The 72,089-nt window shown below is 44.1% G+C and overlaps 1 protein-coding gene across 1 annotated transcript; it reads left to right on the top strand.

The window, feature by feature from the left end:
* The first annotated feature begins 24,665 nt into the window (after positions 1-24,665).
* On the top strand, positions 24,666-42,106 carry LOC136620018 (putative uncharacterized protein DDB_G0289263). The gene is made up of 9 exons (XM_066594776.1): positions 24,666-24,696; positions 34,600-34,722; positions 35,355-35,488; positions 39,508-39,775; positions 39,928-39,996; positions 40,107-40,415; positions 40,944-41,015; positions 41,235-41,498; positions 42,024-42,106. Exons 1-9 carry the CDS (start codon positions 24,666-24,668, stop codon positions 42,104-42,106), a joined length of 1,353 nt encoding a protein of 450 aa, XP_066450873.1.
* The last annotated feature ends 29,983 nt before the right edge of the window (positions 42,107-72,089 follow it).

Raw genomic sequence — 72,089 nt, 5'->3', positions numbered from 1 at the left:
CTTCAGTGAGAATAACTGGGGGGGGGGGAAATTGTCCTGCAGAATAAGTTTCAAGTAAAAGTAAGGAGAGAGCGTTGAGGTCAGATCTTAAGCAAGACAATATTGCTGTGTTTTACACTGTGTTTAATCTACTGCATACTGCTGCACCTTCTTGTACCATTTCAAGTACCGTTGTGGAAAATTGTGTATTCAACTGTTTTGCAAAATATCATCCTAAGTAAATCCGTCTACTCCCAGATTACTATCCCAAACTATTGGATTTGTCTCAATTATTTCATTGGCATTCCATCCAAAGGGTCCAATTGAAGTGCTGGTGTCACACGTGACAAAAACAGGCCTTCCTGCTAACAGTACCACAGTACGTCCCCTGGGTCGCTGCAAACCCCCCGACCAGAGCACTTTTAGCGCCACTATCAGGTGAGAACATAGAGCCATCCGTGACAACCCTTTTGCAAAACCTCGTGGTCTCCCTCACTTTGGCGCGGCTGTTGCGCCATGCCCGCCCGTATCACATCTTGTATCCTAGCTAGAGGTGATACAACAGAGTACTAGAGCCTCCATGCCCCCCTGTATCACATCTTGCATCCAAGTTGAGTGTGTGCAGCAGAGTGTAGCAGAGCTAAGTGTGTGTGTACGAGATTACCTGTAGTAAAACTACAACTCTCTGAATATTAGCCATGGGGAATGGGTGACTTTTTTTTCCTCACAACATAAACATAGGGCAGTCACACTAGGACAGTCACATGGGACCAGCACACCTGAAATAGCAGCTGTGACCTGGGAAACGAACCAGCAGACAGCTGCAGTGTGTGGAGAGCAGGGAGTGCAGACTCGGGAGCAGGAGCAGGATGATGACGTCATTATCCGGCCTTCTCCATACACTACGCCTGCCTTCCCTCTGACCCCTTCTCCTCCTCTATCTTCCTCCGACAACAGGCCGCCGACAGTGTGATTGTCTGGTAATGCACTCAATGTGCATTCTGTATATGGCGGGGGGCCTCTGGGCCCTCTAAGTGCATGGGTCAGGTCACAATTGCGACCCTGATGAACAAAGACACTTGTGCCAGATTTCTGGCATAAAAAAAGTTGCAACTCTTTACACAAGTTAAAGGGTTGGAATCATAAAGGACTCACCCGAAGCAGTTAAGGTTGTCATGGAGATGAAATGGAAGAATACACCAAATATTGCACCAAAATCTATATGTGTAACAAAATTTGTACCAAATTTTGGCACAATGAAACTGAGCATGCTCATTGTACTGGTTGTGATTGTTTGATTGTAGTTTATTCGTTCAGGCGCTTCCAACTCTTTGTGACCTCGTGAGTGAAGCTAGCCTCATCCAAGACTTTAGATGTGAACACCGTCAGGACCAGGGGGAATCAGCCGGCCTGCTGCAGGAGAAATAGCCTGTCCTGAGGACATTATACTAATGCCAAGGCTCCAGTGCTTGAGCCCCTTGTCACAGGCTGTTCAGCCCAATGCTGGTGTAGATTTATCATAAGATGTATGTGCCTCTTAATACATTTCTCACATCTTACTCCAGCAGGCACATTACTAAGGGCTTTTACCCACTAGCGTTTTTTTAATGCTGCAATATCGCTGTGTTTTTTCAATGTGACTTTCTAATGTTAAGATCGCATCGCACAAAAATCGCAAGTTTGTGCTGTTGCGATTTTTCTGCTATGTGATTTTAACATTAGAATGTGCTATTGAAAGAAACGCAGCGATATCACAGCATTAAAAAAAAAAACGCTAGTGGGTAAAAGCCCTAAGGCTGCAAATGAAATGACGGTCTTAATGAAAGTCCCTTTATGCCCCCCTGTATAACCGTTCTTTTATTGTACTAATTCATCTAGCAAAGAATGAAGGGGCTCTTTAAAAAAAAGTCACTGTTTATATTTATGGCTAAAAAGTAAACTAAGGCTGTATTCACATCTCCATCAGTGGGTCCTCTAGTAGAGATACAACATGAGATGCTGGATGAAAAAGTTGTGCATGCAGGAGGCTGGACAAGTGCAGGAACCGAACGGACCCATTATAGTCAATGGGATCCATTCACCATTTGGTTCCATTATGAGACATCTGTTCATCCTGAGGATCTCATTTTCCTGCTCCCATAATGGAATCCCTAGCGCAGATGTGAATTTAGTCTAACGTCTAGAGGGAAAAAGGTTTCTACTCTGACATAGAAGGGGGTTCTTTACTGTAAGAGTAGTGAGGCAATGAAACTCTCTGCCTCAGGATGTGGTGATGGTAAACTCACTAGAAGAGAGTAAGAGGGGCCTGGATGCCTTTCTTCAGTGATACAGTATTACATGTTATATCACTGAATAGAGCCTGAACCAGAGAGGGTCTGAAAATCCTGCTGTGTGCATTGCCTGGATCCAAGAGGGAGAGCTCAGCCATGTTACAGTCTGGACTGTAACAAAGACTGAGGAGAGCCATGACAGAGCTGTACTCCTGAACCAGGACAAGCCTGGCCCACTAGCAGGTCCCAAACAACAAACCATAAGTGTGGCTGGCCTCAGTAAAACGGCTTGGTGTGAATGTAAGGAGATGGTAGTAGCCCTCACCGCTTTACTGAGCTTGCCAGTGGCCACTATGGTTCTGAGAACGAATGTCCCAAATATTAAGCCTCATTAAAGTTAATTGACAGACTGCATTACAGTTGGCGCTGCAATTACTGTTATTAATAAAAATCAGTGGAACTATTACAATTATATGGAGACTGTAACTTTGCCTTAAAAAGGAAGTGGGGCAGTGGCCATCTTTGGAGAGGTTGAACGAAGAGCTGGGATGCATCTTGGGACCAGAACATCATAAAAGGCTGTGTCAGAACCCTTTTATAAGAGACTGCAGTGGCACATGTGAAGTAGTAAAGGCCCAATTGCCAGCAGGAGGCCGAACCCAGTTCCCGGGAGAGATGGGCATCAGATGCTGTGTTGAGCCTCCAGAGGTGCGGGACAGTGAAGGGGCCACCTTCTGCAGAAAGGGCAGAGACTGTAGATGTTACAAGAGGACCTCACATTATAAGACTGAGCTACCAGACACCGACAAAGGGAAACCCGTGACTATTCTCATTCCAAGCAACAAACTGTAAGGGGGCGCCCCCGAGACAAGTGATAAGTTTGCAGGTTAATAGAGACAAGACAAGACAAGATAAATCACATCAGGTCTGTTATATAGAGAGACGCTGCAGCAATCAGTAATTAAAGAAACAGCACTCACAGTATATGGACTGAGGCTAAAGCAATACACAAGCCCTTGGGGTAGAGACGCCATGTTTGGTTAAGTTGTCGTAATAGTCGTGAAGTGACAACCACTTTCAGAAGGACTGTAAATTTGACCATGTGAGCTGTATCTCAGTGTTATAGGACTATAATGGGATCCGTTCGGTTGCGGCTCAGTTGTCCGGCATTTTACCGACTATAGATTGCGGTGCTGCCCTGCGGTCTCGCCCTCTCACTGATCAATGGGGTCACGGTGCAACTCACCAGTAACCTCCAACCCTGGTGGATTTTACTTGTGACCTGCGGGCTGCAACAACTTGCGAGTTGCACCGTGAAGCATCTATTTCAGTGACCGTGTGATGACTAGGGGCTACAATGTGATTTTTGGTCATGTGACCGTAATTGAGGGCAAGAGCTGCCATGTAGCTTTAGCTCAATATCTCTGCTACCAGTGAAAATCAGCCATCAAATACCGCCTACAGATGATATACAGCTGGGTCCCTCATAGTATAAAGCTATATTAATTCTTTCCTGACGTGGCACATATCAGGTGTCTGTATGCAGCAGGCTCAGAAGCCGAGTGGATCTCAGCCATATTTGACAGCTATCCTCCGCTGGCAACAGCAATGATTAACATTCATGCCAATTGTGGCTGTTAACCCTTCAAATGCCACTGTCAATTCTGACAGCAACATTTGAATGCTCCAATCAGGATTTAAATTTCCCAAACGGACGATGATCACTCAGCGAATGGAGGTAAAGTGCGCAGGAGACGCGCCTCCATTCACAGTAAGCAGGTTGTCGTTCATTGGTGACCCTGTTTACACCGGCTGATCGTCGCTGGATTGTTAAACCTGCAGAAATGGAACGATGAAGGACTTATGGCGTGTTGTTCAGTCGCTGCGTTTACACGGAAGGACGGAGTAACGTGTGTTTACGGAAGGATATAGGGGACATCTGACTAAGGGCTCGGTCACACGGCCGTATACGTATTTCCATTGTGTCATACTCAGCGTATTATCTGGGCAGAAAACACTGATGAGTGTAGGCGTATATACGCTTGTGATTGCGCTGTGAAGGGAACGCTATCACATGCTTTCACCACATAGCAGCGGTTTATTGTACTTTTTTGCGCTCTCCCGTGCTGTGATTTGAAATTGCGCAGTTCAGTGGGCTATTATGTGCGGACATGGGGCGCATCTGCACACCCCCTTAGACTCCTATGGTACCTTGGGTGCGCAAATATAGAGCATGCAGGTCTGTTTTCACATGCGAAAATTGAGTGCAAAACGGCAAAATGGGAGGTCGGCCATTAGAAACAATGGGTTCTACTGTCTGCGGTTTGTGTCGGCCATTTTGCGCATGCTGAACCGTGCGCAAAAACACTCGTCTTGAGGAGCCCTTAGTGCGTGTAATTACGCAGCGTATTTAGGCACGCAGAGGGGCCCATTGTTTTGATGCGCAAATACACCGCTGCATATTTGCACTGGCCCATTCACTTCTATGGCCTATTTCAGTGTGTAATTCGCACAAAAATAGAGCGTGCCGCGTATGTTTTCACTCGATGGAAAGTCACTTGAGAAATACACATATGTGAATTAACCTATTCAAATCAATGCGTTCTATTGACTGTGTAACACACGTGGTAAATATGGCGGGGTGAGTGTGCGCTAATAGTGATGACCTAAGATGAGGGCGAGGAAGCGGCTGGCTCTTCGGATGACGAGTCCAGGATTTTCTCCTGCAGATACTTATGGCCGCCTTTACTACGACCTGATCTGATAGGGCTTCTCCCAGCTGATGGCGGACAACTAAGAGCGAGGGAGAAGAGGGGCCCTTCAAGTGCTGCCGCCTCAGCTGGGGCCTGTGGGGTGGGAAGAGGGACTCCGCCTCCAGGCTAGAGTGTAGTTGCTCCTGGCAGGTGTGACATCACAGGATGGGCGGGGCTACCCAGAGTGTAGTGGCTAAAGGGAGGCCTGTGAAGAGAAACTCCATTCTAGATTGAACTGAAGCTTCAGGGGCGGCGGGGCTCAGCTGTCTGTGGGAGGGAAGAGCGGGTTATAATAGGGCCAGTATTGGTGGCCGTGGGCTGGAGCCGGGGGCCGTCACCACTATTATAATCTGCCATTGCCTGCTCCCCCACCTCCTCAGCCATACAGTAGAACGCCATCCTCCATCTGACTGACTTCTTACCTCACGCTGCGTCCCTCAGCCCCGCTGTGTATATAAACTCCTCCCCCTCTCGCTGTGAGAACGTATACACAGTATATACACTCTGAGGGGCCGCAGTCCCAGCGTGAGGGAAGAAGATGGAGGATCAGGGCCGGGGTTATACAGCAGCCCACATACAATAGTATCCCCTCCATACTGCAGAATATTGTCTATGCGGGTCTCAGCAGCCAATCCTTGGTGACACAGGACCTCACCGGGGAGCAAGTACTGCCAGAGAGTGCCAAATATCACCATGTAGCAGCCATATTACCCCCAGCAGAGCCAAACAAATGTCACTATGCAGCGCACATACTGCTGGACCCTGGCTGTATCACATACCACAAGGCAGCGCAAAATAACACTGCTAGATACCACAAGGCAGCGCAAAATAACACCGCCACGTACCACAAGGCAGCGCAAAATAACACTGCTACGTACCACAAGGCAGCGCAAAATAACACCGCCAGATACCATAAGGCAGCGCAATATAACACTGCCAGATACCAAAAGTCAGCGCGAAATAATTCTGCCACGTACCACAAGGCAGCGCAAAATAACACCGCTAGATACCACAAGATAGCAAAAAAATAACACTGCCAGATACCAAAAGGCAGCGCAAAACATCAGCGCCAGATACCAAAAGGCAGCGCAAAACATCAGCGCCAGATACCAGAAGGCAGCGCAAAATACCAGCGCCAGATACCATAAGGCAGCGCAGAATAACCCTGCCACATACCACAAAGCAGCGCAATTTAACACCGCCGGATACCAAAAGGCAGTGCAAAATAACCCTGCCACGTACCACAACACAGCGCAAAATAGCACCGCCACGTAACACAAGGCAACGCAAAATAACACCGCCAGATACCACAAGGCAGCACAAAATACGAGCGCCAGATACCAGAAGGCAGCGCAAAATACCAGCGCCAGATACCACAAGGCAGCGCAGAATAACCCTGCCACATACCACAAGGCAGCGCAATATAACACCGCCGGATACCAAAACGCAGTGCAAAATAACCCTGCCACGTACCACAACACAGCGCAAAATAGCACCGCCACGTAACACAAGGCAACGCAAAATAACACCGTCAGATACCAAAAGGCAGTGCAAAATAACCCTGCCATGTACCACAACACAGCGCAAAATAACACCGTCACTTACCACAAGGCAGCGCAAAATAACACTGCCAGATATCACAAGGCAGCACAAAATACTAGAGCCAGATATTACAAGGCAGAGCAAAAAACCACCGCCAGATACCACAAGGTAGCGCAAAATATGAGTGCCAGATACCAGAAGGCAGCGCAAAATACCACCGCCAGATACGACAAGGCATCACAAAATACCAGCGTCAGATACCATAAGGCAACACAAAATAAAACCGCCAGATACCACAAGTCAGCGCAAAATAACACCGCCAGACACCACAAGGCAGCGCAAATTAACACCGCCAGATACCACAAGGCAACGCAAAGTAACACGCCAGATACCACAAAGCAATGCAAAATAACACCGCCAGATACCACAAGTCAGCGCAAAATAACAGTGCAACAGCGCCACATACCACTGTGCTACACGAGATAACACCGCAACAGTGCCAAATACCACGGTGCAGCACCAAATAACACCCCGACAGTGGCAAATATGTTGGCGCAGAACCAAATAACACCGAAACAGCATCAAATACCACGGTGCAGCACAAAATAACTGGCTAACCATCTTAGGCCGCATTCACACATGCGTATTTTCACCATGTATTACATACGCGTATATTGCGTGCGTAATATGCGATTATAGACTTAATGAAAGTAGATGGATTTTCATTGATCCATTCACACTTGCATATAGTCATTGAGTATGTTATGCGCGTAAGAAAAATCGCAGCATGCTCTATTGTCGTGTATTTTGCTGGAATGAATTTAAACATAACCAGGAAGAATATCATTCCAGGCCGTCTTCCCTGCTTGCATTTTTTTTGTGCGTCACATACACAGTACATATGTAGGTATAGGCATGCAAATAAACCGTATCCGCAATCATACGCAGGGATAGTTGAACAATACGCAATTCAGACGCTGCGATGTTTACACAGTGTTTTACGCATACGCCCGTGTGAATGACCCTCGGGGCCGGGGAATTATCACTTTTATATTTTCGCTTTTTCGTCCCCATCTTCCAGGATTTGTACATTTTCAATTATGACGGTGGCATCTAAACATTTATCTGCCGGCATCAGAGCTAACTGTAACGGTGGCCATTAAAAGCGGTTGTGTCTGATAGCTGCCGAGTATACAGCGGACGCGGCTTCCAAACCGTCTCCATACACACTTCAAGACTGCAGGATGTTTATAGTCGTCCGGCGGTCCTGAAGTAGTTAAACTGAGAGCCGTACTGAGACTCATTACCACAGATAACAGGGGGACAGATTTATCAATGCTCGCTCAAGCAATTGCCTTTAGTAAGTATACTCGCTCATCTATAGTTTTTACCATAAGACAAGTCCCATTGACAATCATGTTAAAAAATGCAGCGATATTGCAGCATTAAAAAAACACAAATGGGTAGGAGCCCTAAGAGACACAAGTTTACAGAAAGTGTTATGGTTATTATTTGTAGCCTCGTTAAATAAAGACTGCCGCCTTTTTATCCAATTTTGGTGTCTGTTATTTATAAGAGTTTGGTAAGGTTTTAATAAAGCATAAGATTCCAAATACATACATGCACGGGGCAGTAAAGAATAATAAATTCAAATATAACTGTTGTTAGTGGGACTAAAAACACATTTGTCAGCTACATTATACTGATAGCGTGTTTCCCCAAAAATAAGACAGTGTCTTATATTAATTTTTGTTCAAAAAGGTTTAACTTTTTTACATGCATAGCTGCCTGGACACTATTTAAATTGACTTTTTTAATTAACTGTTAGCAGGGCTTAATTTTGGAGTAGGGCTTATATTTCAAGCATCATCAAAAAGCCTGAAAAATCATTTTGCATCCTCAAAAATTCTAGAAAACCATGCTATGTCTTATTTTCAGGGTATGTGTTATTTTCAGGGAAACAGGGTAGTAGCCCGGGTACCCGATACAGAACATGGACAATACAAAATGTGACATTCTAAGTAAGAAAAGATATCCGAACGTAGGCATGGATATGTATACGTATCCGAACACATGGAAGGACACCGATGCTGATTAATGCTTTGTTAATGTTTTGTCCGCCCGAATAACTACTTTAATACATCGCGGGGCATTCGCTGTATCGCTGATTTAAAACTACGAACATAGCTGTTACTCCGGTGCAGCGATAAGACAATATCTTCCCTGGTGGCTGGGATGTTCTTGCAGCGTCGGTCGGCTCGCTGCTGTTCGCCCCCCATAAAGTAGATCTGCAGGGACTTGTGTTCCTCATATGATTCAGGTAATAGTGAACCAACACAATGATAAATTTGCCCTTGGACTTTAAACGTCGACCAAAATCTGCCGTCGCTTGTTGGAAATAACCAGGATACTAAATCAAGTCCGTAGAATCCATGGGTGAGAGTAAATTTGGGGGTGCTGTATTAAATTTCACGCAAAGACAAATAAGGCAAATAAGGCTGCCAAGACAACAACATTTCAATTTTTTTAGCCTATAACCTTCTCTAGGTTGAGATTTTGCTATGTGCAAAATGGGATGTCAATCGGTCATACAGTTTGTGCGTGATGCTCCAACAGACAAACATTGAGAAATATATAGAGAATATATATATAGCTGGTATATGTTATACATCTCCTGTATATTTTCAAGCAGGATACAGCTCAGCCTTACACAACAGGGGGGTCACAGGAAGCCCCCATTACATTATCAACGAGTTTGAACGATCTAGAGGCTCAGTTAAAAAAATGTGGCGTGATATGCCGCAAGATACCAGACGGAGCCTGCATACCTCCATGCCTGCCTGTATCACATTTTATATCCAAGCTAGAGGCGGTACAACAGGGAACTAGAGCCTCAATGCCCACCCATATCACATCTTGTCTCCAAGCTAGAGGCAGTACAACAGGGTACAATAGCCTCCATGCCTGCCCATATCACATCTTGTATCCAAGTTAGAAGTGGTACCGCACATTACTAAAGCCTCCATGCTGCCCGTATCAAATCTTGTATCCAAGCTAAAAAGTCGGTGTAACAGGGTACTGCAGCCTCAATGTCGACACGTATCACATCTTGTATTCAAGCTAGAGGCAGTACAACTGGCTCTAGAGCCTACATATCCACATGTATCACATTTTGTATCTAAGCCAGAGGTGGTATAACAGGCTACTAGAGCCTCTATGCCAGCACATATCATATCTTGTATCCAAGCGAGAGGCAGGACAATTGGCTACGAGAGCCTCCATGTCCACATGTATCACATCTTGTATCCAACCTAGAGGCGGTACAACAGGGTATTAGAGCCTCAATGCCCGCACGTATCATATATTCTATCTAAGCCAGAGGTGGTATAACAGGCTACTAGAGCCTCTATGCCAGCACATATCATATCTTGTATCCAAGCGAGAGGCAGGACAATTGGCTACGAGAGCCTCCATGTCCACATGTATCACATCTTGTATCCAACCTAGAGGCGGTACAACAGGGTATTAGAGCCTCAATGCCCGAACGTATCATATATTCTATCCAATCTAGAGGTCATACAACTGGCTACAAGAGCCTCCATGTCCACACATAATAAATGATTTATCCAAGCTAGAGGTGGTATAATGAGGTACAAAAGTCTCCATGTCCACACGTATCACATCTTTTATCAAAGCCAGAGGCGGTACAACAGTGTACTAGACCCTGCATGCTCACACATATCACATCTTGTATCCAAACTAGAGGCAGTACAATAGGGTACTAGAGCCTCCTTGCCTGCCTGTATCACATCTTGTATCCAAGTTAAAGGCGGTACAACTGGCTACTGGAGCCTCCATGTCCACACGTATCACATCTTGTATCCAATCTAGATGCAATATAACAAAGTACTTAAGCCTCCATGCTCTTCTGTATGATTTCTTCTATCAAAGCTAGAGGCAGCCCAACAGGGTACTAAAGCCTCCATGCTCACACATATCATATCTTGTATCCAGGCTAGAGACGTAACAGCAGGATACTACAGCCTCCATGTTTCGCATCTTGTTTTCAAGCTAGATGTGATACAACAGGGTACTGGAGCCTCCATGCCCATGTGCATAACATCTTGTATCCAAGCTAGAGGCAGTACAACAGAGTACTAGAGCCTCCATGCCCACCGGTATCACATCTTGTATCAGAGCTAGAGGCGGTATTACTGGCTACTACAGCCTCCATATCCACACACCACATCTTCTATCCAAGCTGGAAGTGTTACAACAGGGTACTAGAGCCTCCATGCCTAACTTAATCACATCTTGGCTGCAAGCTAAAGGTGGGACAACAGGGTACTGGAGCTTATATGCCTGCCCGTATAATATCTTGTATCCAAGCTAGAGGCAGTATAATAGGGTACATGAGCCTCCATGCCCACACGTATCATATCTTGTATCCAAGCTAGAGGAGATACAACAGGGTACTAAAGCCTCAATGCCCACCCTTATCACATCTTGTATCCAAGCTAAAAGCAGTACAGCAGGGTACTGGAGTTTCCTCGCCCACCCATATCACATCTTGTATCCAAGCTAGAGGCAGTATAACAGGTTGCAAGAGCCACCATGTCCACACGTATCACATCTTGTATTAGAGCTATTTGCGGTACCACTGGCTACTAAAGCCTCCATATCCACACATCACATCTTCTATCCAAGCTGGAAGTGTTACAACAGGGTACTAGAGCCTCCATGCCTAACTTAATCACACCTTGGCTGCAAGCTAAAGGTGGGACAACAGGGTACTGGAGCCTATATGCCTGCCCATATAATATCTTGTATCCAAGCTACGGAAACGGACCAGCAGACAGCCCTGGTTTGAGGAGAGCAGGCAGCGCAAACTCTGGAGCAGGAGCAGGATGATGATGTCATTACCTGGCTTTGCTCTGTACACAATGCCTGCCTCCCTCTGATCCCTTCTCCTCCACATTCTTCTTCCCACAGCAAGTGACCAGCAGTGTGACCGGCTGGTAAAACACTCAATGTGCAGTCTATATATAGCGGGGGGCCACTGTGCCCTCTCAGAGCAGGGGCCCGGGTCACAGTTGTGACCCCTGATGGTACACATATGAACAGAGACACTTGTGCCAGATTTCTGGCCTAAAAAAGTTGCAACTGTTTGCACAAGTTGAAGGGGTGGAATCATAAAGGATTCACCCGAAGCAGTTAAGGTTGTCATGGAGATCAAATGGAAGAATACACTAAGTATTGCACCAAAAGCGCCATGTAACAAAATTTTGGCACAATGGAACTGAGCATGCTCATTGTACTGGCTGTGATTGGTTGCTACCTTCACATAAAAAAAGGCGATTACTTCTGTGTAGTGAGCTGCAGAACTGCCAACTGCTGCTAAAAAAAGGGCTGGAGAACAGTCACCAGCGCTGCTGGAGGAGAGAGAAAGAGGGGTCCTAATTATCCAGGACAAACGGAGGACCCGACAAGAAGCCTGAGAAAGGAGTGGAGAGCAGCTTCGCTAACCTGTAGCATGCAGACATATTGTTTAGAGGCGGTTGAAGTGACAATGCCTGCACAACGAACCATAAGTGAGGCTAGCCTCATCCAAGAGTTTAGGTGTGCACACCATCAGGACCAGGAGGAATCAGCAGGCCTGCTGCAGGAGAAATAGCCTGTCTTGAGGACATTGTACTAATGCCAAGGCTTCAGTGCTTGAGTTGCTTGTCACGGACAGTTGAGCATATTGCTTGCGTTGATTTATCATAGGATGTGCCTCTTGATAAATTTCTAACCTCTTACTCCAGCAGGCACATTACTAAGGCTGCATATGAAATGATGCTCTTAATAAAAGTGCCTCTATGCCCCCCTGTGTAACCGTTGTTATATTGTTCTAATTCATCCAAAATAAAGAATGAGGTGGCTTTGTAAAAAACCTTGTATTTCATATTTATGGCTAAAAAGTAAACTAAGGCCGTATTCACATCTGCATCAGTGTCTCCTCCAGTACAGATACAGCATGAGATGCTGAATGAAAAAGTTGTGCATGCAAGAGGCTGGACAAGTGCAGGAACCGAACGGACCCATTATAGTCAATGGGATCCATTCAGCATTTGGTTCCATTATGAGACGGATCTATTCATCCTGGGGATCTCGTTTTCCTGCTCCTATAAAGCTGGGTTCACACTGGACGGATTTACCGCGAAAAATTCTGTCCGGAGTGTCACCATGGCAAATCTGCCTGCAGCCGCTAATCCTGTTGTTAGCCAGCCATGAAGACGAGATTTCTCAGAAGTCGGCGCTGCAGCGCGGATTCCCCGGCCGCAGCATGTACATTTTTTTTCTTCTTCCGCTGCGTTCTATGGAAACGCCGACCGCAGTGGAAGAGCGAGCGGCCAGGCCGCATCAAAACCTATGCCTAAGTGCCGTGGGTATTGAACCAGAGCTTTTCCCGGCAGAAATCTTGCAGTTTTTCGCTGCGGCCAAACCGCGAGATTTCCGCCGGGAATCCAGCATGTGAGAACCCAGCCTAAAGGAATCCTTAGCAGAGATGTGACAACCACTTTCAGAAGGAATATATACCGTATTGTACCATGTGACCTGTATATGGCTGTTATATTATCGCTTGCAGTGGGTAATATTCATAAATCTGGGTTAGTGCAGATAGTATTGGGGGGTTTCACACCAGCGGCGGTGGGGGTTCTGTTCGTGGAGCAGTAAAGGGGAATCGCCTGGCGGATCAGATCCATCTTATGACTGGACCGAACAGTGCCGGTTGGACTCCATTGATTATAATGGGATCTGTTCGGTTTCGGCTATAGATTGCGGTGCTGCCCTGCGGTCTTGCCCTGTCGATGGTAAATGGGGTCACAGTGCAACTCACCAGTTATCTTCAACCTTGGTGGATTTTTTAAGACCTGTGAGTTGTGAAAACTTACGAGTTGCACCTTGAAGCATCGATTTCAGTGACCGTGTGAGGACGCGCGGCTATGAATATTAAATTTTTTTGGTCATGTGACCGCGGTTGTGGCCAAGAGCTGCCATGTAGCTTTAGCTCAATATCTCTGCTACCAGTGAAAATCAGCCATCAAAAACCGCCTACAGATGATATACAGCTGGGTCCGTCGTAGTATAAAGCTATATTAACTCTTTCCTGACGTGGCACATATCAGGTGTCTGTATGCAGCAGGCTCAGAAGCCGAGTGGATCTCAGCCATATTTGATAGCTGTCCTCCGCTGACAACAGCAATGATTAACATTCATGCCAATTGTGGCTGTTAACCCTTCAATTGCCAATGTCAATTCTGACAGCAACATTTGAATGCTCCAATCAGGATTTAAATTTCCCAAACGGACGATGATCACTCAGCGAATGGAGGTAAAGTGCGCAGGAGATCGCTCCGGCCGCCCGCCTCCATTCACAGTAAGCAGGTCGTCGTTCATTCGTGACCCTGTTTACATCGGCTGATCGTCGCTGGATTGTTAAACCTGCAGAAACGGAACGATGAAGGAATTGTGGCGTGTTGTTCAGTCACTGCGTTTACACGGAAGGACGGAGTAACGTTTGTTTACGGAAAGATATAGGGGACTTTGACTAAGGGCTCGGTCACACGGCCGTATACGTATTTCCATTGTGTAATACTCAGCGTATTATCTGGGCAGAAAACACTGATGAGTGTAGGCGTATATACGCTTGTGAGTGCGACGTGATTGCGCTGTGAAGGGAACGCTATCACTAGCAGCACTGTTTACTGTACTATTTTGCGCTGTGCTGTGATCTGAAATTGCGCAGTTCAGTGGGCTATTTTGTGTGGACAGGGGGCGCATCTGCACACCCCCTTAGACTCCTATGGTACCTTGGGGGCGCAAATATAGAGCATGCAGGTATGTTTTCACATGTGTCAAATTGAGTACAAAAAGGCAGAATGGGAGGCAGGCCATTAAAAACAATGGGTTCTGTTGTCTGCGGTTTGTGTCAGCCATTTTGCGCATGCAAAACCGTATGCAAAAACACTCGTCTTGAGGAGCCCTTAGTGCGTGTAATTACGCAGACCACTTAGGCTCGCAGAGGGGCCTAATTACGCAAATACACCGCTGCATTTTTGCGCTGGCCCATTCACTTCTATGGCCTATTTCGGTGTGTAATACGCACAAAAATAGAACGTGCCGCGTATGTTTTCACTTGATGGAAAGTCACTTGAGAAATACACATATGTGAAAGAACTCGTTGACATCAATGGGCTCTATTTACTGCGTAACACGTGGGGTAAATACGGTGGTGTGAATGTGCGCTAGTGATGAGGGCGAGGAAACAGCTATCTCTTCGAGTGACGAGTCCAGGATCCTCTCCTGCAGTTACTCATGGCCGCCTTTACTATGACCTGATCAGATAGTTGTCTGCCATCAGCTGGGAGAAGCCCTAACGGGCAGCTGGAAGAGGGGCCCTTCAAGTGCTGCCGCCTCAGCTGGGGCCTGTGGGGTGAGAAGAAGGACCCCCCCCCCCCCAGGGAGGAGGCCAGAGTGTAGTTGCTCCTGGCAGGTGTGACATCACAGGATAGGGCGGGGCTTCACAACCTCCAGCAGCTCCATTGTAGTCAGCTTATTAGTGACATGTCTAGAGTGAAGAAACTCCATTCTAGATGGAGCTGAAGCTTCAGGGGCGGCGGGGGCTCAGCTGTCTGTGGGAGGGAAGAGCGGGTTATAATAGGGCCAGTATTGGTGGCCGTGGGCTGGAGCCGGGGGCCGTCACCCCTATTATAATCCGCCATTGCCTGCTCCCCCACCTCCTCAGTCATACAGTAGAACGCCATCCTCCATCTGACTGACTTCTTCCCTCACGCTGCGCCCCTCAGCCCCGCTGTGTATATAGACTCCTCCCCTCTCGCTGTGAGAACGTATACACAGCGTATACACACTGAGGGGCCGCAGTCCCAGCGTGAGGGAAGAAGATGGAGGATCAGGGCCGGGGTTATACAGCAGCCCACCGGCCCCAGCAGCCCACATACAATAGTATCCCCTCCATACTGCAGAATATTGTCTATATGGGTCTCAGCAGCCAATCCTTGGTGACACAGGACCTCACCGGGGAGCAAGTACTGCCAGAGAGTGCCAAATATCACCATGTAGCAGCCATATTACCCCCAGCAGAGCCAAACAAATGTCACCATGCAGCGCACATACTGCTGGCCCCTGGTTGTATCATGTACCACAAGGCAGCACAAAATAACACCGCCACGTACCACAAGACAGCGCAAAATAACACCGCCAGATACCACAAGGCAGCGCAAAATAACACTGCTACGTACCACAAGGTAGTGCAAAATAACACCGCCATGTACCACAAGGCAGTGCAAAATAACAGCGCCATGTACCACAAGGCAGTGCAAAATAATACCGCCATGTACCACAAGGCAGTGCAAAATAACACCGCCATGTACCACAAGGCAGTGCAAAATAACACCACCAGATACCACAAGGCAACGAAAAAATAACACTGCCAGATACCACAAGGCAGCGCAAAATACAGCTTGTAATGCGCGGTAATAGGCTCAATGAAAGCATGACTTGCATATGCTCATTGCGTATGTTACGTGCGTAAGAAAAATCGCAGCATGCTCTATTTTGCCATGTATTACACATGTTGCTGGAAACAAGCTAATGAATTTAAACATTCCCTGCTTACATTTTTTTTGCGCGTATAACATACGCAGTACATACGCAGGTATAGGCATGCAAATAAACCGTATCCGCGATCATACGCAGGGATAGTTGAACAATACGCAATTCATACGCTGCGATGTTTACACAGTGTTTTACGCATACGCCCGTGTGAATGACCCTCGGGGCCGGGAATCATCACTTTTATGTTTTCGCTTTTTCGTCCCCATCTTCCAGGATTCGTACATTTTCAATTATGACAGTGGCATCTAAACATTTATCTGCCGACATCAGAGCTAACTGTAATCGCGGCCGTCACAAGCGGCTGTGTCTGATAGCTGCGGAGTATACAGCGGACGCGGCTTCCAAACCGTCTCCATACACACTTCAAGACCGTAGGATGTTTATAGTCGTCCGGTGGTCCTGAAGTGGTTCAACTGCGAGCCGTACTGAGACTCATTACCACAGATAACAGGGGGACAGATTTATCATCACTGTCTAACAGTAAAATCGTCTCCGTTGCCCATAGCAACCAATCACAGCACAGCTCTATTTTACCTCAGCAGTATAAGAAATGAAAGCTGCGCAGTGATTGGTTGCTACGGGCAACGGAGAGAGGTTTACTGTTAGAGACGGTTTTGATAAATGAGGCGCAAGTCCTGTTTTTCTTGCAGAGAGCTGAACATAAACGTCTTAAGCGCCTCTTCTTCTGATTGTCTTATTCGTCTGTGTATTGCAGAGCCATAGATAGACAAGTAGACAGAGAGAAGCGACATGTAATTTATCAGTCTGTCTATCTTGTCCCTTGCCCTGTGTGTATACACATATACCATATATCCCTAATGCTGGATGTATACACATATTTTAGCGTATACCCCCACCACTGTGTGTATACACATATAATACCGTATATCCCCACCTCCCTGTGTATGCACATTTTATACCGTATATCCCCACCGCTGGGTGTATGCACATATTATACCGTATATCCCCATTGCTGTGTATACACATATTATACTGTATATCCCCACCGCTGTGTATACACACATAATATTGCATATCTCCAACGCTGGGTATGTGCACATATTATACCATATATCCCCACCGCAGTGTATACATATATTATACCGTATATCCCCATTGCTGTGTATACACATATTATACTGTATATCCCCACCGCTGTGTATACACATAGTATACTATATATCCCCACCGCTGGGTATATGCACATATTATACCGTATATCCCCACTGCTGTGTATACACATATTATACTGTATATCTCCACTGCTGGGTGTATGCACATATTATACTGTATACCCCAGCCCTGTGTGTATACACATGATAATTGTTACCACCCAGTGGTGGGGATACATGATATATGTCCCCATGGCTACTTTCTCAGCGTGGTTTTCTCTTCAGCGGCGGCTCTGTCTCAGGTTTCCATCTTTTAATGCAGAAAAGCGCAGAGACAGAAACGAGGATGGACCTGCAGGGGGATTCATCGTACCTCTTTGTTGTAAAAAAAGAAAAAAAAAGTTGCAAAATTTGATGGAAGCGCCGCATTTTATTGTTATGTACACTGTTATATGCCACTTTCCTGAAAAGGGAGGGATAGCTTCTTAAACAGGGCATGCTGGGAGTTGTACTTAGAGAATAGCTGAAGGGACTCCAGTTGGAGATCACTAGTACAAAGTATAAGTACAATCAACATGGGATGCAAAAACCAATTTAAAGCGCATGTAGCCGTAATTGACCAACCAGTGAATATGTCATACCAGCGGCCACCTGATCCTCTTGTGTCTTAGTGGCTATTGTAAATAAGTAGGGATGAGCGAGTATACTCGCTAAAGCACTACTCGCTCGAGTAATGTGCCTTAGCCGAGTATCTCCCTGCTCGTCCCTAAAGATTCGCGGGCCGCCGCAGCTGACAAGTGAGTTGCGGCGGGGAGCAGGGGGGAGCGGGCGGGAGAGAGGGAGAGAAAAATCTCACCCCCCCCCCCCCCCCGTTCCTCCCTGCTCTCCCCCGCAGCTCCCCGCCCCGTGCCGGCCCCCGAATCTTTCGGGACGAGTGGGGAGAGACTCGGCTAAGGCACATTACTCGAGCGAGTAGTGCCTTAGCGAGTATACTCTCTCATCCCTATTAATAAGACATTTGATGTGTTGGTTTGCTTTTCCACGTCAATCATAGAACTGTTTATGACTCCCAGATGCCTCTTCAGGTGCTCAGTGTCCTTTATTAAACGGACAACACGTGCTAGAGATATTGTTAGTATATTGGGGGCCAATATAGTGCTGTGGATTGTTCACCATCTGGCAAAAAGGCATATAATAATAATAATCGGTATAATTATTTGTATAGTGCTAATTTATTAAGCGCTGCGGAATAAGTTGGCGCTATACAAATAAAGATTATTATTATTATTATTCCGCAGCGCTTTCGTGGCACATGGGGAAGACACGCAATACGAACATTACAGAAATTACAAACGTTACATGTGGTATTCAACTGTTTGGAAACAAAGGGGTTGGGGGTGATACAGAAGGTACAAAGGCAGGAGGTGGAACAAGGGGGATAAACCAATGCATTAAGGATACGTTCCAGAGGCAGCCTCTACATGGAAGGGTTAAATTATACATTTGTGCGGTTCTTTCTTGGTAAGTTACCATACAGATGTACTGTGGACCGATCTCTGTAAACATAACAGAAGTAGGTGGCGATACCGTCCAGTCACACATGCTTACCGACTGCTGTAATAGGCAAGGTACGTATATTGCTGTACGCCCCCCACGCACCAAACCAGCCAAAGTCCTTCCACAATTTACATCATTGTGAGTGTGGTTATCGCTATCTATCAGTGTACCCTCAAACTTGGCAAGCAATATTGATAGTGATATAAAGGTGGGCCGAAAATGACAGGCAGTACCACAAACTGACACGTAAGATCAAAAACCTTCATGGTAAAGAAGCTGAATAGTCCGGTGCAGAATGTTTCTTGACATGGAACCCTCTGGCTATCCAGACGTCAGCAGGTATTATGTTCCGAAAAATGTTTCTCCGTAATCGCTCATTATTTTTCATCAGACCTCAATGCATTTTATCCCTTTCATGAAGCATATATAGATATTTTAAACTACATTGAGTACATTGAATAAATTCATTAACATTTCAAAATATATCATGTTGTAATTATATCTTTATCATATCCCAACATCAGGTGTCGGGGCAAAAACAGGGATGGCATCCATTGTGCCTGTAGATGAATTAATTGTGACAAGTCCTCACCTGCATGAGCTACCCTGTTCTTCATTACTGTCAATGAAATGTAATTCACCCATACCGGTGCCCACTCCTCCCAATAAAGTGTCAGACCATTCTCTTTTAAATCTGGTGCATTTATTCATCACTGGGATGGAAATATCATGTGATTTAAGGTGTTGTATGCGAAACCGGATAATAATTATCAACGCGAACTAGGACTTCAGGGTGCTAGTGGGTGGCGTCCTACAATAGGAACCCCACTACGCACCAGGTAAGTCTCTTTCCTGCTCTTACACAAAAGTCTGCATATTATATATCCAGGCGCTGACCCGCTTACACTTTTGAGATGAAGGACACATTTTGACAAGTAACAGGAACCTTTATTGGATTCTCAGTGCTGACTGTTAGTCTACAGGAGCCAACTAGAGGGAGGGCCATCCTAGACTTATTAATTAACCCACCGGAATCACGGGGGTGCAGGTTGAGAAACACTTGGGAAATAGTGATCACAATATAATTTATTTCCAGTTGTCTTTCAATAGGAAGCCTTATCAGGGAGCGACAAAAAAACTAAACTTTAGTAAAGCAAAACTTGATCAGCCTAGAAGTACTATGAGCAACATTAATTGGGACAATTTACGTAAAAATCACTGTATAGGTGACAAAGGGGATAAGCTTAAAACATCCTAATTAGCTCATGTGAGCAGATCATACCCTTTAAAAGTAAAAGAACTACAAAAAGAAGGAAACCAGTGTGAGTCAACAAGACTGTAAGAGGGGCAATAAGCAAAAAAAAAAAGAAAGCGTTTAAATTATTAAAAGAGGAAGGCAGTGAAGAAGCGCTAAAAACATAAAGGGAAAAAAACAAGTTATGGAAGGAAAAGATCTAAACTGCCAAGGAGGAGGCAGAGAGAGTGATTACCAAAAAGAGCAAAAATAAACCTAAACTATTCTTCAATTATATAAATGGTAAAATGATTTTTACTGAAAGCACTGGCCCTCTATCACGTAATGCAGGAGAAATCATAGAAGATGATGGGGGAAAGACAAAACTATTAAATAGTTTTTTTCTCAAGCTTGTTCACAAAGGAAAAAGAAATGTCACAAGATGCCAAGGGATAAAACGACCCCCCGCTAAATATCACCTGCCTAACTCAGGAGGAAGTACAGAGTCGGTAAAAAAAGATTAAAATCGAGAAATCGCTAGAATACACCAGAGGGTCCTAAGGGAACTAAGTGATAGACAGACCACTATTTTTTATGTTTAGGGACACTATTAAGACCGGGGTTGTACCACTGAATTGGCGTATTGCCAATGTGGTTCCAATATACAAAAAGGGGTCAAGAAGAGAGCCTGGTAACTACAGGCCGGTAAGTCTCACTTCAGTTGGAAACATATTTGAGGGGTTTCTGAGAGACACCATCCTAGAATACCTCAAGGAAAACAACGGTTTAACTCCTCATAAGCATGGGTTCATGAGGGGTTGATCATGTCAGACCAATCTGATCAGCTTCTACGATGAAGTAAGTTCCACCACAATCCACAGAGATCTTTTGCCACCAAGCATTCTGTTCATCACATCTGCCACATGTCCATGCCGGCGAATGGGTGGAACACTACCTTCTTTACTCTTGGGAGCTTTTATTTGGTGATCTCGGTCATAAGTCAGGCGGATGTCTCGCCCATTTGTGTCACTAAGTCTGTGGTCCTTGAAGCATTCATACATAAAACATCCATTTAGTTCATACTCCTTGTATCCCCTCCTGGTCACTTCCTCAGACACTTTTCTCATCTTTTGGCCCATATCAGTATAACCATTATCATGTAACCAGCCACGCTGTTCACTGTTAAATTCTATTTTTCGACATCCAGATAGCCCTCTCCTCACATACCAAATGAGATTCTTAAAGCACAATCGTTAACAATACCTAAAAGAAGGAAGAATGGGAAGCATTTAAAGAGACCAGGATGGATGAACACAAAAAACTTAAAACATATATTTTTTTTCTTTTTAACGTGTGTGTCAAAGGGAAAGGGGGGGGGGGACATATCTAAAGACGTCTGCAGAAACTGTAGGGCAAGTGTCAGAAAAGCTAAAACTAATAATGAATTGAGGCTTGCAATAGAGGTCAAAAGCAATAAAGGATTTTGGGGGTATGTCAAAAGCAAAAGAACATTCAAAGATACTATAAGATGTTTACAGGATTAAAATGGTCAATTGGTTAAAAATGATGTTGAGAAGGCCGAGCTTTTAAATTCCTACTTTGCATCTGTTTTCTTCCCTGCGCTATTGGAGGAATACAAGAATGCAGGCTATCTATAAGCAGAGAGATGTTGAGGGAACACATAGCTAACTTAAATGAATTCAAGTCTCAAGGTCCAGATGGATTACATCCTAGGATACTAAAGGAAGCAGCGGAGGTAATTGCTAAACAATTCTCCGTAATCTTTGAAAGTTCCTAGAGAACAGGAGAAGTCCCAGAAGATTGGAAAATGGCAAATGTTGTCCCTCTCTTCAAAAAAGAGAAGAAGGTGGATCCAGGAAACTACAGACCTGTGAGCCTGACTTCTATACTAAGAATGATCTTTGAACAAATTATTAAACAGCATGTATGCAAGTACTTGGATGAAAATGGAGTAATTAAACAGAGCCAGCATGGGTTTGTAACAAACAAGTCATGCCAGACTAATCTAATTTTCTTCTATGACAGAATAACCGACTGGGTTGATCTGTATAATATGGTAGATATACTATATCTTCGCTTTAGTAAAGCATTTGACAAAGTATCTCATACATAACTTAATGAAAACATATTTGGAAAAGTGCTCATGATGAAAATGCTCGATGCTTGGCGAGTGTTTTTTCACATACTCTCATGTGAGGTTGCCCTAAGGCTGAAATAGCCAATAAACTCCACGGAAAGGGTGTGTCACGTGCATGCGAACTGGCCTTGCATGCGCAACAATTAGAGTAATCGGTGTAGACATGTGCGCAACACGCTGATTATGGTCCTCTTCAAACCTCATTCGTGCTCAAAAATGCAGCACTGTGGTGAGCATATTTGCGTATACGCTCATGTAAAGCCACCCTTAAACAGTGTTATACACCCATTTTTAGGGGTTTTGGTGAACTTGTGGTTCAGATTAAATTAATTTGGACCAAACCAAATTTTTCAAAAGTTGGTTCCCCATTACTGAGCGCCGCCACAGTCCGTGCCATTTCCATGAGATTAGTTAGTTAGAATCTGTTAGTTTTCCTGTACTAAAAGATGCATCCTATAAATCTAGGGGTAGGATTGGAGTCCAAATGTAGATGATGTATAAAACTAATGAATGTCCTGTTCTTCACATAGGAATATCTCAACTACTATAAATGGTAAGCGTATAATGACGCTGTTACTATTTATTCCTCTAATTGATGTCATTACTTATAACTGAAACTGTTCTTTAAGTTATTAAAGATACAGACAAGCTCAATATGTTGACATAATGGGTTTAATGGGGATGTCCAAGGTTAGAAAATCATGGTTGCTTGCTTCTAAACACAGCGCCACCCTTCTTTGTGGGTTGTTTCTGGAATTGTAGTTCAGCTTCCATTCACTTCAAAAAAAAAAATAATTAAACTGATTCAGTTTATTTTTGTCCTAATAGGGGACCAGAATTAGTGATCATCTGATCGCATGTAGAATATACTGCAATACTTAGGTATTGCAGTATGTTGTAAATTTACTGTCATTCTATTAAATTTTGCATATTGCAGAAATGACAGCCAACATACATCGCCTAAAAAATATATATCACTTTTGCCAGGGCTACCCCTTCCCATCCATCAGCTGATCGTCTGGCCCACTGCAGTGGACATTGGGCATTAGTGGACATTGGAGGGTTTCTAAACAGCGGACCCCTGTCTATCAATTAATGATGGCCTATCGGAGGATAGGTCATCAGTTGAAAAACAAGACAGGAGACCCTTTTTAGAAGGACCTTCTACCATAAGAAAGCATGTCTTTAAACTAAACCGTATGAATCTCTATTTACGGAACTGTCATGGGAGGAGCTGAATTACCTGGAAGAGCACCTTAATTGGCTGCCGAAAAACCCATCAAACGCTGTAAGGGGTTATCCTGTAGGGTGACACATAGAGAACCTTCATAACGGCCATCTACAGAACCTCTACCATAAGAAAGCACGTCTTAAAACTAAACTGTATACATCTCTTCTTATTTCCAGAACTGTCACAGGAGATGCTGGACCTGCTGGAACAGCACATTAATTGGCTGTAAGGGGTTACCTTTTGGGGTGACACACAGATAATTCTCATAGCGGCCATCCACACAGTATAAAACTGTGCAGTAGTGACGGGCTGTGTCTTATAGGGGAACTCTTCCATAGACGCATGTCAGTTAGATAAGGGAGGCAGTTATACCAGCGCTAGAGCTTATGTAGAGAGATTATATAGGTTGCAGAATCTAAGTAGTTAAATGGCCATGATAGGCCACAATTGGAGCTGACTCCTATGTCAGCTTTAGGGTGGATTCAGACGACCGTATATCGGCTCGGTTTTCACGCCGAGCCGATATACGGTGTCCTCAACTGCAGGGGGGAAAGATGAAAGAGCCAGGAGCAGTAACTGAGCTCCCGCCCCCTCTCTGCCTCCTCTCCGCCCCTCTGCACTATTTGCAATGAAAGGAGGCGGGGCTAAGGGGTGAGCATTAGCCCCACCCCTGTCCCGCCTCTCGTCATTGCAAATAGTGCAGAGGGGCGGAGAGGAGGCAGAGAGGGGGTGGGAGCTCAGAGCACTGCTCCTGGCTCTTCCAGGCTCCCCTCCTGCAGAGAGAGACAACGTATATCGGCTCGGCGTGAAAACCCAGCCAATATACGTTCTTCTGAATCCATCCTTAGGAAGCAGCTGGTAGTAGCCAGGTATGAAGCAAGCATGGATACTGAGCTTGTTCCATACTCTCATTACAGACCAATGACGTATGTTTATTGGTCATTAACGTTAAAGGGATTTTCTGTGTGCTTAAAAATGATCCTAACAGTGAAAAATGTGATAGTATTTTAAAAAATAACGGATATCGCCCTGTAAATCCCCTGCGATCCCAGTGCAGTTGCTGCGGTGGATCCCGTGGGAGAGTTTTACTTGGATTTCTGTTTGCACTTCTAAAGAATATATCATTCTTGTTTTTCTCAAGTCGTAACATGAAAACCACCCGGAAACCGTACTGTGAAGGTAAAGTCTTCTCCCATCTATCAGATCCTGGATATTACATACATTTGGTATAATTGATTCTTACAGTCTCTACAAAATTATCATCCCATGTGGCAAACGCTATAGGAAAAAAAAAAATAACATGCCAAGTTTCCGGTGTAAAATAGTTGCGCATTATTTTCAAGGAGAGGATTAACAGAAAAATGCGCAACTTGTTGCGCTTTTCTTGATGCTTTTCTAAAAAGTAGGCAGGGTTTGTCAGGAGGAGGCGGAGTCACCCCAGACCGACACATTTATTTATAATTTATGCCACAAACTGTCATGAATTATACCAGAAGTGTATGTGAGGCCGGACCTCATGTACATATCACTGTAGATGTACGGAGCTGCCAAGATGCGCCAAATATATGAAGAGGCATGCGCATATATTAGATGTGTTTGTTGCACCGAGGTGAAATCCTATGAAGACCGGTGTGTAAAATGCGGGTCTTAATACATTTTCCCCAATGCGTGTATTCACTTGTGCACATTTAAAAAAAAATTTAAAATACAAAAACTGATGCAAAATGCGCAAACCCTTGTAAGAAATCAGTCAGTTTTTCACTGAGCAAAATCGCAGCTGCCTGTGAGGCCGGAATCCTCTTGTGATCCCCAGGAAGTCACAGATCACATTTGGGAACCCCTGACCTTACCCTATAAATGTGAACTGTCTATTGCTTGTACAGGGTCAACAAGAGTGGTTCCAAATTAAAGCTGACCTAGGGCTTTGACAGACGAGCGTGTGCGCAAATATGTCCACCGGGGCGTATTTGCACATGAACAAGGTTGTGGAATGGCAATACTCAGGCTGATATGTGCGTGCCGGCCCATAGTACTGTAATTTTTGTCCACACAATGCCAATTCACACGTGTGTGATACTATTTAAAGCCTAATAAGGACCAGCTGTCTTCTCCCTGCGTCACCCGCCAGGCCGCACCCATCCCCTTGGGTTTTTTAAACCTGCCATTGACTTCTATAGCAGCTTTCTGCATAATACGCAGGAAGATAGGGCAGGTCCTGAGCATGAGAAATACGCTCAGGAGAACGAACCCATTGAAATGAATGGCTTCGCTTTGTCACATTTTACAGGCATGATTTCATGCGCCCAAAAACATGTGCAAACGCATTCATCTGTTTCAGCACTAAGCCTATATTTACACGGATAAAAAAAAACCACGCACATTCTGTCATTGCGGGACACACAGATTTTATCTGTTGCAATAACCCATTATTTACAATGGGTTAATTCACATGAGCGATTTTTCTTGTGCAGCCATATCAAAAAATCACAGCATGATTAGGGCGATAACCTCATAAATCAGGGCTGGGATAAGTGATCACGCTCTCCGTGATTCTGCCTCTTCTACAATGTTGACTTTACTGAACACAGTTCTTATATTTTTGATTGGATTTGCTATATTTTTGGACACTTCTCATCCTTTGTCCTAAATCCCTTGGCTTTTGGAGTCTTCCTGTCCCATGGATGCATCTGGTGCAGAAGAAATGTCCGGCTTACCAGGACTACAGGTGTGGCGGCTACCCCTCCCCTCGGGCTAGTTGTCCACGCCAGGTAAGTCCTTTCCTTATTCTTTTTCAGTCACTTCTTTTTGTTTCCTCACAAGACTCTATTCTTCTGATTAGTGTTTTTTGTCTTTTTCCCTATAATATTGTTATTCAAGCTTTATCTCTTTAACGTTTTACGGCAGCTGTAAGTTATCATCATAAAGCAGTTTGGGATAAGTGATCACGCTCTCTGTGATTCTGCCTCTTCTACAATGCTGACTTTACAGAGCACAGCTCTTATATTTCGGGTTGTACTTGTGTTTTTTTGGACACGGCGACTTCTCGGCCTTTACCTGGTAATGTTACTTATCTCATCCTCATATCACTTGGTTCTCATCTCTCTGTTCCATTCTGTCCAATCATATACTGTTAAGAAAATTGTAGATCAATGTATCAGTTAATTATTCTATATTGCATTATGGAATAGAAAGATATAGCCTGCTGCTAGTTCAAGTACTGAAGGGGTTAAATAACACCCTTCTATGGGCCTCCATGTCTTCTCAGGAAAATAGATTAAAGATGAGAGTCTGCTAGACCCCCCATGTATGCATATCTACAGACAGGAAACTATAGACTACAGGGGGTAGGACTGTAAGGCATTACATGCATTCCTTTCTCCTGAATTCATAATGGTCTCATTGTATGTAATAGATACACCTTAGAAGGTGTAACTTATGTTAATCATTTCAGTTTTAGCCTATTATGTATTCTATCCATCTTGGAGGTATATACTTTTTGCTGTGATGTCATTTAGGGTATATATGCTTTGTCCACCTCAGAATAAATTAGAAATCACTTGATACAGCACAGGCTAGTGTGATGTGTTTCTCCTGGGACCAGACTTCTGCACGGGATCTGGGATCATCTTCTCTTTGATAAACACATAAATTCTCCTTACATTTTTGGTCCTTCGAGCCGGAATCACTCACTGCAGAGGGAGAGGACAGCCTGGCTGTGAAAAGGTGGGTCTGAAGTACTCTCCGATCATTAAAAGACCTCCGTCTTGCTTAGACGTCATTAGAGGCCAGTCGGGCATCCTGTCTGAAACAGTGACGTTTTTCCGAACTAGCCGGAGAATTTAGAAGCCTCCCAGATAACGTGTAGTAAGTATAACAATGGTTAAACTTCTCTTCTCTCTTCTTCTTCTTCTGTATACTTTAGTGTTAGTAGAATTTACAATGTGTATTGTAAATGAGAGGCAATCATAGACGAAGGGACAATAGCAGTAGTCTATGTGAAATGTGTAAGGTAAATGAGAAGTATAGACGAATGGGTTGCCAAAGGGGCAATAGCAGTAGTCTATGTGAGACCATAGCCATTGTGAGAAGGCTACAGGAAAGAATTAACTCCGTGCGACACGTAAAAAGTGGTTAGATGACGTCATGGGACACAGGGGTGTCCAGGAACTTTACTCCTTATCTTTCTATTACTTTCTCTTTGATATTGTGTTATAGAGTAACTAAGAATATGAAGAGGGCGGCCACCTACTAACATAATGTACTATTTGTATTGCTGTCTTATATTGCATGAAGCGAATGTGTGAGTGATTGAGATGAGTGGAATAAATAAATAAATTAAGAGTTCCTAGTTGTAAAGCATTATGTGATAAAATACGGACAAAATCAGCTAAAAGATCAGCAGAAATACGGATTATCCGCTGCTGAAGTCTGGTTAAAAGAAGCCCCAAACTGTCACGCCCATATAAAAATAGACCCCGACAGTTTGATGAACAATTCAAAGGGTTAATGAGGAGTTCCAATTGAATGAAAAATAGAGAGAGCAGATAGAAGAATTCTATGACCAGATTGGAGTTCTGTAGAAGGAAATTAGAATGGGAGGGGAGGAGATGGTGGACCCCTTCCATAGTATAATCAGAAGGGAATAGGAGGTTATATAATGAGATACATGGTTACCCTGAGGATGGGATCATTGCAGGATGTTTTGCAATATGCAAAACATGCAGAAAAGTGTACAAAGAAAAGGGTGAGAAAGTGAGGGTTTTTTATATGGGGAGAAGAATGTGATATGATGGTTCAAGAAAGTCAGAGAGGTCATTGGACAGCGAGAGGATGTGAAAGCAGAGACAGAGGAAGAAGCAGAGGTGGGATGCAGCTCGGGGATTTAAATGTGTGTTGGAATTATGGGAAGTCTAGTGATTTTGCCCGAGAGTGCCCTGAGAAACAATGTTCTCAGCCACCTTGGGGAAAAATGACTAGGAGGGGTGGATGTACAACACTTGGAGGATCTCATGGCAATTTCCACTGCCTGAGATAGATCTCCAGGTGAATGGGCGGATGATTACTTTCCTGGTGGACTCAGGAGCGACCAGGGCATTAATACATCCCAATATGTAGCCAATGTTAAATGTAGTAATAGTCATATCCTGGTCAGAGGGGTTAATGGCCGGACCCACAGGGAATCCCTCTCTGAACCCGTTATAACAGACCTAGAGACAAATAAGCCTGTGAAATGTCAGATTATGTAGTCTTGAATATGTCCAGTAAATGTGTTGTGATGAGATATTATGATAGAATTAGGTATACCTTCACCTGAGTACCTCAGGGCTGCTGTGAATCTCCAACAATTTTCTCCCAGGCTATGTCAGCACACTTAGCGCAGTTCCAGCCTCTTAGAGGTAGTCAGCGACTACTGTATGTTGGTAGCTAACAGCAGACAGTGGAGAGAATTGTGGGGGGGGGACACAGTCGTACTCTTGAGGTTTATTTATGAGCAAGGCCATAAAGTAAACATGTAGAAACTCCAATACGGTCAGCAAAAGGTTAAATATTTGGGTTATAACCTGTCAGATGAAGGTAGGCAAGCAATTCTGGAGGTCCCAAAACTATGAGCAAATGATGTCCTCTTTGGGAATGACAATGTTACGTGTGCTGCTGGGATTTGTTGTTCTATTGTGTTTCCAGCAGCACAGCACTCTCAGGGTTAATGATTGAGCTGGCTGGGTGTGGTACTGTCTGCTAGCCAATCCCCTGGTCAGTCTATATGGCCCCTCAGGCGAGCAGTCATGAATGCTTGTCTGGTGAGGGTTGCAGTGTGATCAGGTTCATGTCCGTTTGTACGTTTATATTCTGTCAGCTTTGTGTTAGTTTGCTGTGTGTCCTGCTATCTGTGTCCTGTCCTGTTGCAGCGTGCGGTGTGAACTCTGTCTGGTTCTGCTGGACTCCTGGTTAGTGTAGGGACTAGCAGTATAACCAGGAGCCGTGAAGTGGCCTACTAGCTTCCACTTATTGTACAACATGTCAACTAATACCTGGTATTTATATTCAGCTTCCAATCTGGTACTAGTGGTTGCATTTTGTGTGCAGTGTATTCTGGGTCTGTCATGTGGCATGTGAATGCATCCTGTTCTGGTGTGTGGCTCCTAGGATCAGCTAGGGCCCAGATCCGAAGACCGCTGGGCTGCCCTTATTAGGGCAATGTCCCCGCTTAGGTAGGGCCACTGTCATCCTCCCTTGTAGCACAGGGTCAGTTGCCTGAAACCGGTGTGAGTCCCGTGTGACCCTGGTGATACCCGTGTGCGTCCCCTTTGGTCATGATCATGTGGGTTCCGTGCTTTGCCTGCCCACACGATCGTAACAGACAAACTTCTACAGCTCCTGGATCTCAAATTCTGCATCTCTGACAGCGCTTCTTACCAGACTCATCTATGATGAACCTCTGGCTGCAGCTGATAAGATCCAGTGGGATGGGTCCTCTGAAGAAGCCTTTATTACATTAAAACAGACTCTGGTGGGCACATCAGTCTGGGGGGCTGCTGAACTACAAGCCCTTTGTGCTAACTGTTGACTCAGGGGAAGGATATATGACCTCTGTGTTAACTCAGGAACACGGTGAGAAGCAGACCGCTGGCATACTACTCTTGCAGACTAGATCCAGTGGCCGAGCGCTCCCAGCCTGTGTACAAGCGGTAGTCAGACCTTCTGCCACTATAGTGCTGTCCCCCCACACACTGAGTACCGCACGCAGTTAGTTATACTCATATCTTAGTCCTTCTAGACCTCCCCCTGCAGGACACTACTGCTCTCACAGCCACACCTGACAACCTAGGGATGTACTACGCTCCATCCATCTACCTTACTGCCTATTTCTTTAGACGGTCCTCCACACAACTGTCTAGGAGAGATGGCACATGAGGTGTTACTCAGACCAGATCTGCAGGAGGTATCTCTTGTGGATGCTGAATACACTCTTTGTAGATGGACTGTACATCTCCGTTAAAAAAAAAAAAAAAAAAAAGCTATCTTACCTAAATTGTTCTTCAGATGTGCAGCAGTTTTGAGCCATGGCCTGTGTCATGTCTCAACAGGGGGGATGGTAGCACTCATATGGACAGTGTTCACAGCCTAGGGGTTTACAAACTACTCTAAAAAAATTTTTTTGTCTTGTATTATTTGTGCTAAACAATGCAGAAGGGAGTATAAGACCAGGAGGGGACCCGATCCTACACATGGGGGATGCTGGGAGAGCTCTGAGTGTAACTTCTATAGATGGAGTGACGAGCGCCATACTGGTAGATCTGCTCCCTGACCTACTGACTGCAATCCCTGCTAGCCATCATAAACCGCTCCTGCAGTCACACAGTTTCTGCCGTCACACGGCTAAATGTCTAACCATTGTCTATGTGTATATCACCCCTCACTCTCTACTTCGCCATACCGTGCACATCTCCACCCCGCCATACCGTGCACATCTCCACCCCGCCATACCGTGCACATCTCCACCCCGCCATACTGTGCACATCTCCAGCCCCTTTACCTCCTGTACCCCCCATTACCTGTAGTATGTAAGCTCGTTGGAGCAGGACCCTCACCCCTATTGTTTCCATCAGCTGATTACTATGTAACCGCGGTTCTGTAATGTTTGTACGTTTGTCTTTCTGTATCCCCCCGTCTATGTAAGCGCTGCGGGATATGTTGGCGCTATACACAAAGATTATTATAGATGTGTGTCAGATGAGGGACTTGTTGGCATTGCACACAAAGGGGTAAGGCGTGGCTAGATGCTTGCCTGGCTTGATCGTACTCCTAGTCAGGCCACGTCCCTGGCGGCCATCTTAGTGCTAGTCATGGCCTGCGGCCATTTTAGTACCTGCTGTAAGACCTTCAGCCGCCGCCCAGGCGCCATCTTGGCTCCTTACATCCCATAGCTGTACCTTCTACCTGGCATCCCAATGCTTGTACTTGTAGTACACAACACCAGTGATTAGTGCCTTCTCTGAACTGCATAGGAATAGTCAGAAGCCTCCATCACTGTCCTCTGTGTGCTGATGATATGTTGTCTACCTGAGGTGTGTGCTATAAGATAGGGTCAGGGTGATACTGCGGGATATTTAGTCGTAGCAGAGGAATATGTACGGTCTCCTTCAGATAAGTGTCAGGTAGTGAGGGGACAGGTTGCTATGGGTGACGGTAGGGAGGTGACAGGTTGCTATGGGTGACGGTGTTGCTGACAAGGACCAGGGATAGTAGGCAGCAGGACAGAAGGGATGATTACATGATGCAGACAGTCCTGGGATCAGACAGTGAAGGAATGAAGGTTTACAGTAGTATTAGATGAAGATGACAATGGCCTGAGTGCTGCTCTTTGTGCTGGGGTCAGCTCACAAATGGTTACATCCTCTGTTACATGGGAATGCTTCTTTCACTCTCACCCCCACCTTTCAGCTTTAGAGTTCAGTGAGAAAAAGGGAGGGGGGAGTGTGACTGACTAGCCATGCTCTACTTGCTTGATATGAATAGACCTGTAATGAAGATGATCAGGAATGAAGTTTAGTATAAACCTGTGTGAATAGGGAACGTCCATTCTTGCTGTTATTTGTGTACATGTCCGTTCTGTGATTGGTTTGCAGTGATTTTGATTGTTAAATGGTGTTTTCAATGTGATAATGTCATTAAGAGAAAAATAATAATGAAGTTGTTGATAATGTGAGAGCTGAGTGTCCCTATTACGGGAAGGATAGCACAAGGATGCTGCAGTTATCTGTAGGAGGCAGACACAGCTAAAGCTCTGTTTATCTTACTCATCACCTCTCCCTGATAAGAGAAATTCCTGAGGGGGGATTGTTAACGTTGGAGGATCAAGCGACTGCAGATGATTGGAGTAGTAGTACTTGTGTAAATCTTAATGTTATGCAGTAAATATTGTGTATAGAGAATGTTAATAATTATATGAGATAGAAAGACTTGACCCCACGATAGATAAAAGTCAATGACAAGTCTTCAAGCTGTGATGAACTAAAATGTGTGATTAAGCTTCTTAACTGTACCTACCCCCCACAGATAAGTGATCCATGTTATACATTGAGTTTGCTGTTTCCACCTGTGAGCTGGGACCAAATACCTGCTGTTGCCTCTGGTCCTGGGGTTAGACTTGCTTCGCGCTACCTGGTAATGGGACTGAGGCAGACTACGGGAGACTGCCCGAGGGATACTGGGCGGAGAGGAGAACCGTAAGGGCACGCTGTCTCTGGGATATGGCCTGAGCTACAGAGAGCACGCACAGACGTGTGATGGTTGTGTGGTGACCGGGCCTAGAACAGGTGCCAGGTACAGCCCCTAACGGGATTGTGCTTGGTACAACTGATAATGCCTGTGTACCTAAAGACCTCTGAGGGCAACAGCAAGGGCCGTGTCTGGAGAACTAGGAACACCTCTCCCAAAGGTTCCTCTGACCCATCGGGGTCCCAAGGGGGGTACCGGACGAGTATGGGACGAGAAATCGGATGGCTGCAGGGGGTTTGAGTCTCTTCTTGTATGGTGGGTAACAGTGAATAAAGATGTAGACCGGATTAATTACACATACTATAACCAACAGAGATTTGTTAATTATACAAGAGATGCAATCAAGGGCCTAGAGGAACAACTAGGACATACCTTACACTTATAGCATGGCAAAATAGAATGGCTCTTGTTATGTTACTAGCAGAGTTTGTAAAATGATTGGAGGATATTGTTGTACTTTCATTCCTAATAACACGGCACCAGATGATACCTGAGCACTGGAAGGGTTAAATGCATAATAAAATGAACTAGCTGATAACTCTGGAATAGACTATCCATTCACAGACTGGTTGGAAAACTTGTTCGGACACCGGTCACAAGTCATATACTCCACATTAGTCTCTATGTCAGTATTTGCCTCCATTCTAGTACTCTGCGGTTGTTGCTGTATTCCATGTATCCGAGGACTGTTACAAAATATTATTATTATTAACACTTCCATCACCAAAGCTATGTTTCAAAATATACAAGATGACGAAGAACAGGATGATTTACTGGTTCAGGTGACCACCTCTTTCTGACAAGTGATGGGTAAAAGCTCTACGAAGAAATCGCTATTTTACTTTGATGATTTTGAAGTGTGACATTTTGATTCCAGTGTGTCCTGATTGTACCGGAGGATTGCTCTAATAACTGAGTGACATTTCAATAAGTAAGATTTTATATCATAATGGACAATCATTTATATATGAAGAAAGAAACATCAATCTCATAATAAATCAAGGCCAAGCTTCTCTTGGGGGCGGGCCTAATTGTGGGTACAATTGGTGGAATGACTTTATATATATATATATATATATATATATATATATCTCAATGTAATGCTTTTATATGAAATAATTATATACTTAGTCTTGAAGTGTAAACCCAGGCGTCCTGGTAATAAAGCTTCGGGCCTGAGCCAGGGGGTCTGTGGTAGAGTCATTATATATGTGTATTACTGTTATACTGTGTTGATGTATTGATCTAAAGTGGGGAATGTTAAGAAAATTGTAGATCAATGTATCAGTTAATTATTCTATATTGCATTATGGAATAGAAAGATATAGCCTGCTGCTAGTTCAAGTACTGAAGGGGTTAAATAACACCCTTCTATGGGCCTCCATGTCTTCTCAGGAAAATAGATTAAAGATGAGAGTCTGCTAGACCCCCCATGTATGCATATCTACAGACAGGAAACTATAGACTACAGGGGGTAGGACTGTAAGGCATTACATGCATTCCTTTCTCCTGAATTCATAATGGTCTCATTGTATGTAATAGATACACCTTAGAAGGTGTAACTTATGTTAATCATTTCAGTTTTAGCCTATTATGTATTCTATCCATCTTGGAGGTATATACTTTTTGCTGTGATGTGATTTAGGGTATATATGCTTTGTCCACCTCAGAATAAATTAGAAATCACTTGATACAGCACAGGCTGGTGTGATGTGTTTCTCCTGGGACCAGACTTCTGCACGGGATCTGGGATCATCTTCTCTTTGATAAACACATAAATTCTCCTTACATATACATTTCTAGACGTCTCTAGCAGCACGAAGAATAATGTTCTCTTATTTCTTTCTCTCTTGCTTGCTGAAGAAACAGCACCCAATGAGGATAACGGAGCACCCGAGACACCGCCTGGATCAGCGGATGCTGAAGGTAAAAACAGTCTCCTACTACCTAATATATATATCTCAGTGAAATGAGGGGACTTGATGTTGTATGCTGGTCTCTGCCATTGTATTTAATAGACGCTGCATCTGCATTTCCAACCTGGGTCGCTGCGCCATGGTCGGCACATTTTGCTTCCTGCGCTGACCACATCGGAAATCATCTGATGGATTGGAATTTGAATGGCTGGTCCCAACGATCATCTATTGATGGCTTGTCAATTTAAAATACCCCTTTAAATACATGGCAGCCCTGAGAGTCTTTACTAGACCCAGGGCTGCCATGGCAAACACTGACTCACCGCAATCACATGGTGGCTTAGATGGTGAGTCGGAGGGAGAGCCCCCTCCCCAATGCTGACAGTTTACATGCCGTCGTCAGGTTAGACAGTGCATGTAAGATGTCAAATAGCTGCTATCAGAATTAGCTCCAACTGTGACCTTTAGCAGCGGATATCAACTGTCAGAACAGCCGTCACCCTCCAGGTATGCAGCTAGCTTGGCTCCCGGACCCACTTTGTATCCACCCCACACCTCTGAGACATACACATACGCTACAGAGGTAGAAGGGGTTAATGTGATTAACATGATGATAACTTGTATATTTCTTTATGTTTACAGGATTGTCAGATAAGAACATAGTGACCCCTGGAGAGAACCTGATGGTCAAAACTGGAGAAATGAGAAGAAATTTGCTCTTTATCTACATATTCAAAAGTTGGCTTCCAACTAGTGATGCGCCCTATGAATCTCGGGTTGGGATTGGAGCCCACATGTAGATGATGTGTGAAGCTAATGAATGCCTTGTTCTCCCCATTGGAACATCTGGACCGGAGGTCAGAATTAGGACCGTTATTATTCTGACTATTCCTGCTACAATGGAGATACTATGGAGCACAGCTCTTATGGTTTGGATTGTGTTTGTGATTTTTTTGGACATGGCGACCTCTCGCCCGTTACCTGGTTAGTTACATTATTTCATCGCTGCCCTTAGATAGTATTATACAGCAGTTTTAGGGGTTTTGGTGAACTTGTGGTTCAGTTGAAATTATTTGAACCGAACCTTTCACAAGTTGGTTCCCCACTAGTGAGTGCCCCCACAGTCCGCGCCATTTACAGGAGATTATTTAATTAGGATCCGCTAGTCTTCCTGTAATAGGAAATATGCCCTATAAATCTCTGGTTCAGATTGGAGCCCAAACATAGATGATATATGAGGCTAATGAGTGCCTTGTTCTCCCCATAGGAACATCTGGACCGGAGGTCAGAATTAGGACCGCTATTATTCTGACTATTCCTGCTACAATGGAGATACTATGGAGCACAGCTCTTATGGTTTGGATTGTGTTTGTGATTTTTTTGGACATGGCGACCTCTCGCCCGTTACCTGGTTAGTTACATTATTTCATCGGTGCCCTTAGATAGTATTATACAGCAGTTTTAGGGGTTTTGGTGAACTTGTGGTTCAGTTGAAATTATTTGAACCGAACCTTTCACAAGTTGGTTCCCCACTAGTGAGCGCCCCCGCAGTCCGCGCCATTTACAGGAGATTATTTAATTAGGATCCGCTAGTCTTCCTGTAATAGGAAATATGCCCTATAAATCTCTGGTTCAGACTGGAGCCCAAACATAGATGATATATGAGGCTAATGAGTGCCTTGTTCTCCCCATAGGAACATCTGGACCGGAGGTCAGAATTAGGACCGCTATTATTCTGACTATTCCTGCTACAATGGAGATACTATGGAGCACAGCTCTTATGGTTTGGATTGTGTTTGTGATTTTTTGGACATGGCGACCTCTCGCCCGTTACCTGGTTAGTTACATTATTTCATCGCTGCCCTTAGATAGTATTATACAGCAGTTTTAGGGGTTTTGGTGAACTTGTGGTTCAGTTGAAATTATTTGAACCGAACCTTTCACAAGTTGGTTCCCCACTAGTGAGCGCCCCCGCAGTCCGCGCCATTTACAGGAGATTATTTAATTAGGATCCGCTAGTCTTCCTGTAATAGGAAATATGCCCTATAAATCTCTGGTTCAGATTGGAGCCCAAACATAGATGATATATGAGGCTAATGAATGCCTTCTTCTCCCCATAGGGACATCTGGACCGGAGGTCGTAATAAGGGCTGTTATTATTCTGACTAGTCCTGCTACAATGGAGATATTACAGAGCACAGCTCTTATGGTTTGAGATGTATTTGTGTTTTTTTTTGGACATGGCGACTTCTTGACCTTTACATAGTAAGTTACATTATTTCATCGCTGTCCTTAAACAGTATTATACAGCAGTTTTAGGGGTTTTGGTGAACTTGTGGTTCAGTTCAAATTAATTTGGACCAAACTGATTTTTCACAAGTTGTCTCCCCACTAGTGAGCGCCACCGCAGTCCGCGCCATTTACAGGAGATTTAATTAGGATCCGCTAGTCTTCCTGTAATAGGAAATATGCCCTATAAACCTCTGGTTCAGATTGGAGCCCAAACATAGATGATATATGAGGCTAATGAGTGCCTTGTTCTCCCCATAGGAACATCTGGACCGGAGGTCAGAATTAGGACTGTTATTATCCTGACTATTCCTGCTACAATGGAGATATTACAGAGCACAGCGTTTATTTTCTTGTTGATCGTTTTTTTGGACACGGCGACTTCTTGACCTTTACCATGTTACATTATTTCATCGCTGCCCTTAGACAGTGTTATACAGCAGTTTTAGGCCCCCTGTCCACGGCCGTGACGGAATATCGCTAGTGATATTCCGCCACAGGGAGGAGGGCGAAGCACTGACAGGTATCCGCGGTGAGCCTATATAATAGATAGGCTCACTGCTGAGAATCGTGGCGATTTGAATTTCGCCAGTGGAGAATCGCTATGATACTCCCCTCCTGTACGTCGGGCTGTGCTTCCCATAGTAAGCCTATGGAAAGTGTGTCATCTCGCAATGCAAATTCACCCATGGAAAGGCAGCCTCAGGGGTTTTGTTGAATTTATGGTTAAGCTCAATTTAATTTGGACCAAACCGATTCTTTCAAAAGTTGTCTCCCCACTAGTGAGCGCCGCCGCTGTCTGCGCCATTAACAGGAAATTAGTTAGAATTGGCTAGTCTTCCTGTAATAAGAGATGCATCCTATAACTCTCGGGTTCGGATTGAAGCCCAAATGTAGATAATATATGAAACTAGTTAATGCCATGGTCTCCCTATAGGAACATCTGGACTGGAGGTCAGAATTAGGACTGTTATTATTCTGACTCTTCACAGTATGAATGATAAGTGTATAATGACATTGTTACTATTACTATTTATTCCTCTATTTTATGTCATTACTTATAACTGTAGGAAACCATTCCCCAATTTATTAAAGATATAGACAAGCTCAATATGTTGACATGATGGGGTTAATGGGGTTGTCCAGGGTTAAAAAACGTGTTTTTTTTCAAACACAGCGCCACCCTTCTTTGTGGGTTGTTTCTGGAATTGCAGCTCAGTTTCCATTCACTTCAACAAAAGGTTATTAAACTGACTTTTATTTTACTTTTTTTGTCCTAGCAGGTGACCCGAATTAGTGATCGTCTGATTGCATGTAGAATATACTGCAATACTTAGGTTACATGGCCTAACGGGTTCCTCCCTTCCTCTACAGTTTGTGTCTAAAGTTGGATCATCATCCGCTAAACCATTTTCATTTTCTCTGGGTGTTTCCTTACTTTGAGACCCCACTGTATATATTGGTTTGCTTTGTGATTGAAGTGATTATGTTCTTGTTTCTTAGGCTGCCTGTCCATGGGCGATTGTTCATTGTGTTACCCGCGGTGATAACCAGCCGCTGGTAACGCAGTGTACACTTTTTCATAGCATTGCTATGAAAAGCGCAGCAGTGGCATCCACGAGTGAAGAATAATAGCGATTCTCCGCTCGCGGGATCTAAATCGCTGCGTGCCACGATTCTACGCGCCGAGCCTATGTATCTATCAGATAGACTCACCGCAAAGAACTGACAGCAGCCCCCCTCCTCCCCCACGGCAGAATATCGCTGGCAATATTCGGCAACAGCCGTGGACAGGGGGCCTAACAGGAGATATAGCTACAGAAGACCTGCTACCCACTACCCTGACTACATATCCTGAAGGTAATATAGACTTATATAACAGGATGCAGATGTAAAAGACTGTAAGGGGAGATGTGGGAATCTAATCCAGTATATAATGTGACTTACTGATATAGATGCATTTGTGTACTAGGAAAGCATGAGGACGTCTATGGGTTAGGGCTCATTCACATGGGCATATATGTATTTCAGTTGCGTAAGTATGTAATGTATGCGCACAGAAAAAAAACCTGAAAGACTGTTCCCAATGATTTCAGTTTAATATGCGTTATTTTGGTACATAATATACACTAAAATCAGAAATGCTACGTTTTTTCTTACGTGACTGAAATACGCACACTGGAATTAACCCATTGAAATCACAGTTTTATTTATTGTGTAATACGCTGTATATTTATGTGAAAGAGCCCTTACTGTATAACTGGGGACTGTGTGTGAGCGTGCGGATGGAAAAGAGTTTTGTTGTGGCCCCTGCGGACGCTTTAATGAGCTGCTGTAGGTACGGAGCCTTAACCTGTACAGACACTGAGAGCTGATTGGTGTGATCTGTAGAGAGCGTGTACCAGCCCGGATGAGTAGGTAAAGAGACCGCAAACACAAAGAAATTAGGAATACAAAGTGTCTGCTGAATCCCATATGGGCGGTAAATCTGAGAGTGCGTTGCTAGAACACCAACAATAGCGGCAGCAACAACACTAACGTCAGCGGCAACAACACTAACAGTGGCAGCAACAACAGTGTCAGCCGTGAAAACAGTGACAGTAGCGGCAACAATACCGACAACAGCGGCAACAACAGCATCAGCCATGGAAACAACAGCGGGGCCAACAAAAGTGTCAGCTATGGAAACCACAGTGGCGACAATAAAACTAACAGCGGCGCAAACAACCGTGACAGTGGCTGCAACAACGTCAGCTGTGGAAACAACATTGGTGGTAACAACACCAAAAGCGGCAACAACAGTGTCAGCCATGGAAACAAACTTTTATTTTTCCATCCACATTTTCAAAAAACATAACCCTATTGTTGTATTTTTCAACAGTACCATTTAATATTCAATAGTGTATAAATGACTTCTCTTTTCCAGAACTGTCAGCAGTGCCGCCGGATGACCCGAGGAAGAGGTATCCTTGGATGCGGAAAGCCAAAAGTATAAGTAGGTAGTTATTTCATGGGTTGTGAAGCCGGCGCTCCCAGTTCCTCAGTTCCCAGTTCTTTAATTTTCATGGGCAATTATAATGAAAATTTCATTTTAAAACCAAAAAGAAAAAAAAAAAGAAGACAACAGCAGCGGCAACAACACCAACAGCAACAATAGCGGCAGTAGTGGAAACAACAGCGGCGGCAACAAAAGTGTCAGCCGTGAAAACAACAGCGACAGTGACGGCAACAATACCAACAATTGCGGCAACAACAGCGTCAGCCATAGAAACATCAGTGGCGACAACAAAACTAACAGCGGCGCCAACAACAGTGTCAGCTGTGGAAACAACAGCGGCAGCAACAACAGTGTCAGCTGTGGAAACAACAGTGACAGTGGCGGCAACAACGTCAGCCGTGGAAACAACGGCGGTGGTAACAACAAAAAAAACGGCAACAATAGTGTCAGCCATGGAAACATTAACTTTCATTTTTTCATCCCCACTTTCAAAAAACATAACCTTATTTTCCGACTACGTGAAGCTACATGGGGGCTGTTTTTGCAGTTGCATTTTCCACCAGTACCATTTATTATTCAACACTGTATAAATGACTTCTCCTTTCCACATCTGTCAGCAGTGCTGCCGGATGACCCGGAGGAGAGGTATCCTTGGATGCGGAAAGCAAAAAGTAAAAGTAGGTAGTTATTTCATGGGTTGTGAAGCCGGCGCTCCCAGTTCCTCCAATGTCCGCTGATGCCGCTGTCACTTAAGTGGGCCAGACGATTGATGAGCTGATGAATTAGGTTTCTGAGCAGCGGGCCCTGTCCATCAAATACTCATGGCCTATCGGAGGATAGGTCATCAGAGGAAAAACAGGACAGTAAACTCTTTTAAGAAGGACCCTCTACCATGAGAAAGCATGTCTTAAAACTAAACTGTATAAATCTCTTCTTATTTCCAGAAGTGTCGCTGGAGATGCTGGACCTCCTGGAACAGCTCATTAATTGGCTGCCAGAAAATCCCATCAAAAGCCGTAAGTAGTGATCTTATGGGGGACACCTAGAGACTTCTCACAGTATAAAACAATGTAATCTCACCCTACAGATCAATGAGACACGTTTATGTGATTGGTCATTGAAGGGTTAACTTTAAAGGGATTTTCTGTGTGCTTAAAAATTATCCTAACTGTGAAAAAGGAGAGAGAATTTAAAAAAATAACGGATATTGCTCTGTTAATCCCCCGCGATCCCAGGGCGGATGCTGCGGCAGATCCTGCGGGAGATTTCTGTTGAAAACAACAGCAGCGGCAACAACACCAACAGCGGCAGCAACAACAGCGGCAGCCATAGAAACATCAGTGGCGACAACAAAACTAACAGCGCCGCCAACAACAGTGTCAGCTGTGGAAACAACAGCGGCGACAACAACAGCGGCAGCAACAACAGTGTCAGCTGGGGAAACAACAGTGACAGTGGCGGCAACAACAACAACGTCAGCCGTGGAAACAACAGCAGGGGTAACAACACAAAAAGTGGCAACAATAGTGTCAGCCATGAAAACATAAACTTGTATTTTTTCATCCCCACTTTCAAAAAACATAATGTCATTTTTCAGACTACGTGAAGCTGCATGGAGCTGTTTATGCAGTTGTATTTTTCACCAGTACCATTTAACATTCAACACTGTATAAATGACTTCTCTTTTCCAGAACTGTCAGCAGTGCCGCCGGATGACCCCGAGGAGAAGTATCCTTGGATGCGGAAAGCCAGAAGTAAAAGTAGGTAGTTATTTCATGGGTTGTGAAGCCGGCGCTTCCACTTCATGCAATGTCCGCTGATGCCGCTGTCACTGCAGTGGGCCAGATAATCAGCTGATGGATGGGGTTTCTGAGCAGCGGGCCCCTGTCCATCAAATACTGATGGGCTATCGGAGGATAGGTCATCAGAGGAAAAACAGGACAGGAAACTCTTTTTAGAAGGACCCTCTACCATAAGAAAGCAAGTCTTAAAACTAAACTGTATACATCTCTTCTTATTTTCAGAAGTGTCGCGGGAGATGCTGAACCTGCTGCAACAGCTCATTAATTGGCTGCCAGAAAATCCCAACAAAGGCCATAAGGGGTGATCTTATTGGGTGACACATAGAGAATTCTCATAGCGGCCATCTACACAGTATAAAACTGGGCAGTAGTGACGGGCTGTGTCTTATAGGGGAACTCTTCTATAGACGCATGTTAGTTAGAGAAGGGAAACAGTTATACCAGCGCTAGAGTTTATATAGAGATATTATATAGGCTGCAGCATCTAAGTAGATAAATGGTCATGATGGGAGCCAGCTCTGATTGTGGCTATAGTCAGCAGATGTCAGCTGTAGAAATTAGCTGGTAGCAGCCAGGTATAAAGCAAGCATGACTACCGAGCTTGTTCCATACTCGCCCTACAGAACAATGACATACGTTTATGTGATTGGTCATTCAAGGGTTAACTTTAAAGGGATTTTCTGTGTGCTTAAACATTATCCTAACTGTGAAAAAGGAGAGAAAATTTTAAAAAATAATGGATATTGCCCTGTTAATCCCCCGCGATCCCATTGCGGATGCTGCGACGGATCCTGCGGGAGATTTTTGTTGAAAACAACAGCAGTGGCAACAACACCAACAGCGGCAGCTGGGGAAACCATAGTGGCGGCAACAACAGTAACAGCGGCGCCAACAACAGTGTCAGCTGTGGAAACAACAGTGACAATGGTGCTAACAACGTCAGCCGAGGAAACAACAGCGGTGGTAGCAACACCAAAAGCGGCAACAACAGTGTCAGCTATGGAAGCATAAACTTTCATTTTTCCATCCCCATAACCTTATTTTCCAACTACTTTTTTCCAGAGCTGTCAGCAGTGCTGCCTGATGACCCCGAGGAGAGGTATCCTTGGATGCGGAAAGCCAAAAGTAAAAGTAGGTAGTTATTTCATGGGTTGTGAAGCCGGCGCTCCTACTTCCTCCAATGTCCGCTGATGCCGCTGTCACTGCAGTGGGCCAGACGATCAGCTAATGGATGGGGTTTATGAGCAGTGAATCCCTGTCCATCAAATACTGATGGCCTATCGGAGGATAGGTCATCAGAGGAAAAACAGGACAGGAAACTCTTTTTAGAAGGACCTTCTACCATAAGAAAGCAAGTCTTAAAACTTCATTGTGTACCTCTCTTCTTACTTTCAGAAGTGTCACGGGAGATGCTGGACCTCCTAGAACAGCTCATTAATTGGCTGCCACAAAATCCCAACAAAGCCCGTAAGGGGTGATCTTGTGAGGTGACACCTAGAGACTTCACAATTTTTCACCAATTGTTTATTTATGGATATTGTCCATACCAGAAGCCCAGGATGACCAGGTTCTCATGCCACTGCTGCAGCAAGGCTATAAGTGGCGGACACACTGTTCCACTTTTCAACGACTGCAAGTAATAAATTTGCACACACCCATGATCTGTGTAACGGCCCGGTAGATGGACACGCGTGTCGCTTACCGGTGATGTGACAGAGACCTCCTGCCTCTCGCCACTACGGTGCACGCTCCTCCGTTGTCCTCAGTGCAATGATCTGAGAGGTCTTACTGTGCGCCGCGTCCCGGTGACACAAGGCCTCCCTCCCCTGCTCCACTCCCATCTCCTGCCTGAGATATGGCGTCCCTTGCATCTCCAGCTGACTACGGAACGCAAACTAAGGTAGCCTTGGAGCTAAAATGCTCTTCCTCTCCCACCGTCTTACTTCCTGTTAATATTTTAGAACTTGTTATATATTCAGTGATATTGGTCTGTTAAGTCATGCTTGAAAAAGGTGCTATATGGGCACGGAAACGCGTTGCAAAATTGTGAAGCTCTTTTGTTTACCTTTTTATCATTAAAAAACTTGCTTTCTATTAATATGTGTCTACATTGCATCTTGATGTACAACAAGAGGAGGGTTCTAATTCCCACATCAGACCCCTCTCTTCTCGCTAATGAATATTACCAATTTGTCCCTACATTAACTGATGAGTGCCTGTTGTTTTTTCTTTAAACTATAGTTGTCTTTGTCCTGATTCCCTGCCTTGGATTTTGGAATCTTCCTGTCCCATGGATGCACCTGGTGCAGAAGAAGTGTCCGGCTTACCAGGACTACAGGTGTGGCGGCCTCCCCTCCCCAGAGGCTAGCTGTCCACGCCAGGTGAGCCCTTCTCTTTATTCTTTTTTTAGTCACTTAGTTGTGTTTCCTCACAAGACTCTATTCTTTTTTAGTAGTTTTTTCTTTTACCCCATATCATTGTTATTCAAACTTTATCTCTTTAACACTTTACAACAGCTTTAAGCTCTCATCATAATGCAGGGCTGGGATAAATGATCCCACTATCCATGATTCCGTGTCTTCTACAATGGAGATACTACGGAGCACACATCTGATTTTTAGGATGATAATTGCGTTTTTTTTAACATGACAACTTCTTGCCCGTTACCTGGTAATATAACATTATTTTATCACTGCCCTCAGACAGTGTTATACAGCAGTTTTAGGGGTTTTGGTGAACTTGTGGTTCAGTTCAAATTAATTTGGACCAAACCAAATTTTTCACAAGTTGGTTCCCCACTAGTGAGCGCTGCCATAGTCCGCCTTGTATCCAACCCACACCTCAGTCACCTACATGTATCCCACGGAGATAGAAGGGGTTAATGCTATAAACATGCTGATAACCTGTGTATTTATATGTTATTTACAGGGCTGTCAGATGAGAACACCGTGACCCCCGGAGAGAAACTGACAGTCAAAACTGGAGAGATGAGAAGAACTTTCCTCTTTATCTACATATAATGTCCACCTTATATTTCTCTGATTTCTACCATTTACCTGTAAACCAGAGGGAGGTTAACCCCTTAATGGTGACTACAGAGTCACGATATCTCATTACATATAATCATGATAATAAAAGTTCCTGTTAGTTTTTTGTTCTAGTTTTCCTGTACTTAGAGATGTGCCCTACAAATCTAGGGTTAGGATTGGATCCCAGTTGTAGGTAATGTATAAAACTAATGTTATTCTCCCCATAGGAACATCTGGACCGGAGGTCCATCTGAGACCGGTTATTATTCTGACCCTTCCCGGTATAAATGGTAAGTGTATAATGACGTTGTTACTATTAATATTTATTCCTCTATAAGAAATCCATGGCAGACTGGAGGGGATGATGGGGGGGTCCCTTCTGTCAGGGTAATTATATGATAAAATGATTAAATGTCCGGTATCTCAGTTCTCTCTGATCCTGGACACTGCGGCCAGGTGTCAGCTATCAAAGACAGCCATGTATTTAGCAGACTCGATTTTATTTCACCATACGGTGACACACCGCCTCCACCTCACATGTATGGTGGCTGCCAGGAAGGGGTTAATTTATCCAAAGAATAGAAAAAAAATTTACCCCATAGAAGAAGCTACCAATGTCTATTGTGTTTCCGCTAACTGAAATCTGCTGTTGATAGAAAATCTCTGTTTTGCCTTTCAATTAAATTATTATGAATTTTGCATATTGCCGAAAAGCCGGCCAGCGTGATAGGAAAGACATCGCCTACAATAACACCAGCATACGCTGAAGGTATTTAAAGGTATGAACTCTAACATGGAGTAGTTGGCGTCAGCGGAGTTATGTTGATGACCCTCATCTCTTTAGCATTGGACTGACCCACAAGAGGAAACGCCCATATAAAAGGAAAATGGTTTGGCGGATTATCATCCAATTTTAGATACAAGTTATGGAGGAAAGAAGAAGCCTGTTAGGCCATGTCATCAGCATGGCGGCCATTTTGTATACCACCATCTTGGCTTCAACTTCAGTTTTTCTAATAGGAAGGTAAGTGTGTGACACATCAATCTGGTAGAGACTCTCACCAGAGAAACAATGTTGTACATCATTTCCTATATTGTTATTCATCCTCTTGTTAAAGCAGTGATTTTTATTTTGTACCAGCAATGTGAATGATGACATTGTCCCAGCGTCCCAGGATGACCCCGAGGAAAGGTATCCTTGGATCCATGATATAATCAGTAAAAGTAAGTAGTTATTTGATTCGGTTACATATGGAGAAAACACTACTTAACCCCTTCCTGCCACAACCCTTTCTCACTTTTGTTTTCATATTTCCATCCTCACTTTTAAAAAATCATAACTTTTTCTATTTTTCCGGCGACGGCTACATGAGGGCTGTCTTTGTGGGACAAGTTGTATTTTCAGTGGTGCCGTTTAATATACAGTATTGTATAACGTATCAGAAAACTTTTAAAATCTTATAAGTGGGATGAAATGGAAGCTAGGAAATCTTATAACTTTTGGGAGGAGGGGTCGTTTTCATGGCCCTCAGCGTGCAGCGGGAATGATGTGTTGTCTGTATTTTGTGGGTCAGTATGATGATGGTGATATCAAATTTATATTTTTTGTGCTGTGAATTTTTGGTCACTTTTTATTTAATTGTTTGTAGAGATGGATTGACCAAAAAAAGCACAATATTGGCATTGTGTGAATATATATATATATATATATATATATATATATATATATATATATATATATATATATATATATAAATATAAATATATCTATAATTTTTGATGGCCTTCACCATGTGGGATAAATGTGTTTTTTTTTTTTTTTAAGTTAAATCGGACTTTTACGGATGCGGCAATACTTAGTTTTAATTAATTTAATTTTGATACATCAACAGGTAAAAGTAAACTTTTACTATTTTTTTAATTTGCTATTGATTACGTTTAATAAAGTTTTTTTTTTTTAAGTAGTATTTTGGTTGTGAATCTTTAAAAATTCCAGATATTTATGCACAGCTGGTTGTGTGTATAAATTGGGCAACATTGCCATCTTATGCTATTCCTCATTTCTGATACTTCTCCACAGCGCTATTTTTCAAGATGGCCACCGCATCCCTGCGGATATGCAGCTTGAACCTACATTTATCACAATTCCCTGCTCCGTACTTTCTTCTTGTGTATGTCCTGCTAAGCACTGCCCTGCTATTGGTCAGCAATCCAGTCCTGAGAGCTGAATACAAAAAAGCCTGTTCACAGTTGTTCTTACTCCGAACCCCCATTGACTTCTATGGGGACTAGAGATGAGCGAGCATACTCGTTAAGCCAAAATACTCGAGCGAGTATTGCCATTTTCGAGTACATGCCTGCTCGTCTCAAAAGATTCGGCGGCCGGTGTGGGTGAGCGGTGAGTTGCGGGAGTGAGCATGGGGGGGTGGGAAGGAGAGAGTGAGAGAGAGATCTCCCCCCCCCCCCCCCCCCGTTCCTCCCCGCTCACCCCCGCCGGCCCCCAAATCTTTTGAGACTCGAAAAGGGCAATACTCGCTCAAGTAATTTGCCTTAGTTAGTACGCTCACTCATCTCTAATGGGGACACAGAAAGGTAAAGCATGTTCTAGCGTCTTTTTGTGCGACCAAAATTTGCGCATGTGAACAAACCCAATGAAATCAATGGGTTCTATTCTCTGTGCGTCCATGTGATGACGGCCTAACACTGACCAGTAGAGAGCCATGGCCAGCCAGGATATCCCCACTCTCATCACAGTCCAGATCTGGGATATATAGCATGTTAAATGAGTCTAAAAACTAGAATGTAGTTCCAAAAGTTACACATTTAAGCCAAAGCCTCCAGAAGAATCAAGGAACGTGAGAATGTCAGGCCATTGTACCAGGCTCTAACAGCAAGCCGTAGTTGACAATACCAAAGTAGCAGTTAGCGGGTATAGTAGCATTAAACTGCATGAACTAAAAAGCTGCCCTCACTTACTATATCAGTAAGGATGGTTACTCCATAAAGCCCTCAGAATGAGGATTCAGTAAAGTGGTGCAGATGGGGCAAATGTGGATTACCCCACAGGGAAGTATTCAGGGGACATTTAGCCGCCTCCTCGGGACAGAATGCCACACTTTAAGGCTCACCATCACAGGGGTGGCAAAACAATCCCCATGGAAATACGGCCCCTCAGTACCAGCCCTCTGATCCAAGCCCACTGCTTGATTGTAATTAGATGAGGACAACCACCAGCCTGAATAAACCAATTGGCTAGCTAAAGAAGGGCACCCCCGCCCACCCACCAATCAATCGGAAGGCAAAGGGCTTCTAATTTAAAGCTTGGAAGGCAGCCTCTACATAACATGCTGCGTACTAGTACTATTAGGTGGAGAGTATCAGAAAATTTGGGGGAAACTAGGGGAATTTTGGGGTGTTATAGTTGACATACACAAATTTAGGCAATAGTTTAATTTTCAATAAATTTATGCAGCCTACTAAGGTAAAGAGGAGGAAGTCCCAGTGGTGGCCACCTCCTGGGCCCAGCCAAAAACTGTACGTCCTATAGCGGGAAGGGGTTATATTCCTGCACCCATGTAACATGGCTAAGCGAGCACAGATTGTACGATAATATGTGTAAAAACTAACGCAAAAGCGTGTCGTTAATGATGTAACTGCGTGGCTCTTGACGAGCATCTTTTCACATACTACAGTGTGAGGTGACACTTATAAGAGATGTGCCCTCTAAATCTCGGGTTGGGATTGCAGCCCAAATGTAGATGATATATGAAGCTAATGAATGCCATGTTCTCCCCATAGGAACATCTGGATCGGAGGTCAGAATTAGGACCTTTATTATTCTGACTATTCCTGCTACAATGGAGATACTATGAAGCACAGATCTTATGGTTTAGACTGTATTTGTGGCTTTTTTCAACATCATGACTACTTGTCCGTTACCTGGTTAGTTACATTATTTCATGGCTGCCTTTAGATAGTATTATACAGCAGTTTTAGGGGTTTTGGTGAATTTGTGGTTCAGTTCAAATTAATTTGGACCAAACTGATTTTTCACAAGTTGGTTCCCCACTAGTGAGCGCCGCCGCAGTCCGCGCCATTTACAGGAGATTATTTCGTTAGAATCTTCTAGTCTTCCTGTAATAGGAGATACGCCCTATAAATCTCGGGTTATGATTAGAGCCCAAACATAGATGATGTATGAAGCTAAAGAATGCCTTGTTCTCCCCATAGGAACATCTGGACCGGAGATCAGAATTAGGACCGTTATTATTCTGACTATTCCTGCTACAATGGAGATACTGCGGAGCACAGCGTCTATTTTCTTGATTCTTTTTTTTTGGACACGGCAGCTTCTCGCCCGTTACCTGGTAATGTTACATTATTTTATCACCACTCTTAGACAGTGTTATACAGCAGTTTTAGGGGTTTTGGTGAACTTGTGGTTCAGTTCAAATTAATTTGCACCAAACTGATTTTTCACAAGTTGTCTCCCCACTAGTGAGCGTCCCCGCAGTCCGTGCCATTTACAGGATATTAGTTAGAATTCGCTAGTCTTCCTGTAATAGGAGATGCGCCCTATAAATCTCGGGTTGGGATTGGAGCCCAAAAGTAGATGATGTATGAAACTAATGAATGCCATTTTCTCCCAATAGGAACATCTAGACCGGAGGTCAGAATTAGGACCATTATTATTTAGACTATTCCTAGTATAAACGGTAAGTGTATAATGATGTCACTACTATAACTAGAAAAAATGTAGAACTGGCAGCATATGGGGATGTAGTAGAAAAGAGTAATTTATTCTCCCATCACAACAGACAGCGAAGGTTCGGCCTGACAGCCTTCCTCATGCTTGTCTGTTGTGATGGGAGAATAAATTACTCTTTTTTACTGCATCCCCATATGCTGCCAGTTCTACAATTTTTCTATATGGACTTTCTATGGAGTGTGCAGTTTGAAACACCTTGACTAGCTATTGCATACAATGGCCTGACCCAGTGTGGGAAGTTTAGTGCTGCTGGTGCAAAACCTGTTATATGTACTTTGGCCATTACTATTACTATTTATTCCTGTAGTTTATGTCATTACTTATAACTGTAGGAAACCATTCCCCAATTTATAAAAGATACAGACAACCTCAATATATTGACATAATGGGGGTATTAGGGTTGTCCAGGGCTAGAAAAACATGGTGTTTTTTTCCCCAAAAACAGCGCCACCATTCTTTGTGTGTTGTTTTTGGAATTGCAGTTCATCTTCCATTCACTTCAACAAAAGGTTATTAAGCTAATTTTGATTTAGATTTTTCTTTTTCAATTCAAGTCCTAATAGGGGACTTGAATTAGTGATCGTTTGATTGCATGTAGAATATACTGCAATACTTAGGTTACATGGCCTAGCGGGTTCCTCCCTTCCTCTACAGTTTGTGTCTAACGTTGGATCATCATCCGCTAAACCATTTTCATTTTCTCTGGGTGTTTCCTTGCTTTGAGACACCTTCTATATATTGGTTTTCTTCGTGCTTTATGATTGAAGTCAGTATGTTCTTGTTTCTTACAGGAGATACAACTAGAGAAGACCTGCTGCCGACCACCCGACTACATATCCTGAAGGTAATATAGCATGTCTGTCCATAGAGGATATAGACTTATTTAACAGGATGCAGACATAAGAGACTGTAAGGGGAGATGTGGGAATCTACCCATGTATATAACTGTATGTGACTTACTGACATAGATGCATTTGTGTACTAGGAAAGCGTGAGGACGTCTATGGGTTAGGGCTCATTCACATGGGCATATATGTATTTAAGTTACGTAAATATGCAGCGTATTTATGTGACTGAAATGTGCATACTTTCTGCTTATTGTGCACAAAAAACCCTGAAAGACTGTTCCCAATGATTTCAGTTTAATATGGGTTATTTTGGTACATAATATACACTAAAATAAGAAATGCTTAGTTTTTTCTTACGTGACTGAAATACACACACGGGAATTAACCCATTGAAACCACAGTTTTATTCACTGTGTAATACGCTGTATATTTATGTTCATGTGAAAGAGCCCTCACTGTATAACTGGGGACTGTGTGTGAGCGTGCGGATGGAAAAGAGTTTTGTTGTGGCCTCTGCGGACGCTTTAATGAGCTGCTGTAGATGCAGAGCCTTCACCTGTAGAGACACTGAGTGCTGATCGGTGTGATCTGTAGAGAGCGTGTACCAGCCCGGATGAGTAGGTAGAGAGACAGCAAACACAAAGAAATTAGGAATACAAAGTGTCTGCTGAATCCCGCATGGGCGGTAAATCTGAGAGTTGAACTGTGAGTCTGATAAAGTGACTTAAAGCTGGTTCCACTTAAACTGGTAGCAGCCAGGTATGAAGCAAGCATGGCTACCGAGCTTGTTCCATACTCACCCTACAGTCGCACATTTATGTGATTGGTCATTAAAGGGTTAACTTTAAAGGGATTTTCTGTATGCTTAAAAATTATTCTAACAGTCAAAAAGGAGAGAGAATTTAAAAAAAAACACACATATTGCCCTGTAAATCCCTGCGATCCCAGTGCGGATGCTGCGGCGGATCCTGCAGGAGAGTTTTGCTTTGATTTCTGTTTGCACTTCTAAAGAATATATCATTCTTGCTTTTCTCAGGTCATAACAGAATAACCATCTGGAAACCGTACTGTGAAGGTAAAATTTTCTCCCATCTAATAAATCCTGCATATTATGGGTATCATCTCTGCACAGTATACACACAGATCACCTATAGATTATACACATATAGTGACTGACTAAGAACCCCCACAGATAAAACATGTCTTACAGGTTAACTGTATAAATGACTGCTCCTTTCCAGAACTGTCAGCGATACCGACAACAGCCGGAACAACAGCATCAGCCATGGAAACAACAGTGGCGATAACAACAGCGTCAGCCGTGGAAACAACAGTGGTGGTAACAACACCAAAAGCGGCAACAGCATTGTCAGCCATGGAAACATAAACTTTTATTTTTTTATCCCCATTTTCAAAAACCATAACTCTATTATTTTATTTTTCACCAGTACCATTTAACATTCAACACTGTTAAATGAGTTCTCCTTTCCACATCTGTTAGCAGTGCCGCCGGATGACCCCGAGGAGAGGTATGCTTGGATGCGGAAAGCCAGGAGTAAAAGTAGGTAGTTATTTCATGGGTTGTGAATCTGGTGCTCCCACTTCCTCCAATGTCCGCTGATGCTGCTGTCACTGCAGTGGGCCAGACGATCAGCTGATGGATGGGGTTTCAGAGCAGCGAACCCCTGTCCATCAACTAATGATGGCCTATCGGAGGATAGGTCATCAGAGGAAAAACAGGGCAGGAAACTCGTTTTAGAAGGACCCTCTACCATAAGAATCCCAACAAAGGCCGTAAGGGGTGATCTTATGGGGTGATAAAGATAATTCTTATAGCGGCCATCTATAGGCCCTTCTCCATAAGAAAGCATGTTTTAAAACTAATCTGTATAAAACTCTTCTTATTTCCAGAGCTGTCATAGGAGATGCTGGACTTCCTGGAACAACACCCTAATTGGCTGCCAGAAAATCCCAACAAAGGCCGTAAGTAGTGATTTTATGGGGTGACACACAGATAATTCTCATAGCGGCCATCTACACAGTATAAACTGGGCAGTAGTGACGGGTTGTGTCTTATAGGGCAACTCTTCTATAGACGCATGTTAGTTAGAGAAGGGAGGCAGTTATACCAGCGCTAGAGCTTATATAGAGAGATTATATAGGCTGCAGCATCTAAGTAGATAAATGGCCATGATGGGAGCCAGCACTGATTGTGGCTATAGTCAGCAGATGTCAGCTGTAGGAATTAGCTGGTAGCAGCCAAGTATGAAGCAAGCATGGCTACCAAGCTTGTTCCATACCCTACAGATCAATGATGTACGTTTATGTGATTGGTCACTAAAGAATTAACTTTAAAGGGATTTTCTTTGTGCTTAAAAATTATCCTAACTGTGAAAAAGGAGAGAGAATTTTTAAAAATGACAGATATTGCCCTGTAAATCCCCCGCGATCCCAGAGCAGTTCCTGCGACGGATCCTGCGGAAGAGTTTTGCTTTGATTTCTATTTGCACTTCTAAAGAATATATCATTCTTGTTTTTCTCAGGTCGTAACATGAAAACCATCCGAAAACCATACTGTAAAGGTAAAGTCTTCTCCCATCTATTAGTTCCTGTACATTATGTGTATCATCTCTACACAGTATACACACAGATCATCGCTATAGATTATACAGTTTTGCTTTGATTTCTGTTGAAAACTACAGCGTCAGCCGTGGAAACAACAGTTGTGACAACAAAACCAACAGCGACGGCTACAACAGTGACAGCTGTGGAAACAACACTAACAGTGGCAGCAACAACGTCAGCCGTGGAAACAACAGCGGTGGTAACAACACAAAAAGCGGCTACAACCGTGTCAGCCATGGAAACATAAACTTTCATTTTTCCATCCCCACTTTCAAAAAACATAACCTTATTTTTCTGACTACGTGAAGCTGCATGGGGCTGTTTTTGCAGTTGTATTTTTCAACAGTACCATTTAACATTCAGCACTGTATAAATGACTTCTCCTTTCCAGAACTGTCAGCAGTGCTGCTGGATGACCCCGGGGAGAGGTATCCTTGGATGCAGAAAGCCAAAAGTAAAAGTAAGTAGTTATTTCATGGGTTGTGAATCTGGCGCTCCCACTTCATGCAATGTCTGCTGATGCCGCTGTCACTGAAGTGGGCCAGACGATCAGCTGATGCATGGGGTTTCTGAGCAGCGGACCCCTGTCCATCAAATACATTTATGTGATTGGTGATTTAAGGGTTAATTTAAAGGGATTTTCTTTGTGCTTAAAAATTATCCTAACATCATTTAACATTCAACACTGTATAAATGACTTCTCTTTTCCAGAAGTGTCAGCAGTGCTGCCGGATGACCCCGAGGAGAGGTATCCTTGGATGCGGAAAGCCAGGAGTAAAAGTAGGTAGTTATTTCATGGGTTGTGAAGCCGGCGCTCCCACTTCATGCAATGTCTGCTGATGCCGCTGTCACTGCAGTGGGCCAGATGATCAGCTGATGGATGGGGTTTCTGAGCAGCAGACCCCTGTCCATCAAATACTGATGGCCTATCGGAGGATAGGTCATCAGAGGAAAAACAGGACAGTAAACTCTTTTTAGAAAGACCCTTTACCATAAGAAAGCAAGTCTTAAAACTAAGCTGTATACATCTCTTCTTATTTTCAGAAGTGTCATGGGAGATGCTGAACCTGCTGCAACAGCTCATTAATTGGCTGCCAGAAAATCCCAACAAAGGCCGTAAGTAGTGATCTTATGGGGTGACACCTAGAGAATTCTCATAGCAACCATCTACACAGTAGTGACGGGCTGTGTCTTATTAGGGAATACTTCTATAGACGCATGTTAGTTAGAGAAGGGACGCAGTTATACCAGCGCTAGAGCTTATATAGAGAGATTATATAGGCTGCCGCATCTAAGTAGATAAATGGCCATGATGGGAGCCAGCTCTGATTGTGGCTATAGTCAGCAGATGTCAGTTGTAGGAATTAGCTGGTAGCAGCCCAGTATGAAGTAAGCATGACTACCAAGCTTGTTCCATACTCACCCTACAGATCATTGATGCACGTTTATGTGATTGGTCACTAAAGAATTAACTTTAAAGGAATTTTCTTTGTGCTTAAAAATTATCCTAACTGTGAAAAAAGAGAGAGAATTTTTAAAAATGACAGATATCGCCCTGTAAATCCCCCGCGATCCCAGTGCGGATGCTGCGGAAGAGTTTTGCTTTGATTTCTGTTTGCACTTCTAAAGAATATATCATTCTTGTTTGTCTCAGGTCGTAGCAGAATGAACATCAGGAAGCCGTTCCTTGAAGGCAGCAACAACAACAGTGACAGCTGTGGAAACAACAGTGACATTGGCAGAAATAACAGTGTCAGCCGTGGAAACAACAGCGGTGGCAACAACAGTGTCAGCTGTGGAAACAACAGCAGCGGCAACAACACCAACGTCAAAAATGGTGTCAGCCATAGAAAGAACAGCAGCGGCAACAACAGTGTCAGCCGTGAAAACGACAGCGGCGGCACAAAACCGACAGCGGCGGCAACAACAGCGTCAGTCGTGGAAATAGCAGCGGCGGCAAAAAGAGTGTAAGCTGTGGAAACAACAGCGTCATCCGTAGAAAGAACAGCGGCGGCAACAATGCCAACAGCGGTGGCAAAAACAGTGTAAGCCGTGGAAACAACAGCGGTGACAACAACAGTGTCAGCCGTGGAAACAACAGCGGTGGCAACAATACCAACAGCGGCAACAACAGTGTGACCCCAGTAAAGGGCCTTAAACCTCAACATGCATGTTTACTTTTAAAGCTGGGGCTTGACTGAGTTGCCGGGCTCCTACTCTAACCAGTAGGAATGGAGAAACCTCAGATCTTGGCAGTTTAACCCCTTACATGCCACAATCAAAAGCAACTGCAGCATGTAAGCAGATGAAAGGTGGAGGGGGCTCCTTCTGTCACCCATCGACACCATGGAATGGGATTGCAAGATACCAATGTGTTCCCATGGCAGCCGGAAGATTGACAAAGGCCTCCACATTTACCGTGTAACTCGGCGTATTAAACCCTGCCTCCAGTAATACGCTGCTGTCATAGTAGAATGCATCACATAAGCTTGGTGAATGCCAAAAAAACCCTAATAAAAAGCAATCCAAGTCACATGTACTTCAAAATAGTACCAATAAGAACTACAAATCTTCCAGCAAAATACAAGATCTCATATAGCTCGATTCCTGGAAAAATAAAGATGTCATGGGTCTTAACGATGGAAAATCAATTATCTTTAAAAAATGTGTTTTTATTGTGCAAAAGTAGGAAAAAATTTAAAAAAAATTGTACAAACATAAGAAAACTATCATGTTATTTTTACCGAATGGTGAATGCTATAAAACAAGTGGTGGGTTTTCTGGACATAGATTACATTATATGTAGAGATGAGCGAACGTACTCGGATAAGCACTACTCGTCCGAGTAATGTGCTTTATCCGAGTACCTCCCCGCTCGTCCTGAAAGATTCGGGGCGCTCCGCTGCTGACAGGTGAGTCGCCGCGGGGATCGGGGCAGAGCGGGCGGGAGAGAAGGAGAGAGAGATCTCCCCTCCGTTCCTCCCCGCTCTCCCCTGCAGCTCCCCGCTCCGCAGCGCGTCCCGAATCTTTCAGGACGAGCAGAGAGGTACTCGGATAAAGCACATTACTCGGACGAGTAGTGCTTATCCGAGTACGTTCGCTCATCTCTAATTATATGTACCCCAGAGTGCTGCCATTAAAAATACACCTCATCCCAAAAACCAAGCCCTCGTACGACTCAGTCAACGAGTCATGGCTCTTACAATGCAATGGTGAAAATCGCTGGGTCCTTAAGACTTTTACACCTGCATACTAAAACCAAGGAAGAAAGATTCCAACTGGGGAACCAGAGATAAACAGGGGAGGGGGCGAATATACAATAAGTCCACTCAGCAGGACCAACAAGACAGGAAGAACAGAACTCCATAGAGCCGGGCGTCCTACACCCCTGAGGAGAGGGAGAGAATTACGCAGCCATCGCTACTGCAGCTGAGGGGCAAGTTACCCAAATCCCTAGGTTTTATTAAATTTGTCTAGGCAGATCCACCGAGATCTATGCAGCTTCGGTCGGCCCCTTAGGATGCTTCCAATTGAGTAAAATGACTTTTTTGGCCTAAAAAAAAAGCTTATATAAGGTGCGGGTCGCCATAATCAACAAGATATCATCCACAAGCCCGAAAAGACAAACCTTGGGATGCATGATCCACGGTGGCCCTAAGGCCTCATGTCCACGGGGAAAATCAGGCAAGCTACGGATTCTCCATGGAGAATCCATAGCGGGTCCCTCCTGCCCCGCGGACATGAGCGCTGAAAATAAGAATAAACTTACCCGCAGCGGACCGGGCAGGTCTTCTCTTCTTCACGGCCGGATCTTCTTTCTTCGGCCGGCGGATGTGCTCGGCACGCCGACAGCGCGCCGCGCACATGCGCCGGGCACATCCGCAAGGCCGAAGAAAGAAGATCCGGCCGTGAAGAAGAGAAGACCTGCCCGGTCCGTTGTGGGTAAGTTATTCTTATTTTAGATCTCCCGCGGATCCGGACGGCTTCCATAGGCTTCAATAGAAGCCTGCGGGAGCCGTCCCCGTGGGAGACCCGCATGAAAATGGAGCATGTCCATTTTATTTCATGCTCCATATTTTTTTTAATTCCCTTTTATTGACCATCCGCGGGTATTTATTTACCCGCGGGTGGTCAATGCATCCCTATGCATCCCGTCAGTAGTACTACTGGTTGTTATACTCCCAGAACACGGGCTGCATTAGTTACACATCATGAACAAGTCGCTGAAGCGGACAGACCCGGAGTATGTAATCTAGACGGGAGATAGTAATTCTAGGTATAAAATTAATCTTATCGTTAAGGCCGGCTTCACATGGGCATATGCACAATTGCGCACTCCTTAGGGCAACTTTTTTGCGCTAGGAAGAAAGCTTTTTCCCCACGCATGTTGGCACATTTTACACACACTGATTGAAATAGGTGATTCAGCTAATGAGTTCCAAATGGTTCTTATTCCAGCGGAATTACGCAATGTTTCATGCATCTCCCTGCATGTTGCACGCACACTTGCGCAACCCCCATTGACTTCTATGGGGACCTTTGGTGCACAAATACACAGTATGATAGAGCAGGTTATATGTTTTTTTGTGTAACCGAAATGTGCACGCTAAAACTTGTGCATGTGAACAAACCCAATGAAATCAAAGGATTCTATTCTCTGTGCATTGCGCATACAAAGATGTCCACGTGACAATGACCTAACACTGACCAGTAGAGAGCCAGGGCCAGCCAGGATATCCCCGCTCTCATCACAGTCCACATCTGGGATATCTAGCATGTTAAATGAATATAAAAATTAGAACGTAGTTAGAAAAGTTGTACATGTAAGCCAAAGCCTCCAGAAGAATCAAGGAAGATGGTCAGGGCATTGAACTAGGCTCTAACAGCAAGCTATGGTTGGTAATACCTAAAGTAGCAGTTAGCTGGTATATTACAATTGCAGAGGACTTACGCACTTGGATTGTGAGAGGCTCAATAACTAGAACAAAAAGGGCCAGAGGTTGGGACCACCCAGTCACATACCTCTGTCAGAGAGAAACACGCACAGATATGAGTATTGGTTCTGCCACTAGCCACTGGGGAGCTATAGAACATCTGCAGCCATTTTATGAAAACTAACCCAAACCCAAAGCTCTGGCAAGATAAAATGTAGTCATTACTCATCTTGTTACCACAGCCTATCATAGCATCTCTTGGAGCTTAAGACAAACTACCCCTCTTTGGAGCACATACACTGTACTCTGGATCAATACTGCAGAATAATAGGCTAAAATGGATTAATGTATATCTTTTTCCAGCTTTGCAAACTACACTGTGTTGACAAAAGAATTGGGATACCAACCAATTCTTTGCTGTCAGACGAAAGAGGATAGGCAAATCGAAAGTGTGAGCATCAGGTATAAAGTAGAACATCACACAGGTGTATCCCAGTACAGAAGCCATCAGAATGTCACCAGGTGTAGAGTTGACTTTTTTTCCAATCGGGTATGGTGATGGGCCTGAACAGCCAATCAGTACAGGACATTGCATCACCTTTGGACCTTCCACTGTTGGCGATGTTATTTGGAAATAGAAAACATCTGGTGTGTGTGCAACCACATTCCGGGAGATGTAGTTAACAAGTTGTGAAGGCATTCCACACAATGTCTACCTCTACTTCACTGAAGCAAAGGCTTTATCTTGGTCAATAAATAGAGGAATCCAATACCCACTATTGGATGCAGATTTGTGAGAGTGGTAAAAGAGATGTAAGGTTCCTATCCGCACTCTTTCCAGGCATAACGACTAATTGATCAGCATGTATAATGTATTTATGGATGAAATTGATATGAATTACTAGTGTTTTGGTAAGGAATTTAATGTTATTAAGAAGAGAAATGGAATGATAGGAACCACAGTTTTTCAGGTCCTTCCCAGGTTTGGGAATTGGGACTATCAGAGCCTGTCGCAGGGTGCCCGGCATGATGTCCTCCCAAAGGATAGACTTGTAAAGTATAGGAAGCCTAGAGGCCAAGAATTTCATGATGTTTTATACCACTCAATGGGAAATCCAGCAGTGCTCGAAGATCTCTTGTTTGTACTGAACCGCAGCCACTAGATGCAGTAGGCTGGTGGTCCGCCATAATGGTAGGCCTTGCAAATTGCTAGAATTTATTGGTAAACTTCGATGGCTTGGTTGAGGTGAACACAAATGTGCGGAGATGGGGAAAAAGACAATTGTAGGCCGAAGCTTATATAAGCGCTCATTCCACTGACTCCAACACAATGGCTTGTGTACAGTGAGCCATAGAAACCAATAAGACCATGTGCACTGGTGCATATATGACATGTCGGAGTGTAATGTTTTAGCTTCAGATCTATGCTGTTGGCATCTGTCTCTTCACTACTGATTGGGGTGCTTTCGGTATATTAGTACCACTGATACCAGTCAGTAACTGGTGCATATATGAACTCCTTTCTCCTATATTACTTTGGAACATATTAAAAAGAATAGGACCCCAGACAGACCCCCACTAATCTCTAGAAAGGGGGGATTCCAGCATTGATGGTGAGATTATACAGATGTGGCCACACATGTGCTCCTGCTGCACACAACTCTATTGGAGGCAGTTTATACCACCCTGTACTTTAATGTTGTTAATAATAATGTACATACCGTATTTGCACTTCATTATGTATGTATTTCCTTAAAGGACATCAGAATATCCGCTGTATGTTATGCCGTGACATAAGTAAGGCAGTACAGCAGGGTAATAGAGTCTCTATGCAAACTTTATCACATATTGTATCCAAACTAGAGGCGGTACAATAGGATACAATAGCCTCCATGCCCGCTGGTATGACATCTTGTATTCAAGTTAGAGGCGATACAGCAGGGTACTAGAGCCTCCATGTCCACACATATCTCATCTTCTATCCAAGCTAGATGCGATACAACAGGGTACTGGAGCCTCCATGCCCACCAGTATCACATCTTGAATCCAAGCTAGAGGCAGTGCAATAGGGGACTAGAGCCTCCATGCTCATCCATACGACATCTTGTATCCAAGCCAGAGGCAGTACAGCTGAGTACTGGAGCCTCCATGCAGCCCATATTACATCTTATATCCAAGCTAGAGGCAGTATAATAGGGTACTAGAGCCTCCATGCCCGCCTGTATAACATCTTGTATCCAAGCTAGATGCGGTACAAAAGGGTACTGGAGCCTCAAAACCTACATGTATCACATCCTGTACACAACAGGGTACTGGAGCCTCCATGCCCACTCGTATCACATTTTGTATCCAAGCTAGAGGCGATACAGCAAGGTACTACAGTCTCCATGCCCACCAGTATCACATCTTGTATCCAAACAAGAGGTGGTACAACAGACTACTGGAGCCTCCATGCTGCCCCTATCACATCTTGTATCAAAGCTAGAGATGGTACAGCAGGATACAAGATCGTCAATGCCCAACTTTATCACATCTTATATCCAAGCTAGAGGTAGTACGACAGGGTACTAGACCCTCCATGCTCACCCGTATTACATCTTGTATCAGAGCTAGAAGTGGTACAACAGGGTACTAGAGCTTCCATGCCCACCCATATCACATCTTTTATCCAAGTTAGGGGCGATACAACAGGGTGCTAGAGCCTCCATGCCCACCCATATCACATCTTTTATCCAAGTTAGAGGCGGTACAACAGGGTGCTATAGCCTGCATGCCCACCTGTTTCACATCTTGTATCCAAGCTTGATGTGATTCAAAAGGGTACTGGAGCCTCCATTGTAGTGGCGTAGTGGCTCCTACAGAACACTCACACCAACACTTGCCCTGTCCCACCTCTCTATGTGACATCCATGGCTTAGAGCTTAGCTGTGATGTCAGCTGGTGTCCTATTGGGTGATAGTCAGCTAGTCCAAGGGTGGGAAAGCAATAACACAAGTCCCTATACAAGAAGGGAGGAGTCGAGAAAGTGCAGGAAAAAAAAGAGAGGTAATAAAAGGAGTCAGTGAGCAGTTAGGCAGACTCAGCCAGGAGGGAGAGAAGAGAGGTTGCAGTCAGGTTGTGTCGGAGAGAGGAGGAGGCACGCGTACAAGCAAGAACAGACAGTTATAGCACATTGTTTTCCCAGGGTCGAGCAAGGTTTTATTCCGGTCCCTTGAGGTTTCACAGTAGAGAGGAGAAGCGCCTTTCCGAGGTTGGTCTTCCACTAAACAGTGAGTCTAAAACTACCCGGTAAACTCAAAGCCAGGATTAGTCTATCAGCCACTTTAAACTCTGCTTCACCTACACTTCACTAAATTCTAATCATCCCTTCAGTGAGAATAACTGGGGGGAAAAAATTGTCCTTCAGAATAAGTTTCAAGTAAAAGTAAGGAGAGAGCGTTGAGGTCAGATCTTAAGCAAGACAATATTGCTGTGTTTTACACCGTGTTTAATCTACTGCATACTGCTGCACCTTCTTGTACCATTTTATGTACCGTTGTGGAAAATTGTGTATTCAACTGTTTTGCAAAATATCATCCTAAGTAAATCTGTCTACTCCCAGATTACTATCCCAAACTATTGGATTTGTCTCAATTATTTAATTGGCATTCCATCCAAAGGGTCCAATTGAAGTGCTGGCGTCACACGTGACAAAAACAGGCCTTCCTGCTAACAGTACCACAGTACGTCCCCTGGGTCGCTGCAAAACCCCCGACCAGAGCACTTTTAGCGCCACTATCGGGTGAGAACATAGAGCCATCCGTGACAACCCTTTTGCAAAACCTCGTGGTCTCCCTCACTTTGGCGCGGCTGTTGTGCCATGCCCGCCCGTATCACATCTTGTATCCAAGCTAGAGGTAATACAACAGAGTACTAGAGCCTCCATGCCCCCCTGTATCACATCTTGCATCCAAGTTGAGTGTGTGCAGCAGAGTGTAGCAGAGCTAAGTGTGTGTGTACGAGATTACCTGTAGTAAAACTACAACTCTCTGAATATTAGCCATGGGGAATGGGTGACTTTTTTTCCCCTCACAACATAAGCATAGGGCAGTCACACTAGGGCAGTCACATAGGACCAGCACACCTGAAATAGCAGCTGTGACCTGGGAAACGAACCAGCAGACAGCTGCAGTGTGAGGAGAGCAGGGAGTGCAGACTCGGGAGCAGGAGCAGGATGATGACGTCATTATCTGGCCTTCTCCATACACTACGCCTGCCTTCCCTCTGACCCCTTCTCCTCCTCTATCTTCCTCCGACAACAGGCCGCCGACAGTGTGATTGGCTGGTAATGTACTCAATGTGCATTCTGTATATGGTGGGGGGCCTCTGGGCCCTCTAAGTGCAGGGGTCGGGTCACAATTGCGACCCTGATGAACAAAGACACTTGTGCCAGATTTCTGGCATAAAAAAGTTGCAACTCTTTACACAAGTTAAAGGGGTGGAATCATAAAGGATTCACCCGAAGCAGTTAAGGTTGTCATGGAGATGAAATGGAAGAATGCACCAAATATTGCACCAAAATCTATATGTGTAACAAAATTTGTACCAAATTTTGGCACAACGGAACTGAGCATGCTCATTGTACTGGTTGTGATTGTTTGATTGTAGTTTATTCGTTCACGCGCTTCCAACTCTTTGTGACCTCATGAGTGAAGCTAGCCTCATCCAAGACTTTAGGTGTGCACATCATCAGGACCAGGGGGAATCAGCAGGCCTGCTGCAGGAGAAATAGCCTGTCCTGAGGACATTGTACTAATGCCAAGGCTCCAGTGCTTGAGCCCCTTGTCACAGGCTGTTCAGCCCATTGCTGATGTAGATTTATCATAAGATGTATGTGCCTCTTAATACATTTCTCACATCTTACTCCAGCAGGCAAATTACTAGGGGCTTTTCCCACTAGCGTTTTTTAATGCTGTGATATCGCTGTGTTTTTTCAATGGGACTTTCTAATGTTAAAATCGCATCGCACAAAAATCGCACGTTTGTGCTGTTGCGATTTTTGTGCGATGCGATTTTAACATTAGAAAGTCCCATTGAAAGAAACGCAGCGATATCACAGCATTAAAAAAAACAAACGCTAGTGGGTAAAAGCCCTAAGGCTGCATATGAAATGACGGTCTTAATGAAAGCGCCTCTATGCCCCCCCATGTAACCATTGTTATATTGTAATAATTCATCTAACAAAGAATGAAGGGGCTTTCTAAAAAAAAGTCACTTTTTATATTTATGGCTAAAAAGCAAACTAAGGCTGTATTCACATCTGCATCAGTGGCTCCTCTAGTAGAGATACAACATGAGATGCTTGATGAAAAAGTTGTGCATGCAGGAGGCTGGACAGGTGCAGGAACCGAACAGACCCATTATAGTCAATGGGATCCATTCAGCATTTGGTTCCATTATGAGACATCTGTTCATCCTGAGGATCTCGTTTTCCTGCTCCCATAATGGAATCCCTAGCGCAGATGTGAATTTAGTCTAACGTCTAGAGGGAAAAAGGTTTCTACTCTGACATAGAAGGGGGTTCTTTACTGTAAGACATAGAAGGGGTTCTTTACTGTAAGAGTAGTGAGGCAATGAAACTCTCTGCCTCAGGATGTGGTGATGGTAAACTCACTAGAAGAGAGTAAGAGGGGCCTGGATGCCTTTCTTCAGTGATACAGTATTACATGTTATATCAGTGAATGGAGCCTGAACCAGACAGGGGCTGAAAATCCTGCTGTGTGCATTGCCTGGATCCAAGAGGGAGAGCTCAGCCATGTTACAGTCTGGATGGTAACAAAGACTGAGGAGAGCCATGACAGAGCTGTACTCCTGACCCAGGACAAGCCTGGCCCACTAGCTGGTCCCAAACAACAAACCATAAGTGAGGCTGGCCTCAGTAAAACGGCTTGGTGTGAATGTAAGGAGATGGTAGTAGCCCTCACCGCATTACTGAGCTTGCCAGTGGCCACTATGGTTCTGAAAACGAATGTCCCAAATATTAAGCCTCATTAAAGGTAATTGATAGACTGCATTACAGTTGGTGCTCCAATTACTGTTATTAATAGAAATCAGTGGAACTATTACAATTATATGAGGACTGTAGCTTTGCCTTAAAAAGGAAGTGGGGCAGTGGCCATCTTTGGAGAGGTTGAACAAAGAGCTGGCACTCATCTTGGGACCAGAACATCATAAAAGGCTGTGTCAGAACCCTTTTATAAGAGACTGCAGCAGCACATGTGAAGTAGTAAAGGCCCAATTGCCAGCAGAAGGCAGAACCCAGTTCCCGGGAGAGATGGGCATCAGATGCTGTGTTGAGCCTCCAGTGGTGCGGGACACTAAAGGGGCCACCTTCTGCAGAAATGGCAGAGGCTGTAGATGTTACCAGACACAGGCAAAGGGAAACCCCTGACTATTCCCATTCCAAGCAACAAAGTGGAAGTGGGCGCCCCCGAGACGAGTAATAAGTCTGCATAGTAATAGAGACGAGATAAATCACACTGTTATATAGAGAGACGCTGCAGCAATCAGTAATTAAAGAAACAGCGCTCACAGTATATGAACTGGGGTACAAGCCCTTGGGGTAGAGACGCCATGTTTGGTTAAGTTGTCATAATATGAGGGTTAAAATTCTAAGTACAGCACCAATCCGGCCCACCCCACTTGCCCCGTTGCCGGCCGTAAGAAGAGACACCACACACAGGAGTCTGGTCTAGCTCCTCACACGGGAGAAAAAACTGCGCACTTTATTACAGATTACATGAGATCTTATACCCTCTGCCCTCTCACCACTAGGGGGTGATGGGCTCATAACCATATATGGGCAGTCCGGATTTGCGGACTGAGACAGTGAAAATCATATAACAGTCATGTACATTTGAACATCTTGATATCTTGTTCCAGCACTTCTGGGAAATTGGCCAAGTACATGCGGCCTTGTGTCTGGTTACGTATCTTCTCTGAATTTCTTAGAACATCTCTCTCAGCCTTGGGATATCTGATGTAAGGCGAAGTATTAAAGTTTTTTCTCATTTGGAATTGAATAAAACTTGCATACAGGTATAAAAGCATGAAAAACACATATGGCAATATATATATATACCCTCACAAACCCCCCTAAAAAACTTAATATGGAGATCAAGCATCAGACTTTGCACTCTTCCTCGGTCGTCTCTCCCTTGCGTCAGGGTTTCTCCACTGCCCGTAAGTCCCTACTCCTAAAAGGGAGGGATCCCTACCTCACCTCAGAAGGAGGCCATGGATTCCCTGGGCTTATTTCCGGGCCTCCATACCCTCTATCTGTACAAGTTAACACCCCACAGGGTGTGCCCTCGCCGGAACCTAAGGTCTTCTGCACTTTCCCTAGGCAAATGGGAAGTCCACTGACAGTCCATCTTATGAGACTGAGGCAGACACAGTACTAGTCCATCTCTCCATTCTTCTGGTAACGTACCTGGTTGGCACTATCGGAACTGGCTCTTCATCTTTTTCAAACAAGGGAAATTTTGGTGTCACATTGTCCAGTCCCTTACTCATACTCTTTGATCAAAGGGATAATACACATACAAGAAATTACATACCCCACCTCTTTCTGCTAAAATCATATCCACGGCCACTCTATTTTGGAACGCCATGGATGCAGTGGGCCCTAACTGGTCAATTAACCCTTGTAAAGCATCTCTGGTGTAGTTTACAAACCTCTGCTGATTGTAAAAGATATAATTCATCCAATCTACATTATTATTAACAGTGACAATAGCAAATAAGGACTCAAAACCTGCTTTAACCTGATCTCTAGAATTAAATTCATCTCACACCCCCCTTGGCACTCCTATTGTATCTATGTGTACATGTGGATCAAAGTTACCACCTTGAGTGTCAATGTCTCTCTTAGCACGATGCGGTGTTGGATTCTCACATCAGTGTATTGTATTAATTTGTTCTGAAACAGGGGGCTAGTGTACAGTAGTCAAAGGTGTGTGTTAGAGGAATTGTACCACATTATAGCATGTAAAGGATATACAGGATCATTAGTTCTTTCAGTGCGAGGTGTGGATCCAAGTGGGCTTTCCTTCGAGCTTGACTGCAGTTGGGTGAACAACATCTGGTAGGGACATTCAAACAGGGTTTCTCTCTCAAACTTTTCCACATAGACCCTGTCACCTGGTTTCAGATTGTGACACTCATCTGTAGGACCTGGGAGAAAAGCAGAGACTGCAGAATACATTATTAACAATTCCTTGGAGAGGCTTATGACAACATTAACAAGAAAATCATTCCCCAAACTCTGCTACTGTGGCATGTATCCTCCTGGAAAAAAGAAAAACTAATAGAAGACACTCAATTCAAGATTTTACCCATTTCCTTCATTGCCTTTTGTATCTACTTTCCCCTACTACTCCGCGGATGGTAGGGTGTGTGAAAAGCCTGGAAAATACCCAAAACAGACATGATGTGTTGCATTATTTCACCTGTGAAGTGTGTACCTTTGTTTGACTCAATCACTTCCGGTACCCCATATCTGCGGATTACCTCATTCATGAGCTTCTGTGCGGTTACCTGCTTATTTACTTTGGTAACAGGGTAGGTCTCCAACCTGAAAAGAAATCAACAACAAGCACATTTTCATGCTTCCCAACAAGTGGGAGCTGAGTGTAGCCAATTTGCAATCCCTGAAATGGGTAGAGTGGTCTAGGCAAGTGTGGTGTGGCAAATTTACTTCTGCCCTGTTGCTTTACGGCAAAGATCATGCAAAACTGGACAAATGATGCAGCAGCTACAGAAAACCAAGGAGCCACCCGTCCTCGTTCAAGCGTCGACATCATTACTGCTTTAAGAGGTGTGTCTTTCCGTGCGTCAGCTGGGCCATCATGAGGCACAGGGACTATGGTAAGCAAGTTCTGTTGACTGTTCACCATACGCCGTCCCTTTTTAGTCCATTTGTAGTTTTAGTCAAAGTCCAAAGTTATAATCAAAGTCCAATGTTTTTTATCAAAGTCCAAGATTTTATCAAAGTCCAAGTGTAGTCAAATTCTTCTTTTCTTCTTTCTTCCACGGCTTGAGGGCCGCTGCTTTTGCTGTGTGGCCTGTGATGGCGTTGCCTCTTGCTTCTCCGGTGTAGGAATTGGTGTGAGCTTTCCACTTTGTCAGGTAGAAGTAGGGCCTCCATGAGACTGCACCGCTGCAACATTCTTAATTGGCTGTCCTGCTGTGGTAAAAAACTGTCTGGCCTTCCATGTTGGGCCGTAATCATGAGCTATGCCAAATGCATACCGGGAGTCAGTGTAAATGTTTGCCGTCTTACCTTCCTCCACTCTACACGCCTCCGTGAGTGCTTTCAGTTCCGCTTCTTGTACTGCGACATGCGGAGACATTCTGCTTTTTAGGACATCTTGTTGTGTAACCACCGTATATCCAGTGTGGAGTTGTCAATCACCCTGGTACCATCTATAAAAAACAACTCAAAATATGCATTATTAACAAGGGCTTTGAGTAACTTTTTTTAAAACTTAAATTTTCTTGTTGCATCAATGCTAGACAATCGGGCTGGTATTCTATTTGAAAAAGATCAGAATCTTGTTGCAAAAAATTTAAAAATTTAAAAATGGCTGATTTGCAATACCTAGATCACCTATGCCTTCTCCTCCCCCCCTTTAAACCAGGGTACGCAATTGGAACAATAGTAGCCGGGTTTAAGTTATTATAACATTGTAAAAAGATTTGATGGATGCAGATAAGGCCTGTAAGAAGTTAGCACCTATAGCAGAAACATGAGTTACATCGGGGAAGAATAACCTACAAAACATCTATTAATATTTGAAATGTGATATCCCTTTAAGTGAATTCATTATTAGTCTGTTCCTGCCTGCAATTTCTTATCAAATCTCAGACAGGAGAAAAAAAACAAAACAGGAAAAAAAAAAAACTAGCTGCTCAAAATTCTCCCCCCCTCCCTCGTGCAAGAGGAGGGATGAAACATTACTACGTACTATTACATCATATAGCTCCACCCCTTCGATATTGGCACATTGCGTCCGTCTTCTCAGCTTAATTTCAGCTTAACCGTCCACACGTCCACATCTCAACCAAGCAAAGTCCCATGCATGGGGTAGGACTTTTACCCCCAGTCATTTATCCACATCACACATTCCACCACAGCTCGAACACGGGTCACTAACTCTCATCCATCCATGCGCTCAAGTCTGCTCCGTCACCCCCCTTTAAAGGTGTACCAGTCCATACAGATGCACGGACAAAAAAAGTTTGGCAAACATACATACATCAGTTGAAAAACATTGAGGTGAGTGCTTTTAATTTTATAAAGTACATAATTCTATTGAGATGAGATTGTGAATGAGCGCTATTTATGACAAATTATGTGAAAAAGTTTGCTGAGTGACTGAAATATTCTATATTTCTTATCTACTGAAGCTATTATATGCTGTATTAAACGCTGAAGTGTTTTAGAATCTGTGACCCTGAATTTGGAGTGAGTTCTGAAAGCCCCCACTTTTTCAAAACAAATCTCTTATCTCTCCGCGACTATGAAACACAAACTGATTTGTTTTAGCTTAAACTATTGAAAAAACATTTGAAATCATAATTAACACATATGCTGGGACCTTGCAACATTCATTTTCAACCCCTGTATAAGTAAGAATATACATTAGAAATTGCTATATTTCCCTGCCTACTAAGACAGTATAACTAATTAAATTCATTTCAATTCATTGCAAGCAAGCCAAGATATTAACCAAGGATGTTATTGTATTTTCTCTCTCGCTGTTATCTTCCGACCTTGGAGACTGAACACAAGTTCGCAGCTATATGTCAACAACCTCTTCTCCCCTACACGCAATCTCAGCTAACTATTTGCACTACAGTATATATATATATATACACACATATATATCCACCTAGTATGGATTATACATATTATCTATTATCTATCTTGTATTATACACATTTTCATTTCTCTTTACCAACAAATCACGTGCATTGTAACTTCCTTATTGACTTGCTTGTTACTCATCACTTTTCTCTCCCCTACCTAACTGCCAATATAACTTTCAATAGACACTCTCCTGACGCCCTCTTGATCACTTACTGTACTTTTCAACATTTCACTCACGGATACTTTCTTAAACAAATAATGTGTACATACGTAACTTACTCTGACTGTCTCTCTCTCTGCTCCTAGCAAACCTTGGTCTTCCAAGGCACCTCTGGGTCCTAAAGACCTCCTCCCAGACACCATTTTGTAATCTGCCATGCGGGTCGGTGTCACACATTTTCATTAGAGTTTTCTTACATTTTACAGATTCATCCACACGGCGGCAGCCCTTGAGGGGCTCTGTCTTCTTTAATAAGATCTTACGCATATTACAACAAAAACAACAAAAAATAACACGCTCCATAGAATGCATCCCTCTTAATTTTCAAATTGTCAGCCCCTTATATACCGGCAGACAACCGAGGGTCCCTTCTCCTTATGGAACCAGTCCCATAAAAATGCATCTCTCTGAAATCAAATCGCTAGCCCCATATATAAGGCAAACCGACCGAGAGTCCCTTCTTTCTATGAGACATCTCACAAAATGCATCCCTCTCTGCTAAACCATTAACAACTAACTAAACTAACCTGAGGGTCCCTTCTCTTGTGAGATCAAATGAAAAGTAAGAGAAAAAAAATTCTGCAGATACAACAAACAATCTCCACTATCGCTAAAACGCTACGGACTTCAAAGTACAAATAGACTACAGACTAGTTTCTGGGTGAGCCATTGGTGCGCATATCACGGTCAGTGGTCCATGACGGCAAACCCGGAGCCCACACGAGTTACCGTGTAGAACTCTTAACCCAACCCGTCCGGTCACAAACCACAGATAGTCAGTCCCGCTGCAAGACTCTCAGCGTAAAACACAACATAAATATATGTTTGTCTTACCTGGAGTTCTAAGTGAGTTGATCAGGCTCGGTTTGCAGTAGGACGGTTTCTCAGTAGCGTGGATCCGGGTGAATTGCGCTGTAAGCTCCGATTTTACCGCCCCAGTTGGTTGCGCCATTTATGAGGGTTAAAATTCTAAATACAGCACCAATCGGCCCCACCCCACTTTCCCCGTTGCCGGCCGTAAGAAGAGACACCACACAGGGATCTGGTATCATTCCTCACACGGGAGAAAAAACTGCGCACTTTATTACAGATTACATGAGATCTTATACCCTCTGCCCTCTCACCACTAGGGGGTGATGGGCTCATAACCATATATGGGCAGTCCGGATTTGCGGACTGAGACAGTGAAAATCATATAACAGTCATGTACATTTGAACATCTTGATATCTTGTTCCAGCGCTTCTGGGAAATTGGCCAAGTACATGCGGCCTTGTGTCTGGTTACGTATCTTCTCTGAATTTCTTAGAACATCTCTCTCAGCCTTGGGATATCTGATGTAAGGCGAAGTATTAAAGTTTTTTCTCATTTGGAATTGAATAAAACTTGCATACAGGTATAAAAGCATGAAAAACACATATGGCAATATATATATATACCCTCACAATAATAGTCGTGAAGTGACAACCACTTTCAGAAGGACTGTATGTTGTACATTGTGACCTGCATCTCAGTGTTATAGGACTAACGTTTGCTTAGTATCATTTAATGGCTGTTATATTATCGCTTGCAGTGGGTAATATTCATAAATCTGGGTTAGTGCAGATAGTATTGGGGGGTTTCACACCAGCGGCGGGGGTTCTGTTCAGGGAAGCAGTGAAGGGGAATCCGCTGGCAGATCAGATCCATCGTATGACTGAACTGAACAGCGCCGGACGGACTCCATTGACTATAATGGGATCCGTTCGGTTCCGGCTCGGCTGTCCGGTATTTTACTGACTATAGATTGCGGTGCTGCCCTGCACTCTCGCCCTCTCACTGATCAATGGGGTCACGATGCAACTCACCAGTTATCTCCAACCTTGGTGGATTTTACTTGTGACCTGCGGGTTGCGACAACTTGTGAGTTACACCGTGAAGCATCTATTTCAGTGACCGTGTGAGGACTAGGGCCTATAATGTGATTTTTGGTCATGTGACCGCAATTGAGGCCAAGAGTTGCCATGTAGCTTTAGCTCAATGTCTCTGCTACCAGTGAAAATCAGCCATCAAATACCACCTACAGATGATATACAGCTGGGTCCGTCGTAGTATAAAGCTATATGAACTCTTTCCTGACGTGGCACATATCAGGTGTCTGTATGTAGCAGGCTCAGAAGCCGAGTGGGTCTCAGCCATATTTGATAGCTGTCCTCCGCTGACAAAAGCAATGATCAACATTCATGCCAATTGTGGCTGTTAACCCTTCAAATGCCAATGTCAATTCTGACAGCGCCATTTGAATTCCCCCGATCAGGATTTAATCTTCCCAAACGGACGATGATCACTCAGCGAATGGAGGTAAAGTGCGCAGGAGATCGCTCCGGCCGCCCGCCTCCATTCACAGTAAGCAGGTCGTTGTTCATTCGTGACCCTGTTTACACCGGCTGATCGTCGCTGGATTGTTAAGCCTGCAGAAACGGAACGATGAAGGAATTATGGCGTGTTGTTCAGTCACTGCGTTTACACGGAAGGACGGAGTAACGTGTGTTTACGGAAAGATATAGGGGACTTTGACTAAGGGCGCGGTCACACGGCCGTATGCGTATTTCCGTTGTGTAATACTCAGCGTATTATGTGGTTGGAAAACACTGATGAGTGTAGACATATATACGCTTGTGAGTGTGACGTGATTACGCTGTGAAGGGAACGCTATCACTAGCAGCTCTGTTTACTGTACTATTTTGCGCTGTGCTGTGATTTGAAATTGCGCAGTTCAGTGGGCTATTTTGTGCAGACAGGGGGCGCATCTGCACACCCCCTTAGACTCCTATGGTACCTTGGGTGCGCAAATATAGAGCATGCAGGTATGTTTTTACAGGTGAAACTTGAGTGCAAAAAGGCAGAATGGGAGGCAGGCCATTAAAAACAATGGCTTCTATTGTCTGCAGTTTGTGTCGGCCATTTTGCGCATG

This window comes from Eleutherodactylus coqui, chromosome 1, assembly GCF_035609145.1.
Source record: "Eleutherodactylus coqui strain aEleCoq1 chromosome 1, aEleCoq1.hap1, whole genome shotgun sequence".
Lineage (NCBI taxonomy): Eukaryota > Metazoa > Chordata > Amphibia > Anura > Eleutherodactylidae > Eleutherodactylus > Eleutherodactylus coqui.
Note: the sequence above shows the minus strand (reverse complement) of the source record. Positions and strands in the feature narration are given on the sequence as shown.

What these genes read in the sequence shown, in the direction of transcription:
- LOC136620018 (XM_066594776.1), top strand. Translation starts at nt 24,666, where the DNA reads ATGAAAACCACCCGGAAACCGTACTGTGAAG. An exon ending in CTGTGGAAACAACATTGGTG is followed by an intron (nt 39,776 to 39,927) that starts GTAACAACACCA and finishes TCTCTTTTCCAG; the next exon opens with AACTGTCAGCAGTGCCGCCG. An exon ending in GCGGAAAGCCAAAAGTATAA is followed by an intron (nt 39,997 to 40,106) that starts GTAGGTAGTTAT and finishes AAAACCAAAAAG; the next exon opens with AAAAAAAAAAAGAAGACAAC.